This window comes from Hyla sarda, chromosome 7 (genome assembly GCF_029499605.1).
Source record: "Hyla sarda isolate aHylSar1 chromosome 7, aHylSar1.hap1, whole genome shotgun sequence".
Taxonomy (NCBI): domain Eukaryota; kingdom Metazoa; phylum Chordata; class Amphibia; order Anura; family Hylidae; genus Hyla; species Hyla sarda.
In genome coordinates, this window is record NC_079195.1 from 25,071,916 (window position 1) to 25,144,004 (window position 72,089).

General features: G+C 44.5%; 3 protein-coding genes across 3 annotated transcripts in view; all 3 read left to right on the forward strand.

The window, feature by feature from the left end:
- LOC130282415 (trypsin-like) overlaps positions 1–3,207 on the forward strand; it is a 4,659-nt gene extending 1,452 nt beyond the window's left edge. The window contains exons 3-5 of the mRNA XM_056530637.1: positions 513–766; positions 2,150–2,286; positions 3,001–3,207. Of these exons, the coding sequence (XP_056386612.1) occupies positions 513–766; positions 2,150–2,286; positions 3,001–3,150 (541 nt within the window). The 3' untranslated portion in view covers positions 3,151–3,207. The remainder of the gene's footprint in view (positions 1–512; positions 767–2,149; positions 2,287–3,000) is intronic.
- Positions 3,208–17,269: 14,062 nt separating this feature from the next.
- On the forward strand, positions 17,270–52,169 carry LOC130283105 (transmembrane protease serine 9-like). The gene is made up of 11 exons (XM_056532291.1): positions 17,270–17,662; positions 18,595–18,745; positions 19,243–19,502; positions 21,733–21,869; positions 22,996–23,145; positions 40,353–40,407; positions 44,602–44,742; positions 47,179–47,338; positions 49,699–49,952; positions 51,174–51,310; positions 51,949–52,169. The coding sequence occupies exons 1-11, from the start codon at positions 17,623–17,625 to the stop codon at positions 52,096–52,098; spliced, it is 1,635 nt and encodes a 544-aa protein (XP_056388266.1). The 5' UTR covers positions 17,270–17,622; the 3' UTR covers positions 52,099–52,169.
- A 12,479-nt stretch (positions 52,170–64,648) lies between these two features.
- LOC130282416 (trypsin-like) overlaps positions 64,649–72,089 on the forward strand; it is an 8,094-nt gene continuing 653 nt past the window's right edge. Inside the window, exons 1-4 of the mRNA XM_056530638.1 lie at positions 64,649–64,859; positions 68,597–68,756; positions 70,429–70,682; positions 72,043–72,089. The exon at positions 72,043–72,089 is cut by the window's right edge and continues 90 nt beyond it. Coding sequence (XP_056386613.1) covers positions 64,826–64,859; positions 68,597–68,756; positions 70,429–70,682; positions 72,043–72,089 — 495 coding nt within the window. The 5' untranslated portion in view covers positions 64,649–64,825. The remainder of the gene's footprint in view (positions 64,860–68,596; positions 68,757–70,428; positions 70,683–72,042) is intronic.

The window sequence follows — 72,089 nt, forward strand, 5'->3', positions numbered from 1 at the left end:
AGTCAGGTCTCGGCTGAATTGCAACCTGGGAGAAATCCGATACAACAGTCATTTTGTATGCTGTTAAAAATAAATAGTGGGGTGAACAGGTACAGACACTATATTATGAACTACACTAACTTTACAGCCCCTGTAGCATAGTCAAATAAAAATTTCCTGGAATACCCCTTTAATAAGTAAATCCTCCCATATTCTAGGCCTACTCCCTCTTCCCTTCATCCCACCCCTGCTGAAAATCAATATAGAAATATTGACTAGTATAAAAAAACACTGTGCCCATTGTGTATTTCTAAATATTTAAGAATTTTTTTCCAAAAGTAAAATTAGTTCACACAGATTTATTATTGTGGTTGTTATAGTTATTATTATTATTTATTTATTTTATCATCATTATTATTATTATTATATTTAAGTGTTCCTTCTGAAAATAGTTTTTTGTTGGGTCAGAGCAACTTTACTGTAAGATGTTTAAAATAAAAGATTTATATTTAAATAAAAAATTAACACTACAGGAGCATCCAAGTTCGTCTGGGAGAGCATAACATTGCCCAAAATGAAGGTACTGAGCAATTTATTAACTCCGCCAAAGTCATCAGACATGGAAGCTACAGCTCCAGAACCCTGGACAATGACATCATGTTGATCAAGCTGGCCACTCCCGCTGCAATCAACTCCTACGTCAAGCCTGTTGGTCTGCCCACCGGTTGTTTACCTGCTGGCACCAGCTGTCTGATCTCCGGATGGGGCAACACCCTCAGCAGTGGAAGTAAGTCATCAATATATAATTTAATTTTTTTTTTTTTACGAAATATTTGCAATGATGAGTTATTACTGTGTAGAAACCATACTGTCACAGGGAGCACCATGCTTTAATTAATAATTTTTTTTTAGTGTTTTTTTTTTTTTTACTTTATTTAATTTATTATCTTTAAGGGGTACTTTACTGGAAAACTTATTTTTTTTTATTTTTTTTAAATAAACTGGTGCCAGAAAGTTAAACAGATTTGTAAATTACTCCTATTTAAAGATCTTAATTCTTCCAGTATTTATCAGCTGCTATATGCTCCACAGGAAGTTCTTTTCTTTTTGAATTTCTTTTCTGTTTGACCACAGTGCTCTCTGCTGACACCTCTGTCCATTTCAGGAACTGTCTAGAGAAGGAAAGGTATGCTATGAGGATTTGCTTGTACTCCGGGCAGTTCCTGAAATGGACAGAGGTGTCAGCAGAGAGCACTGTGGTCAGACAGAAAGGAAATTCACAAAGAAAATAACTTCCTGTTAAGCATACAGCAGCTGATAAGTACTGGAAGGATTAAGATTTTTAAATAGAAGTAATTTACAAATCTGTTTAACTTTCTGGCACCAGTTTATTAAAAAAATAATAATAATGTTTTCCAGTGGAGTATCCCTTTAATTATACACAAACCATTACATTTGGAAGAATAATAAATAGATTTATAAAAACTAACAAAAGTTAGTTAAAAAAATGTGTCACCAATCTTTGCAGTTATGTGTATATAGTATGTATATATATGTATATATGCAGTTATATATCTTATGATTTCCGGAGCAGAGAAGGACACAGCAGACTCAGAATATTTTTTATGACATTTATGCCCCTTTAACCTATTCTTCATCCTTTTTTTGTCCCTCTTACTACTTCTACTTTTGCGCGAAATGTATCACACTTTTACCCAAACCAGGAATAGAAAAGGAAAGGGAGGGAAAAGAAAGAAGGAACTCAAAAAACAACAAAGAAAAAAAAAAAGAAAAAAAACTTTAGGGTAGGGACACACATAGCGAAATCGGCTGCTGAAACACAGGGCTACCCGCTGCAGTCTTGTGTGCCCCCCCCCCCACAAGGTTTGAAGGCAGGCCCAGTGTGCCCACGTGACTGTGACAGACAGGTCCGCCTCCAAACCTCACTGCCCCCACAGGGCTGTCGCGGATAGCTCTGTGTATCTGTTCATAGAAGAATGTGCAGTGTATACGCTATGTGTGACCCTGACATTATTAGTTACCTGTAAGAGAACAAATGCAAAGGCTGTGAAGATTTATGTTATTTAAAGTTTTTTTCCCTTTCTATAGACTACAGTTAATATTTTTGGGTCTAATAACATACAGCATGCTAATAACAATGTATTTGCAGCCAACATGCCTTCCCAGCTGCAGTGCCTGGACGCCCCCATCCTGACCACTGCCCAGTGTACCAATGCCTACCCCGGAGAGATCACCGGCAACATGATCTGTGTTGGATACCTGGAAGGTGGCAAGGATTCCTGCCAGGTAAGATGTTACTTTAACACATTGTGAGGAATCAGTAGTAGGAATCTATAGCAGATAGCCTGGTTACTTTTACATGTTAACATCCACAATATATACAGCCTCAAAACCCAGACTTAGAGGTTCTACAGAGCAAACTTACATAGTTACGTAGTATGGCTAAAAAAAGACATATGTCCATCAAGTTCAACCAAGGTCCATTAAGCTCAACCAAGTTCAACTTAGATCATTATAGGGTTATACGGGTAGGGGATAAGATGTCTGATTTTTGGAGGTCCTGCCGACTGACCCCAGCGATCTCCATGCTGCACCTGGCGTTCGTTTAGAGCATCGGGTTCCGCGTTGTAGGCTCGTGACATCATGGCCACGTCCCCTCAATGCAATTCTATGGGAGGGGGCGTGACGTCCGTCACGCCCCCTCCCATAGAATTGCATTGAGGGGATGTGGCCATGATGTCACGAGCAGGGCGTGACCATGATATCACGAGCCTCTGCCCAGATCACACATCTTTTCCCCTATTCTTTGGATAGGGGATAAGATGTTTAGGGGGTGGTGTACCCATTTAAATAGTGACCTATGGTCTATCCACTTGACCTCTGCTATTGTAAAGCTTGTTAGGACTGCATGAAACCATAGTACGTCTTCTTGTAATGTTGTTGGTATGGTAAGCCTTACTCTCAAGCCTTGATATATAACAATGTTTTTCCTCTTTTCAGGGTGACTCCGGTGGACCCGTGGTCTGCAATGGACAGCTCCAGGGTGTTGTCTCCTGGGGATATGGCTGTGCCCTCAGGAACTATCCTGGTGTCTACACCAAGGTCTGCAACTACAACTCCTGGATCTCCAGCACAGTTGCCGCCAACTAGACCCTTCATAAATCTATGCTCTAGGCACATGTAGCCAATTACATTAATAAACGTGCAATTGCCTTTAAGAAATTGTATTTCACTTATTCTGCAAAAACTATTTAAATAATGGTGGACAGTGGTCTCGATTCAGCAAACTTTGCATTAAGCAGTAGTACAACTGAATATAAGAAATTATGTACTGTATCTTATCAGAGAAAAATGCCACTTTTTCAACTTATCTAGGCGTTATCCTGACCCCTTAGCCTCCAAAACTCACCATTAATTCTGAAGAACAGCTTCAATCTGTCCTGAAAGCCAAGATGGACCATCATCATCTTGAGGGATCAGTTATATGCTGCCCATAGATGTCTATGGAAAGAAAAGGGGGGGGGGGAGGGAGAGGAGGGGGTTGTGACTGAAAAGATTCAGAGAGGGACAAAAAAAAAAAAAAAAACTATATATGTTTCCAGTGAGTACTAGATTTCACCTCAGGGCTTGGTTTACAGCTCATTCTGCTCAATACTGTTCTATACTGTTCTTCATGCTGCTTCTAAGGGTGTGTCATAGAGGTATAGGTGACCAGAAGCCATTCTTCTGTGTATATTCAGTACAGGATATATCAGAGACATTGGGCTCCATCTGCTAGCTAAGGCCCATAGAGGGCAAAACTGGTAAAAAATGCTATATACACATTATATACAGTGATCCCTCAACTTACAATGGCCTCAACATACAATGTACAGACAGTCCAGAACTGCAAAACATGTCAATACCTGGAAGATCTGACCAATCAGAATGGACATTTCACTGGTAAAACACCTGTATTACTGAAGTGTATGCACTGACTGGCTGTTTTGTAGCGCCCCCTACAGTACAGGGAGGTATTACACCAGGTGGGGGCAGCTCCATTTTCTTTTTTTTAGGACATTGCGTGTTCTGTACAGGACCCTGAAGAAGCTCCTGTCCTCTACATAGACAGTGATTACAGCTCCCAGCAGATCTTTCTTAAATTTATATGGAAGGACTTGTTTTATCTATATTAGTTATGTACTTATTTTTCTTTAATCCTCACTTTTTCCTATTTTTGGATGACATTTTGGTGGTTTCAGAACCAATTACCAGGTTTCCATAGAGTTATGGTTTCAACATACAATGGTTGTCCCGGAACCAACTAATATTGAAACTTGAGGGACCACTGTAATGTCCAATAATAGGGCTGCACCTCATGTACACAGATGACAATTTATTCTAAAAAGTTATTTAAAAAGTGACATGTTCACTTTAAGAGGAAACAACGAATGAAGGTTATCATAAAGCAGTAAGGATAATGCCTAAAAGATGCACATAGCTATTCACAGAATCATACGTCAAAGGCAGAAACCATGTGTTATCTTTGTGTGGAATTAGTCATTTTGGTAGTCATAGATAAAAGGAGATCCAAGAAAGGGAGATGAATCGCGCTGCCATAAGAAATATATATGGGTAAATTTATTGTACACAAAGGATCCACGCAAAGCGTTTCAAAGCAGTTCCGGCTTTGAAACGCGTTGCGTGGATCCTTTGTGTACAATAAATTTACCCATATATACTTCTTGTGGCAGTGCGATTCATCTCCATTTCTTGGATCTCCTTTTATCTACATTTGCGCCTGGGGGGGCACCCTGTTCTCTTTTGCATTTTGGTAGTCATGGAAGGGTAAATATATAGCATCAGTGTGTTCTGGTGAAAGACCGCGTACGGCGCCTCGTGTATTACCCAATGGTATGGTGGCTATATAGTAGTCAGGAAATAGCGCATATCACCTCAATGCTGAGGTCTAATGATGTGGCTATCTCCCATAAGTGAGTCCACCCCTTACATTATATACAGTATCTCCCATAAGTGAGTCCACCCCTCACTATATAAACATTATCTCCCATAAGTGAGTCCACCCCTTACATTATATACAGTATCTCCCATAAGTGAGTCCACCCCTCACATTATATATACAGTATCTCCCATAAGTGAGTCCACCCCTCACTATATAAACAGTATATACCATAAGTGAGTCCACCCCTCACATTATATACAGTATCTCCCATAAGTGACTCCACCCCTCACATTATATACAGTATCTCCTATAAGAGAGTCCACCCCTCACATTATATATACAGTATCTCCTATAAGAGAGTCCACCCCTCACATTATATATACAGTATCTCCCATAAGTGAGTCCACCCCTCACATTATATATACAGTATCTCCCATAAGTGACTCCACCCCTCACATTATATACAGTATCTCCCATAAGTGACTCCACCTCTCACATTATATACAGTATCTCCCATAAGTGAGTCCACCCCTCACATTATATATACAGTATATCCCATAAGTGACTCCACCCCTCACATTATATACAGTATATCCCATAAGTGAGTCCACCCCTCACATTATATATACAGTATATCCCATAAGAGAGTCCACCCCTCACATTATATATACAGTATCTCCAAAAGTGAGTCCACTCCTCACATTATACAGTGGGGATCAAAAGTTTGGGCACCCCAGGTAAAAATTTGTATTAATGTGCATAAAGAAGTCAAGGAAAGATGGAAAAATCTCCAAAAGGCATCAAATTACAGATTAGACATTCTTATAATATGTCAACAAAAGTTAGATTTTATTTCAATCATTTACACTTTCAAAATAGCAGAAAACAAAAAAAAATGGCATCTGCAAAAGTTTGGGCACCCTGCAGAGTTAATATATTTGGCAAGTATCACAGCTTGTAAACGCTCTTTGTAGCCAGCCAAGAGTCTTTACATTTTTGTTTGTGGTATCTTTTCCCATTCTTCCTTAGAAAAGTCTTCCAGTTCTTTGAAATTTCTGGGCTGTCTGTAACGCACTGCTCTTTTAAGGTCTATCCATAGATTTTCAATTATGTTGAGGTCAGGAGATTGTGAAGGCCATGCGGGGATGTGGAAATCCTATCGCCCGATGCCGGGACAAGTAGTTTTGGGCGCCGGGCAGGTGAATTTTTTATAGACTTAGCCCTGTATCGGGCGAGCAGGGACAGACCAACTTCCCCCTTACTTTTCTTTAATGCTGGTGTGAGGTGCAGGGTCTGCACCTCACACCGGCGCTCAGAGTGAATGGAGGGGGCAGTGGCGGCCCCAAGCTGATTTCAGTAGCCGGGGGCCGCTGCTCAGAGCCCCCCCCCCAGCAGGTGAGGGGATCTCACCTCACACTTGAGCCGGAGCAGAGCCCGAGATAGCACGTCTGCTGGAGATGATTAAGCCACGCCCCCTCATCCCCCCTCCAGAGGATGGAGAGCGCAGCTCTGCATAAAGAAGACAGGGGGAGAATGAGGACGTACACAGCTCCTCCCTCCCCCACACACAGCCCCTCCCTCCCCCACACACAGCCCCTCCCTCCCCCACACACAGCTCCTCCCTCCCCCACACACAGCCTCTCCCTTCCCCCGCTCTGTCTACACAGGACCTCATTTATTACGGGGAGGTTTCAAGTATTCACGGGGGAAACACAGAGCGGGGAGAGGACGTGTGTGAGGAGACTGCACTGCACAGGCCGGGGATTTCACCTCACACCGGCTCAGGTGAGGAGGCTGTGCATGCAGGCGGCGGGAAGGGTGGTTGTATTTGTATGTAATGTATGATTAGGGGGGTGTATCAGTGGCGGGTGTATGTATGATGTGTGCATATGTATGGTGTATGTGTCATGTGTATATACGATGTGTGTATGGTATATGTGTGATGTATGGTGTGGGGGGGTGGGTGTATGTATATGTATGATATGTGTATGCATGTATGTTTTGTACAGGGGCGGACTGACAAGTGCTGCTGCCGGTTGTGCTATCTAATTTTATTTATTTTTCGTGGTTTCTGGTCACCCGCACTAAATTGCACCCCCAGAATCCCCCCCCCCCCCCTTCGTACTCACCCGCCGACCAAGAGCCCCACAGATGCATGCAAACACGCCCGAACCAAAACTACAACTCCCAGCATGTTACACCATAACTTAAAACTGTAGAACTATAAAGTGTAACATGCTGGGAGTTGTAGTTTTAGTTCGGGTCAGCTGCAGAGCCATAGGCTGCATCAGGGCATGCTGGGTCTTGTAGTTACTAACTGCAATTCCCAGTATTTCTTGACACATCCTATGGCTCTGCAGCTGACACGAACCAAAACTACAACTCCCAGCATGTTACACAATAACCTTAACTGTAATACTATACAGTGCAACATGCTGCAACACCCACAGAACCATAGGCTGTATCAGGGCATGCTGGGTGTTGTAGTTATCTAGTAACTAAATGCAACTTCCAGCATTTCCTGACACATAATTAGAGTAAATAAATTGCACCACAAACTGGAGAAGTAGAACCCCCCCCCCCCCCTCCCCCCAGTAACACAGCGGCGTTCAGTGTTTTCCAATCAAAAGTCTCCATATATAAGTCCCTATGAAGACTGAAAAATAGTGATTAAAATATTTTAAGAAGTGCGTATATATGTGAATAAGCCCCTTTCCTAATAAAAGTTCAGATAAAAACTACAGATCATGTCACACAAGATTACCATCACCCCTGTATATGGAAAAATTGTGGAGTAATAGGGGTCAGATGGGGGTGGGGGGGAGGGGGGCTTGCCTCGGGTGTAAAAGGAGCTACAGCTCTCCCGCCCCTAATATCCTGGCATGCTTCGATCACCGTGGCCGCCATTAAACCATTAGACCACCACTGATAAAGTTGACAGCAGTGTCTAAAGGGATCTTATATCCACCCCTGGTGGTCTAGTGGGGGATCATACTATTTTGGTTGAAATTATTTTATCTACCAGGACAAGTGGATTTTCTTGAGGGACAAGTAGATTGTGTTCCTCTTTAGTTCCTTGGACAAGTAGTTTTTTTTTAAATTTCCACACCCCTGCCATGGCAAAACCTTCAGTTTACGCCTCTTGATGTAATCCCCCGTGGATTTCGAGGTGTGTTTAGGATCATTATCCATTTGTAGAAACCATCCTCTCTTTAACTTCAGCTTTTTCACAGATGGCATCAAGTTAGCATCCAAAATTTGCTGAAATTTTATTGAATCCATTTTTCCTTCTACTCGAGAGATGTTCCATGTGCCGCTGGCTGCAATACAAACCTAAAGCATGATTGATCCACCCCCATGCTTAACAGTTGGACAGAGGTTCTTTTCATTAAATTCTGTTCCCCTTCTTCTCCAAACGTACCTTTGCTCATTCCAGCCAAAAAGTTAAATTTTAACCTCATCGGTCCACAGAACTTGTTTCCAAAATGCATCAGGCTTGTCTATTTGTTCATTCAAACGCTGATTTTTGTGGTGAGGACGTAGAAGAGGTTTTCTTCTGAGGACTCTTCCATGAAGACAATATTTGTACATGTATCTCTTTATAGTGGAATAGTGAACCACAACTCCAGTGTCTGCCAGATCTTTCTGGAGGGATTGTGCAGTCAAACGTGGGTTTTGAATTGTTTTTCTCACAATCCTGCGAGTTGTTCTGTCTGATATTTTTCTTGGTCTTCCAGATCTCACTTTAACTTCCACTGTTCCTGATGACTGCCATTTCTTAATTACATTCCGAACAGAGGATATTGACATCTGAAAACATGTTGCTATCTTCTTATAGCCTTCTCCAGCTTTGTGAGCGTCAACTATTTTCAGTTTCAGATTTCTAGACAACTGCTTAGAAGAACCCATGGTGCTGATTGTTGGGGCAAGGTCAGATGAGTCTGGGCATTTAAAACCTTTGAGAGTGACATCACCTGGTCTTCCCAGATGATGATTGAGAACAATCCATAACACTGGCAGGTCTCAGCTTTGCAAAGGGGGCAGTGCATGCTAAAAATTCTGCAGGGTGCCCAAACTTTTGCAGATGCCATTTTTTTGTTTTCTGCTATTTTGAAAGTGTAAATGATGGAAATAAAATCTAACTTTTGTTGACATATTATAAGAATGTCTAATCTGTAATTTGATGCCTTTTGGAGATTTTTCCATCTCTCCTTGGCTTCTTTATGCATATTAATACAATTTTTTACCTGGGGTGCCCAAACTTTTAATCCCCACTGTATATACAGTATCTCCCATAAGTGAGTCCACCCTCACATTATATACAGTATCTCCCATAAGTGAGTCCACCACTCACATTATATATACAGTATCTCCCATAAGTGAGTCCAGGGGCCGACTGACCGGCTGGTCCGTTTGGACGTTGTCCGAGGGCTCGCCGCTACTACTGAGGATCCAGGACACTTGTGCTGGTTTCTGCTGTATGCACCACTTATGCACATACAGCAGAAAGCCTCCCCTCTTTGTGAGAGCCACATCTGCAGCCTACACAGAGAGGAGACGTGACCTTTGCCATGCTGCAAAATGCAGGCGCCGATGATGCCACTTATTGGTGCTTGAACTGTGGAGGATAGAAGACACGGTCCCTGCTGTGCTCCGGAGAAGATCGCTGCGTGGGACATAATTAGGTGAGCAATTTTTTTCCCATCCTTGGGAGTAGGGGAGGGACTCTGCTGCCTATACCTAATGTGGGTGAACTCTGCTGCATATGCCTACTGTGGGAAAACTCTGCCGCCTATGCCTTCTGTGGGGGAACTCTGCTTCCTATTCTTAATTTGGGGGAATTCTATGCTGAATGTGGGGGAACTGCTGCCACCTATACTTAATGTGGGGGAACTGCTGCCTATACCTAATGTGGAGGAACTGCTGCCTACCGAATGTGGGGGACTTCTGCTGCCTAGCTAATAAGGGGGACTATCTTCTATGTTCCTGCCTAGTTAATTTGGGGACAAACTACTAAACTAATAGGGGTCTACCTACATAGGAAGTTTTCATACAGGCGACAGCTTTCTGGGGGACACTACCTACCTAGGGGCATTATCTACTTGTAACTTCCATGTGCAACACCTTATTTTCTGTCTGATATCACCAAATAATCTGATAATGTCTCTCCCGAGACTAGACTCTGGATCCGCCACTGGGTGGAGGGGTGTTGACTACCTACTTAACAAACTACCTGGCTGCCTAACATTATACCTGGATGCCTTACAACTTACCTACGTAAGGGGTGGACTCACTTATGGGAGATATTGTACCTCTCTGATTCGGCAATGATACCTTGGTCAGACTCCATTGCCACCCTGGTCTGTTTTTTTGTAGCGGATGTCACATGGCCTCTCAAGACAATCAGCAGCCACGGGCCTTACTCACGGCATTGGCTGTTGTGGTCACATGAGATATACTCCTGACCGGGATATCAGCACAGGATCGGAGAAACAAGTTACTATTAATTTGCTATTTTAATGCATTTGCGGGCTCTTAAAAATAAATTTAACCTAGATGTACTCTTTAAAGGGGTACTCCGATGCTCAGCGTTTAAAACAAACTGTTCCGAACACTGGAGCCGGCGCTGGGAACTCGTGATGTCATAGCCCCGCCCCGTCACGACGTCACGCCCTGCCCCCTCAATGCAAGTCTATAGGAGGGGGTGTCACGCCCCCTCCCATAGACTTGCATTGAGGGGGCGGGGTGTGATGTCATGAGGGTCGGGGCTACAACATCAATTGCTCCAGTGTTCGGAACAGTTTAAAGACTACCCCTTTAAGGACGTCTTAAAGTTCACAAACTATGGCCAGTGTAACCGTCCAATCTTTTGCCTGTGGTGGTGGTATGAGCTGCACTCTCGTGCATGTCCTTGTATACTGTGTACTAGTCATATTGGTTGGGATGCTTTAGGTGTTGTAGTGTGTGCAGTTTTCTGGACACAGGAAGACGTTGAGATGGTGTAACTCAATTTTTTTAACAGTTGGTTTCAAAAAGTCCCAGGCTGTAAGCGCAAGGGTTAATGTAGTGAAGAGAAGAGGGGGGTTTGTTGCAATGTTTAGATGACTGAATAAACTTGACTTGGAACATAGATTGACTCGTTTTAGGAGTTTTGGACGTAGCAGTTGTGACTAATCTGATAAGAGCATAGCCCAACTTGTTCTCTGGATATGTAACTAGATTTGTGACTTGTAGGATCTCCAGTACATTCCCAGATGTACTCGCTAAAGTAGGGTCTCCTTAGGGGTGTAACTGGGGTGGTGGGTTAACTTATGCATAGTGTTGAGAGCGAATATTCGAAATGTGATTTTTTTACCGCGAATATTGGCACTTCACGATTTTACGAATATTTAGAATATATAGTGATATACAGTATATTCGTAATGAAGATTATTTTTTTTATGCAATTTTGTGAAAATTTATACAAATATTTATGCAAATATTTATACGAATATCGACAATTCCAGACTAGACACTGATCCCTCCCTTCTTTTAGGTGAAAGATATAATTGCGCATGCGCACTATGCAAATTTCATTACGATTTTTCGAATGAAAAAAAAGAGAATGAGCATAGCGATTATGCAAAATTAGCAAATATTGGGCAAATATTCGTCCAAATATTCTCAAAATATTGCCAATTCGAATATGGCCTATGCTGCTCATCACTACTTATGCACAGGCTACCATATCAACAGCTGTAAATATACTGAGCCACATTTCATCTAGAGCATCCAGATGGCATCTCCGACTCGGAAATTGGTACTGCTAACCAAACAAGAACCACAAGGTATGTGGGCTCATTTTTTTCTGTCTGCGATGAGGCACTCTGGTATTTTCCTTTCTCATGAAAGTTCCCTTAGACTTAGTGGACAGTGGACACCATGTCAGCAAAGAGAATGGCTGGTTGTAGCTGGGCCACTGTCTCTACGGTTCTTCTTGTGTTCCCCTCTCTGTTTCAACTTGTACTCAGCTAAGGACGGGTGGGCAAGGACTTCCCTGACCTATACCTGCCATGTAATATATATCAATAAAGGGGTACTACCATGCTGACAACTTATCCCCTATCTAAAGGATAGGGGATAAGTTGCCTGATCGCGAGGAGTCCCGCTGCTTGGGACCCCCACGATCTCACACGCAGCACCCCGCTCTCATCAGGCACCAGAGCGAATATCCGCTCCGGGTCTGATGACGGGGCCGGTGATCGTAACTTCACAGCTCCGCCCCCATGTGACGTCACGCTCCACCCCCTCAATGCAAGTCTAGGGCAGGGGCGAGACAGCTGTCTTGCCCCCTGCCATAGACTTACATTGAGGGGGAGGAGCGTGATGTCACATGGGGGCGGAGCCGTGACATCACTATACTCCGGCCCCGTGATCGGCAGTCATCAGACCCGGAGCGATGTTCGTTCCGGGGCCTGATGAGAGTGGGTGCTGCGTGCGAGATCGCGGGGGTCCCCAGCGGTGGGACCCCGTGCGTTCAGGCAACGTATCCCCTATCCTTTAGATAGGGGATAAGTTGTTAGCACGATAGTACACCTTTAAAGGGGAACTCCGGTGGAAACAAGTGGAAAACAAATGTTTTCAAATCAACTGGTGCCAGAAAATTAAACAAATTTGTAAATGACTTCTGTTTAAAAATGTTAACCCTTCCAGTAGTTATCAGCTGCTGTATACTACAGATATACTACAAAGAAAATTGTGCAGTTCTTTCCAATCTGACCACACTGCTCTCTGCTGACATTTATGTCCATGTCTGGAACTGTCCAGATTAGTAGCATATCCCCATAGAAAACCTCTACTGCTCTGGACAGGTGTCAGCAGAGAGCACTGTGGTCCAACAGAAAAGAACTACACAACTTCCTCTGTAGTATATGTGTAGTATACAGCAACTGATAAGTACTGGAAGGGTTAACTTTTTTAAACAGAAGTAATTTACAAATATTGCCAATATGGCCAGAAGAAGCTCGCCAGCCGAGTGAAACAGAGTCTGTCGCCTGTTTATGTACCCCCCCTTGCTGATCCCTCTCCCCCATCTACGCTTTTACCTGTGAGTATTTTGCAATAAAGAAAGAAAATTAAAGAGAAGAAGGGTGCGTGACGGTTTTTCTTCATTATCCTTGGATTGAGTAATTTACAAATATGTTTAACTTTCTGGCACCAGTTGATTTGAAATATTTTTTATTTCCCCACCAGAGCACCCCTTTAAAGGAGACCAAACTCTAAAGTCGCTTCTACATTACATATGTATACTGTATACAGTAGTGTGGCTAACCCTTGTGTTATCTTGCAGCGTTACTAGGCAAAATATAATAAGAATTATACATAGAGTGTAGACATAAGCGTTCCTTCACCACCCAGGCTAAACCCTGTAGTGAGACCTTACAGACCTGCACTCTACAGTGGGCACTGTAGCTTCGAACCTTTATCTGGCATAATCTGCTAGGAGGCCACCAGGGTGTGCCCCTCAGTGAAGAAGCAGAGGACAATTATGTTGTATAACCATAATGAGAAGAGAGTAAGTAATGAGCACCCACCACAATGATATGTGTCCAAGGCAGGAAGGTCTGCTTCGGTCCCGGTCTTCCGTAGCAGGGAGGTGGTAGATGGTACGGGGGGGGGGGGGGGAGAGTCTCAGATGCCAGCCACAGACCGTATCACGCTCTCTGGTGCTTCGTCAGGCTGTGTATCATACACAGCCTGACGATGCGCCAGAGGGTGTGATATGGTCCGTGGCTGGCGTCTGAGACTCCCCTTGTACCATCTACCACCTCCCCACTACGGAAGACCAGGACCTAAGCCGACCTTCCTGCCTTGGACACATATCATCGTGTGAGTGCTCGTTACTTACTCTCTTCTCGTTATGGTTATACTCGTATTGGTTTAAATGTGAGCACCTGCAGTCATCTTTGTTCCCTCTAGTCCACACTTGGTAGGTGTTGCAGGATTTGAAGTAACTGCTTCGCTTAGTTCACAACCCTATATCCATACTATACATGCGTTAAATGTACTAGTGCCGATTCACATCTTCTTCTTTGTTGGACTAAGGACAATTATATTGCTTTATAGGGCTAGAGTAGGAGCATACACTGTTACTAGGACCCCCACATACAACCTCACTTTTCCTTCAGGGTGAATCTCTGCCCAAGCCATTGTTTAATCTTTGATGTCATAGGAGACTGTGTCTTCTTGCCCTGGAAGGTTTCACCTACTAGTGTAGTAAAGAACTGAGCTTTGTTTAACCTATAGCTTGTTGTCTCTGCACCTAACATAATGAACACTCCACTGGAGTACCCCTTTAAAGGCAGCAAGGTACCCACCGGTAATGGCCGACATCCGCGATTGTGCGGGTGTCCGCCATTACCCCCTCAGATGCCGTGATCAATACAGATCACGGCATCTGCAGCATTGTGGTCACTAAAATGGATGATCGGATCGCCCGCAGAGCTGCCGCAGCGAACTGATCATCCAGAACAGCAGACGGAGGTCCCCTCACCTGCCTCTGCTGCCTTCCAAGGGTCTTCTGCTCTGGTCTGTGATCGAGCAGACCAGAGATGAAGATGACCGATAACACTGATCAGTGCTATGCCCTATGCATAGCACTGAACAGTATTAGCAATCAAATGATTGCTATAAATAGTCCCCTATGGGTAAAAATAAAAGGAAAAAAGTAAATAAAATAAAAAAGTAAAAAATATTTGAAAAACCCCCTCCCCTAATAAAAATGTAAATTGTCCCATTTTCGCTCTTTCACCCCTGAAAAGTGTAAAAAAAAATAATATACATATTTGGCAGCACCGCGTAATTATCAGAGCTATTAAAATATAATCTTAATGATACCGTATGGTAAACGGCGTTAACGTAAAAAAAAAAAATCCAAAATTGCAGATTTTTTTTATAACATTTTATTCTCCAAAAAAATGATAAAAAAAAAAAATAGTTTATATAAGCAAATATGGTGTCAATAAAAAGCATAGATCACGGCACAAAAAATTAGCCCTCATATCATACTGCTGCTAATACGGAAAAATGGAAAAGTTATAGGTCTTCAAAATAGGAGGACTTCAAACGTACTAATTTTAAAAAGTGTGCGTTTTTTTTTTCATCGCAACAGTAATAGAAAAGTATGTTATAATGGGTATCATTTTAATCGCATTGACACAAAGAATTAAGAACACGTCATTTATACCGTAAATTGTACTGCGTGAAAACGAAACCTTAAAAAATTAGCAAATTTGCGGTTTTCTTTTTAATTTCCCCACACAAATAGTATTTTTTTGGTTGGGCCATGCATTTTATGGTAACGTGAGTCATGGCATTACAATGGACAACTGGTCGCACAAAAAACAAGCCCTGGTCTGTGGATGAAAATATAAAATAGTTATGATTTTTTGAAGGTGAGGAGGAAAAAACGAAAACGTAAAAAGGCCTTAAGGCCCAAATGGGATGAATTCTTAAGGGGTTAAATGTGAGTGCAGGTGCAGTGACCATTGAGAAAAATAAAATTATCAACATTTTCCAATAATTAATATTTATAGTTCAATAAATGATTAAATAACACTTAAAAAATAAAGAAAGAAAAAAAAAACTTAAAAAACAAAAACCATTTCTGTGATGTCTACACTAGCAAAGAGCTGGTGTGAAATTTTTTATGTAAAATGGACGCTTTTATCATGTAAAATATTAAATTTACATAACCACACCTAATTTTGCCAAACTGGTGTGACTAGGGTAAACCTTGGATCATTGGATCATTGTCATGAAAAACACTTTTGATATCTGATGGAAACTTTTTTTGCAACAAATTTGTGGCACAAAACACAGAGGGGAAGATTTATCAAAACCTGTCCAGAGGAAAAGTTGCTGAATTGCCCTTAGCAACCAATCAGATCGCTTCTTTCATTTTTCAGAGGCCTAAAGTTGCTGAGTTGCCCATAGCAACCAATCAGATCGCTTCTTTCATTTTTCAGAGGCCTAACATTGCTGAGGTGCCCATAGCAACCAATCAGATCGCTTCTTTCATTTTTCAGAGGCCAAAAGTTGCTGAGTTGCCCATAGCAACCAATCAGATCGCTTCTTTCATTTTTCAGAGAACTAACATTGCTGAGTTGCCCATAGCAGCCAATCAGATCGCTTCTTTCGTTTTTCAGAGGCCTAACGTTGCTGAGTTGCCCATAGCAACCAATCAGATTGGTTCTTTCATTTTTCAGAGAACTAACATTGCTGAGTTGCCCATAGCAGCCAATCAGATCGCTTTTTTAGTTTTTCAGAGGCCTAAAGTTGCCCAGTTGCCCACAGCAACCAATCAGATCGCTTCTTTCATTTTTCAGAGGGCTAACGTTGCCCATAGCAACCAATCAGATTGCTTCTTTCATTTTTCAGAGGCCTAACGTTGCTGAATTGCCCATAGCAACCAATCAGATGGCTTCTTTCATTTTTCAGAGGCCTAAAGTTGCCCAGTTGCCCATAGCAACCAATCAGATCGCTTCTTTCATTTTTCAGAGGCCTAAAGTTGCTGAGTTGCCCATAGCAACCAATCAGATCGCTTCTTTAATTTTTCAGAGGCCTAAAGTTGCCCAGTTGCCCATAGCAACCAATCAGATCGATTCTTTCATTTTTCAGAGGCCTAACGTTGCTGAGTTGCCCATAGCAACCAATCAGATCGATTCTTTCATTTTTCAGAGGCCTAAAGTTGCTGAGTTGCCCATAGCAACCAATCAGATCGATTCTTTCATTTTTCAGAGGCCTAACGTTGCTGAGTTGCCCATAGTAACCAATCAGATCGCTTCTTTCATTTTTCAGAGGCCTAAAGTTGCTGAGTTGCCCATAGCATCCAATCAGATCGCTTCTTTCATTTTTCAGAGGCCTAAAGTTGCTGAGTTGCCCATAGCAACCAATCAGATCGCTTCTTTCATTTTTCAGAGGCCTAAAGTTGCTGAGTTGCCCATAGCGACCAATCAGATCGCTTCTTTCATTTTTCAGAGGCCTAACGTTGCTGAGTTGCCCATAGCAACCAATCAGATGGCTTCTTTCATTTTTCAGAGGCCTAACGTTGCTGAGTTGCCCATAGCATCCAATCAGATCGCTTCTTTCATTTTTCAGAGGCCTAAAGTTGCTGAGTTGCCCATAGCAACCAATCAGATCGCTTCTTTCATTTTTCAGAGGCCTAAAGTTGCTGAGTTGCCCATAGCGACCAATCAGATGGCTTCTTTCATTTTTCAGAGGCCTAACGTTGCTGAGTTGCCCATAGCAACCAATCAGGTCGCTTCTTTCATTTTTCAGAGGCCTAAAGGCCTCTGAAAAATGAAAGAAGTGATCTGATTGGTTGCTATGGGCAACCCAGCAACTTTTCCTCTGGACGGGTTTCGATAAATCTCCCCCAGAGTTTTTGACGTGAAGAGTTTTGAATATGATTCCCATTATGGATCAAAGACTAGAGCTCTGTACTAAAGTATACGTCTCTATGATGCAACAAATGGAAAGTTGGCAAATATATTAAATCCATGCCAAGCCATCTGCTCAAGTTTAAACCATTAGCTGTGAATATGTGAACCAACAAAAAAGAAGATAACGTTAGTGATAATAGTGATAAACCAGAATATAAAGAACTTTCCCTGGTCCATAGGAAACTCTATCTGGTGACAATGAAGTTCCTCATAGTCCTTTCCCTTCTGGGCCTTACTGGTAAGTTATACTAAGCCCTACAAATGCCTGTGCTACACAATATATTTAAAGGGGTATTCCAGGAAAAATTAATATATATATATATATATATATATATATATATATATATATATATTATATCAACTGGCTCTAGAAAGTTAAACAGAGTTGTAAATTACTTCTATTGGAAAATCTGAATCCTTCCAATAATTATCAGCTGCTGAAGTCGAGGTTGTTCTTTTCTGTCTGGCAACAGTGCTCTCTGCTGACATCTCTGCTTGTCTCGGGAACTGCACAGAGTAGAAGAGGTTTGCTATGGGGATTTGCTTCTACTCTGGACAGTTCCCGAGACAGGTGTCCTCGTTGAACACTTAGACAAAAAAAGAACTCAACTTCAGCAGCTCATAAGTACTGAAAGGATTAAGATTTTTTAATAGACGTAATTTACAAATCTGTTTAACTTTCTGGAGCCAGTTGATCCAGGGTGTGATGACTGACGATCACGGGGCTGGAGCATTGTGACGTCACGGCTCCGCCCCCTCAATGTAAGTCTTTGGCAGGGGGCGAGACAGCTGTCTCGCCCCTGCCATAGACTTGCATTGAGGGGGCGGAGCGTGACATCACAGGGGGGCTGAGCTGTGACGTCACGATCACCGGCACCGTCATCAGACCCGGAGCGGATGTTCACTCCGGGGCCTGATGAGAGCGGGGTGCTGCGTGCGAGATTGCGGGGGTCCCCAGCGGCGGGACCCCGCACGATCAGGCAACTTATCCCCTATCCTTTAGATAGGGGATAAGTTGTCAGCACGGTAGTACCCCTTTAAGACAATGTTTCTTTTAAAAAATGTTAATTTTTTTTATGAATGTTAAATAATATATTATTTTCAAAAGTCATGCATTATTCTGTATAATAAGAATTTGCCAACATCATTGACATAAGTCTTTATTTTCAGTGGCCACCCCTTTCGTTGACGATGATAAGATAGTTGGGGGATATCCCTGCAATGTGAACTATCAGGTTTCTCTCAATGTCGGCTATCATTTCTGTGGAGGAATCCTGATCAACGAGCGATGGGTGGTATCTGCTGCTCACTGTTACCAACGGTAAGTAAAGGGTATAAAGGGTCGGCATGGGGACCCCTAACAGTTTTAGAAAATCTTGAAAGTGCCCATTTAAAGGGGTACTCCGCTGCTCAGCGTTTGGAACAAACTGTTCCGAATGCAGCTGTCACGCCCCCTCCCATTGACTTGCATTAAGGGGGCAGGGCCTGACATCATGAGGGGGCGGGACTATGACGTCATTAGCTCCCAGCGCCAGCATCCGGAACAGTTTGTTCCAAATGCTGAGCAGCAGAGTACCCCTTTAAGCCACTTTATCTGTAACAGCATCATGGACCCAAGTGACCCAGATCTGACTAGTTTAGTAGTGTTCAGCTCCATTCACTTGAATTGAGTCTAGAGGACTTTTCCTTTAGAAAACCATTTTTTGTATGTAACGTTGGGAAGTTGTTTCGAAGAAATTTGGCCATATAGGACCATACAAAACATGGAATATTCCGGTGTACTTTAACCTGTCAACAATTCCTTTTCCTTTCTTTTAGGCGAATTCAATCCCGTATTGGAGAATATAATATTAGAGTTACAGAGGGGACGGAACAATTCATTGACTCCGAAAAGGTCATTCAGCACCCGCAGTATAACTCTCGACTGATCGATAATGACATCATGTTGATCAAACTATCAGAGCCGGCCCAGTTTACTGACGCTGTCCAACCCATCAAGCTTCCCGAAAACTGTCCATCTGGAAGCAGCCCCCCTGCCGGGACCCTGTGCTTGGTGTCTGGCTGGGGCTACACCGGACGTAAGTTGGCATTTTACAGATCAGATTAGAGTTTATGTTTGGGCATCACTATGAAGTTCAGAGGAGCATTGACCTCACACAAATTGTTCTGGACGCTAGAGTTGGTGCCGGGAGCTCGTCATAGCCACGCCCCTCATGCCTTCCCGCCCCACCCCCTCAATGCAAGTCTATGGGAGGGGGCGTGACAACGTCACGCCCCCTCCCATAGACTTGCATTGAGGGGGTGGAGCGTGATATCACAAGGGGGCTGGGCTGTGATGTCACGAGCTCTCGTACCGGCTCCAGGGTTCAGAACAGTTTGTTCCAAACGCTGAGCAGCTGAGTCACCCTTTAAACTCTATTATTAAATTAGAAGCAGATAACACAGGATCACACCATTGACAATAGGGATATCTAACCCCTTGAGGACGCAACAATTTTTCCTTTTTGTATTTTCCTCCTCGCCTTTTTCTAAAGCCATAGCTCTCCTGATTTTCCACCTACAGACCCATATGAGGCATGCTTTATGCCGGAACAATTGTACTTTGTAACAAATCCGACCTCATATTTTTTTATCACAAAATCTACGGAGAAGCCAAAAAAATATATATATTTTTTGTGCGGGCGAAATTGAGTATGCTTAAAATTGTCCCATTCTGATCCCTATAACTCTTTAACTTTTCCATATATGGGGCTGTTTGAGGGCTCATTTTTTATGCCATGATCTGTAGATTTTATCCGTATTTATGTGTTGATAGGACATTATTATTACTTTTGTATAATTTTTTTCTGTTATATGATGTGACTAAAAATCTGAAATTCTGGACATTGGAATTTTTTTGAATTTTTTTTTTTACATTTATGCTATTTATCATGGGGTTTCAATAATGTCACATTTTAATAGTTCGGACATTTCCCCCCGCAGTGATACCAAATATGTTTAGGTTTATTTTTGTTTACTTTTATCTCCACATTTTTCTAGTCCCCATAAGAGACTATTACATAAAATCTTTCAATTGCAAACACTGTTTAGTGTTGTCTATTGCATAGCATTGATCATTGTTATCTGCACTCTGCTTATACAGACTGCCTGTATTCACAAAAGCAGGTAGGGACCCTCTGGCCGTCATGTCAGCTGATCAGTACCCAGTGTCACGCTGCAAAGATCCTGCTCAGCTCCTTGAGCTAGCCGGGAACTATATTATAGCAATTTAAAGGGGTACTCTGGTGGAAAACTTTTTTTTTTTTTTTTTAATCAACTGGTGCCAGAAAGTTAAACAGATTTGTAAATTACTTCTATTAAAAAAATCGTAATCCTTCCAGTACTTATTAGCTGCTGAATACTACAGAGGAAATTATTTTCTTTTTGGAACACAGAGCTCTCTGCTGACATCACAAGCACAGTGCTCTCTGCTGACATCTCTGTCCATTATAAGAACTGTCCAGAGTAGCAGAAAATCTCCATAGCAAACATATGCTGCTCTGGACAGTTCCTAAAATGGAAAGAGATGTCAGCAGAGAGCACTGTACTCTTGATGTCAGCAGAGAGCTCTGTGTTCCAAAAAGAAAATAATTTCCTCTGTAGTATTCTGCAGCTAATAAGTACTGGAAGGATTAAGCTTTTTTTTTTATTTTTATTTTTTTTAAATAGAAGTAATTTACAAATCTGTTTAACTTTCTTGCACCAGTTGATTTAAAAAAAAAAAAAAAGGTTTTCTACCGGAGTACCCCTTTAAATTTTGTGATGAACTTTGATTGTGGTATTTAAAGGTTTAATGCGATATTGTGAACACACTTCATACACCCACACCGTGACCATGTGCCTACAAGAGGCTAAGCTCCCACTCCCTCCTTCCCCTCTATACACAGATAACTTAGGCTGGGTTCACATATATCAGTTGTCCGTGCATAGTTTCTTTCCGGTGTGCACCTGTAGGAAACTGATGGTAGAACTGATCCTATTCATTTGAACGGGGCAGTTCACAATCATCCAGCATCCCAATTTTGACACCGGATGGTTGGACGTGCCAGACAGCACCGGACAGGGGAACACAGCTTGCCAGAAACAATGGACGCTGGATGCCATACAACTGATGACAACTGATGCACGTTGTCATCATGTGCGGCATCAGTTGTGCCACGATTTAGGATTTGAGTTCATGCCAGATGCCGAAAATATGTGAACTCAGCCTAACAATGCTCCTTCATAGAAGTCTTTATTTCAATTTAATTTGCCTCTTTTATTTTTTAGTTGTTAACCCCGACATCCTGCAGTGTGTGGACGTTCCTATTGTATCTAAGGAAGATTGTGAGATCTCCTACCCGGGAAAGATTACAGACAACATGATCTGCTTGGGCTTTCCAGAGGGTGGAAAGGACTCCTGTCAGGTGAATTAAAATTACCATATTATTTCCATTCCACCAGCAGAATAGTGAGTACAGCTCTGAAGTATAATACAGGGTATAACTCAATCAGTGCAGGATAAGTAATGTAATGAATATACACAATGACTCCACCAGCAGAATAGTGAGTGCAGCTCTGGAGTATAATACAGGATATAACTCAGGATCAGTACAGGATAAGTAATGTAATGTATGTACACAGTGACCTCACCAGCAGAATAGTGAGTACAGCTCTGGAGTATAATACAGGATATAACTCCGGATCAGTACAGGATAGGAAATGTAATATATGTACACAGTGACCCCACCAGCAGAATAGTGAGTACAGCTCTGGAGTATAATACAGGATATAACTCAGGATCAGTACAGGATAAGTAATGTAATGTATGTACACAGTGACCTCACCAGCAGAATAGTGAGTACAGCTCTGGAGTATAATACAGGATATAACTCAGGATCAGTACGGGATAAGTAATGTAATGTATATACACAGTGACCTCACCAGCAGAATAGTGAGTGCAGCTCTGGAGTATAATACATGATATAACTCAGGATCAGTACAGGATAAGTAATGTAATGTATATACACAGTGACCTCACCAGCAGAATATTGAGTACAGCTCTGGAGTATAATACAGGATATAACTCAGGATCAGTACAGGATAAGTAATGTAATGTATATACACAGTGACCTCACCAGCAGAATAGTGAGTACAGCTCTGGAGTATAATACAGGATATAACTCAGGATTAGTACGGGATAAGTAATGTAATGTATTAACACAGTGACCTCACCAGCAGAATAGTGAGTACAGCTCTGGAGTATAATACAGGATATAACTCAGGATCAGTACGGGATAAGTAATGTAATGTATGTAAACAGTGACCTCACCAGCAGAATAGTGAGTGCAGCTCCCAAACTTAATTCAGATTCAACTCGTCCATATTTAACATTTTCTTCAATTTACTACCTAGGGCCTACAAAACAGATTGTTCTACTGTATTGAGCTGAATATTACATTACCAATATTGTGTTTTGAAATTTGGAAATGTAACCAGAAAATGTCAGATTACATAATAATAACAAACCAATATGATTTAATTTCCTCCTAGGGTGACTCCGGCGGTCCGGTTGTTTGTAATGGAGAAGTCCATGGAATAGTGTCCTGGGGTTATGGATGTGCCCAACCCAACTATCCCGGAGTCTATACCAAACTCTGCAACTTTGTAGACTGGATCAATAATACAATTGCTGACAATTCCATATGATGCAAGGAACACAGAGAACGTGACTGTAACTTAAGATTCGGGGTATAAGATGTTACTGTATTTTCTTCAATAAAAACTCACTGAATATATTTTGTGTGTCCATTGTCCCTTATAGGTAAAATGCCGACTATGCTGAATGTCCCATTTTCAAACTTGATAAATATCCTATAACATGTTCTATTCATTTATCCGAAAATCACTGATAATGCACATTATCTGAGGTTGGAAAAAACAGGTGCATCTGTATATATTTCCAGTCTATCTAAGGCAGGGCGCCTCCAGCTGTTGCAAAACTACAACTCCCAGCATGCCCGGACAGCCTTTGGCTGTCCGGGCATGCTAGGAGTTGTAGTTTTGCAACAGCAACAATTTACTTTACATAGTATAAGCACAATATATATATATATATATATATATATATATATTATATATATATATATATATATATATATATATATATATATATATATATATATACATACGGCCCAAACACATGAATGCAGAAAATAAAATCATCAAATATGCAGAAAATGAATGCCGCAAAAAAAAAAAAAAAAAAAAATGGCTCTGAAAATAAATCATTTTCTTTATTAGAATTGGCAAATGAAAATACAAACATTATAAAGATATCAAAGATGGAGTGTATACTAGATGGAGGAACAGATAGGTCGCGTCTTGATGGCATGGTTAAATAAATATAAAGCCCTTGTTCAAAATAAAAGTGCATAAGAGCTAAATGTAGACAACAAAAACATGTACTGCAGCCTTTATATATCTGCACCTAATCTACCAAGGAACATTAAAGGGGTACTCCGGTGAAAACCTTTTTTCTTTCAAATCAACTGGTGGCAGAAAGTTAAACATATTTGTAAATTACTTCTATTAAAAAAATCTTAATTCTTCCTGTACTTATTAGCTGCTGAATGCTACAGAGGAAATTCTTTTCTTTTTGGAAAGCTCTCTGATGACATCACGAGCACAGTTCTCTCTGCTGACGTTATTATAATAATAATAAAAACATTTTATTTGTTGTTGTCCTTGGTGGGATTTGAACCCAAGTCCCCAGCACTGCAAGGCAGCAGTGCTAACCACTGAGCCACCATGCTGCCCTTAGCATACATCTGCTATGCATGGTTGCTAAAATGGACAGAGATGTCAGCAGAGAGCGCTGTGCTCGTGATGTCATCAGTGTTCCAAAAAGAAAGGAATTTCCTCTGTAGCATTCAGCAGCTAATAAGTACAGGAAGGATTAAGATTTTTTAATAGAAGTAATTTACAAATATGTTTAACTTTCTGCCACCAGTTGATTTAAAAGAAAAAAGGTTTTCACTGGAGTACCCCTTTAATCTTCCTTTTATTCAAATATAAGCTGAGTACCTGGCATTGGCCCAGTCTTCCTACCTTAAAGTAGTTCTGTAGTGAAAAGTAACTTATCTCCTATCCAAAGTATAGGGGAAAAGTTATAGATTGCGGGGGGTCCGAGCACTGGGACCTACTGCAATATCCTGAACGGGGCCCCGGCAGTCTGCAGGAAGGGGGCGTGCCGATGGGGGATCAGTTATTTTTCACTGCACTACTCCTTTAACCTTTTGGGAAAGGAAAAGCAACAACGATGCTCTCGTCCTCATATCCTGTCCTCATGTCCCCTCCTCATATCCAGTCCTTATATTTTCTCCTCATATCCCTCATATTTTAAATCAACTGGTGCAAGAAAGTTCAACAGATTTGTAAATTACTTCTATTAAAAAAAATGTTTACCCTTCCAGTACTTATTAGCAGCTTTATGCTACAGAGGAAATTATTTTCTTTTTGAATATCTTTTTTTGTCTTGTCCACAGTGCTCTCTGCTGACACCTGATGCCCGTATCAGGAACTGTCCAGAGCAGGAGAAAATCTCCATAGCAAACCTATTCTGCTCTGGACAGTTTCTGACACGGACAGAGGTGTCAGCAGAGAGCACTGCGGACAAGACAAAAAAGAATTTCCTCTGTAGCATATAGCTGCTAATTAGTACTGATAGGATTAAGATTTTTAAATAGAAGTAATTTACAAATCTGTTAAACTTCCTGGCACCAGTTCATTTAAAAAAAAAAAAAAGTTTCCCACCGAAGTACCCCTTTAACCTCATATTCTGTCCTCATATATCCTTACTTCTTTATATTCTTATATATCATATATACCTTATATCCTGACATCATTTCCCATCATCCTATCTCGACCTCATATCCTGTCCTCATTGTAGGCCAAAAATAAAAAAAGGTGTGGCTTTGCAGGGGCATGGCTTGTAGGTGTGAGTGGCCTGCAAGCCAGACCAACACATTCATCCAGGGATGCGGAGCTTGTGGCGTAAGGTGGAGCTGAGCTGTGATGAAGCTGTGGGTTGAAGAATCTGTGATGTGGGTGTATTGGCCAAAAATAGAAAGGACGTGGCTTGTGGAGGGTGTGGTTTGCAAGCTGTACTGACACACTCACGAGGAGCTGTTGAGCGGAGCTTGTGGAGAACTTGCATGCAGGGGCGGACTGACCGGCCGGTCCGATCGGATGTAGTCTGAGGGCCCGGCCCGGTACAGGGCCTACGGCTGCCGACGCTCCTGAGGATTCAGGACACTGGTCCTGGATCCCCAGCAGACAGCGCTGCCTTCTCCTGTATGTGCAGTACACGCACATACAGGAGAAGGCGTCCCCTCTATGCAAGTCGCATCTGTGACCTACATAGAGGAGATGTGACCTCCGCCCCTCATCAGCGCCTGCACTGTGGAGGAAGGAAAGGCGCGGGCTCCTGCTGCTGAAGAGAAGATCGCTGCATGGGACATCAGGTGAGCATTATTTTTTTTTTTCAACCTGGAGAATGGGAAAAAAATCTGCTGCCTGCACCTACTGGAGAGGGGGGGGGGGGGGACTCAAACTCTGCTGCCTACACCTACTGGGGGGGAGGGGGGAAAACTCTGCTGTGGGAAGACCCTGCTGCCTACACCTACTGTGGGGGAACTCTGCTGCCTACACCCACTGTGGGGGAACTCTGCTGCCTACACCTACTATGGGGGAACTCTGCTGCCTACACCTATTGGGGGGGACTATCTACTATGTTCCTGCCTAACTAATATGGAGGGCTAAACTAATAGGAGGGCTACCTACTAACTACATAGGGGTTTTCATAATGCCCCTCCAGAGACTAGACTCTGGATCTGCCACTGGGTGGAGGGGTGCTGGCTACCCACTTGACTAACTCCCTGGCTAACTTTGTACCTGGATGCTTAACTACTTACCTACATACCTGGCTATCTAACTACCTACATACCTGGCTGCCTAACTATCTACCTACCTATTTACTTCTTGTATACTGGTATTATTGGTCATGGAAAATTATTTTACCTACCTTAAAGTGTTTCTTATATATAAAATGTATTTTATTTTGTGTGTAGGGCTGGGGGACGGATTTGGGTAGAATAAGGGCAGAAGTGTGACCAGTAGCAGAGCATCGCAGGGGCCCTTAATTTTTTGGGTCAGGGGCCCCTGAGTGTTGACAATCCGCCCCTGCTTGCATGGGACTTTAGACAAAAACACTGCCCCTCACAAATGGGGGTGGGTTAGGGTTAATTTACCTATATTTTTTGTTGACATTTAAGTAACATGTGACCAAGTTTTATCAAAAGAGGGCATGGTGGCCGTCACGCCCCCTCCCATAGACATGAATGGAGGGTCGTGGCGTGACGTCAAGTCCCCAGTCCCGGAGGTTTCCGAAACTGGAGACGTAGCCACGCATAGAATGCGGGTGCTGCAGGGAGATCGCGGGGGGGGGGCCCAGCAGTGGGCCCCCTGCGATCATACATTTTATCCCCTAGGGGATAAGATGTTTTTGCACGGAATACCCCTTTAAGTTTTCTGTAATGCATATCCTCAATACTTACTTGTGCACACTAACACTTTTACAAAAGAGACTGTTTTTTTCTGCCTACTTGCCTCAGCTACTATTCTGATCCTGCCACCTGCCTGATGCCAGACATCTGATGCCAAGTTCTCCTTTTCCCCCCCACCTTCGTCACTGGGTACTGGCATTGCCACCCACCGCACCACTCTGTCACTGGGTCACTTTCAGGACTCCTGATGCTGGTGATGCCACCTCCAGGCTTTCTCATTCTGCCGCCATATGTTCTGCTCATGCTGATTCCATCTCCAGGCTGTCTCATACTGCCACCATATGTTTTCCTCAGGCTGATGCTTGCTCCACGCTGTGTCATTCTGCCACCATATTTTCTGCTCTTGCTGCCGCCAACTCCAGGATGTGTCATTCAGCCACTATATGGTCTCCTCTTGCTTCTGCCACCTCCAGGCTGTGTCACTGTGCCGCCATGTGGTCTCCTCGTGCTTCTGGCACATTAAATCCAACTTTTTAGGTTTATGTATTTGAAATCTTCAATTTAAATGTAAAAAAAAATCTTTAATCTTTTCAATTATGAGGCCCTGTGGTCTTGTCAGGCTGTTGCCACCTCCAAGCTGTGTCATTAAGCCACTATATGTTCTCCTCATACTGAGGCCACCTCCAGGCTCCGTCATTGTGCCGCTCTGCGACAGTGTTTCTAGTAGCGACGCCTCTAATCTGCATGTAATACTGAATAACTGTGACATCTTGCGCTTCGGTCGCACATCCTTTCCGTGAGCGCACTGCCCCCTTTCCTTCTCTAACCGGCGGGCTACATGCGAATCCCAGCCCGTCACTCACCTCTGTCCCCTGTTGTTTCTTCACAGCTCCAGCGCGCGTGTCCCCGCCTCCTAGGGAGCTCTCAGATTTAAAGGACCAGTGTGCCCGTAATTGTGTTTTCACCTGCACATTCATTACAAGTTTCTGCACCTCCCCCACTCTCTGCCGGATCTTTGTTTGCCCTTGCCAGTGGCGTAGGGACCGGGGTGCGGGGGGTGCGGCCCGCACCGTGTGACACCAGCCTGATGGGGTGACACCATGTCCGTAGCTCACCTAGCTCATCTGTCTGCCGCCGGCACTGCTTACACCCCCTCTTCCTTATATGTCCGGCGCTTCTCACTCACTAGCACCCTAGTCCGGTTCACTAGCACCTCCCCCCCCCTCCTCAGCTGTCCGATTCACTAGCACCCCCCCCCCCCTCCTCAGCTGTCCGATTCACTAGCACCCCCCCCCCCCTCCTCAGCTGTCGGGTTCACTAGCACCCCCCCCTCAGCTGTCAGGTTCACTGGCACCCCCGATCCCCCCCCCAGTTCCTCATCTGTCGGGCAGCGCTTCTCCACTCACCCCCGGTCCTCAGCTTTCACCCATCATGTGCTTGTAGTGCCCTGTGACGGTACGTCAGCGGGAGGTGGGCGGAGTTTTCTGGACGCCGACGTGCATAGAAAGCAAGTCAGCAAGCAACAGGCCCTGGTAAGCTGCTCCTTAGGGGCTCGGGCTCTAGGTTTTTTGGGGGGCTCTAGGTACTGGGGGGGGGCTCTAGGTACTGGGGGGCTTGTGCTGAGCTAAACCCCCACTCTGCAGGGGGGAGTGATGATGTAGTGGTGTGAGGTGGGTTGGTGAAAGGGGGGGGAGTGATGGAGTGATGGAGTGGAGTGTAGGGGTGATGGAGTGGGGGACGGGGGTGATGCATGGGGGATGGGGTTAATGGAGTGGGGTGGGGGGGGTGATGGAGTGGAGTGAGATGGAGTGGAATGGGGGGGTGATGGAGTGAGGTGGGATGGGGTGATGGAGTGGGTGTTTTTTAAATTTTTTTAAATGTATGAAATGTATGATGTTCGGGGTGCAGCGGCGGGTGTATGCTGTAGCATAGCAGCTGGGGTGCAGGCCGTACCAGGTGACACCAGGCTGATGGGGTGACACCATGATGCCCCCCCTCAGCTCCTCAGATAGCTCCATTCGCCAGACACCAACATCCACCAAACACTCCCGCCCCCGGACCTCTCACATAGCTGGGTCTGCCATCACCGCCCTACCCTCCCCCTCCCCCCGTCCACGTCCTCGTGTAGCCGCGTCCGCTTTGCTACCAATCCCCCATGGCACCCTCATCATCCACCAGTAACACCCCCCTCCCCAGGAGTAGCACCCCCATCAGCAGATCCTGCTGGTGGATGATGGGGGTGCTACTGCCAGGAGGACCCCCATCAACCACCCCATGATGCATCAGCTAACGGATAATGAGGGGTGCTACTGTGGGGGGGTGGGGTGTTGCTGGTGGATGATGGTGGTGCTGCTGCCAGGAGGATGGTGCTGCTGATGGATGATGGGCGGGCTACTACCAGGGTGGCAGTAACACCCTCATCATCCATCGGCAGCACTCCCTTCCTGGCAGTAGCACCCCCATCATCCACCAGTAACACCCCACCCCTATCACAGTAGCACCCTCATCATCCATCGGCAGCAATATCTTCCTGGCAGGAGCACCCCCATCATCCAGCATAATATACCAGGGCACAGTGGCTAAATTAATTCTGGGGGAACAGTGGTATAATTAATTCTGGGGCACAGTGGAATCATTAATTCTGGGGGCACAATGGCATCATTTATTCTGGGGGGACAGCAGCATGATTTATTCTGGGGGGACAGCGGCATCATTTATTCTGGGGGGACAGCGGCATCATTTATTCTGGGGGGACAGCGGCATCATTTATTCTGGGGGGACAGCAGCATGATTTATTCTGGGGGGACAGCGGCATCATTTATTCTGGGGGGACAGCGGCATCATTTATTCTGGGGGGACAGCAGCATCATTTATTCTGGGGGGACAGCGGCATCATTTATTCTGGGGGGACAGCGGCATCATTTATTCTGGGGGCACAGCGGCATCATTAATTCTGAGGGCACAGCGGCATAATTTATTCGGGGGCACATTGGCATCATCAATTCTGGGGCACAGTGGCATCATAAAATCTGCACCGAAAAACAAGGTAATATACAAAGGGTGCAGTGTGTGGTAGTATATTCAAATGGCGCAGTATTATATTTAGAGGGTGCAGTGTGTGGAAGTATTATAATCGCAGGGCCCAGTGTGTGGCAGTACTATATTCAGGAGAGCACAGTGTGTGGCAGTACTATATTCAGGAGAGCACAGTGTGTGGCAGTACTATATTCAGGAGAGCACAGTGTGTGGCAGTACTATATTCAGGAGAGCACAGTGTGTGGCAGTACTATATTCAGGAGAGCACAGTGTGTGGCAGTATTATATTCAGAGAGCGCAGTGTGTGGCAGTGTTATATTCAGAGAGCGCAGTGTGTGGCAGTATTATGTTCAGGGAGCACAGTGTGTGGCAGTGTTATATTCAGAGGGCACAGTGTGTGGCAGTGTTATATTCAGAGAGCGCAGTGTGTGGCAGTATTATGTTCAGGGAGCACAGTGTGTGGCAGTGTTATATTCAGAGAGCGCAGTGTGTGGCAGTATTATATTCAGAATGTGCAGTGTGTGGCAGTATTATATTCAGAGAGTGCAGTGTGTGGTAGTATTATGTTCAGAGGGTACAGTGTGTGGCAGTGTTACATTCGGAGAGCGCAGTATGTGGTAGTATTATGTTCAGAGGGTATAGTGTGTGGCAGTGTTATATTCAGAGAGTGCAGTGTGTGGTAGTATTATGTTCAGAGGGTACAGTGTGTGGTAGTATTATATTCAGAGAGTGCAGTGTGTGGTAGTATTATGTTCAGAGGGTATAGTGTGTGACAGTGTTATATTCGGAGAGCGCAGTGTGTGGCAGTATTATATTCAGAGAGTGCAGTGTGTGGCAGTATTATATTCAGAGAGTGCAGTGTGTGGTAGTATTATGTTCAGAGGGTACAGTGTGTGGCAGTATTATATTCAGAGAGTGCGGTGTGTGGTAGTATTATGTTAAGAGGGTACAGTGTGTGGCAGTGTTATATTCGGAGAGCGCAGTATGTGGTAGTATTATGTTCAGAGGGTATAGTGTGTGGCAGTGTTATATTCAGAGAGTGCAGTGTGTGGCAGTATTATATTCAGAGAGTGCAGTGTGTGGCAGTATTATATTCAGAGAGTGCAGTGTGTGGCAGTATTATATTCAGAGAGTGCAGTGTGTGGCAGTATTATATTTAGAGGATGCACTGCGTGTTAGTATTATATTCATGGGCATACTGTCTGGTATGGTTATAATAATTATTGTTTTCATATAGAGGATCAGAATGCGCTGACATAGTGAGGAGCCGTCTGGGCGTCAACTTCTGCAGAGAGAAGATTTAGTTGGACCTGGTGGTATGTACCAGCTGAATTATATAAAGAAAGACTATAGAGAAGACGTCACCTGTATTCACAGCTATGCAGTTATGATGTGTGAAACTACAACTCCCAGCAGAACCTTATTACTGCTTAGGTCATACTGGGAGCTGTAGTTTTAAATGGTAAAAACTTCTCTAGCATTTCACTATTCTTGGCAATTGATATATTTAAGTTTCTGAAACGTGCTACTCCACTGGCGTCCATCACAACAGGCTAAAAAAATTACTTATGTGTGGGGGGTCATCTGGGGGTGACACCATTTTCTACCGCACCGGGTGACACCAACCCTAGCGATGCCACTGCTTGCGCCTAAGAGAAAGCTGTATTCTGTGATTATGTTTTCACCTGCACATTCATTACAAGTTTCTGCACCTCCCCCCACTCTCTGCCAGATCTTTGTTTGCCCTTGCGCCTAAGAGAAAGCTGTATTCTGTGACCAGACCTTGCATTCTTTACCAGACCTTGCATTCCGTGACCTGACCGTGTTCCTTGCCACCTGCCTTTTGACCATTTGCTACCCTATTGACTACACTCCTGTGCCGCCTGCCCCAACCTATTGCTAGCCTGGCTTCGTCTTGTCTCATCTCTTCTGTTCCACACTTTACCTCAGCCGCCTGTGTGGTCCAGTCGTGCCAGGGGTAGCGACCTGGGTGCCGCCTGCCGCAGCAAGTCTGCGGGCTCTGGTGAAAACCAGCGGCACCTTAGACTCCGCTCCCTGGCACGGCCCACGTCATCTGCCACACAGGTCCAGCAGAACCACTATGTCTCCAGCTCCAGACTACCGTGGTATTGCGGATCTACTACCTACTGAGTTCCAGTCGACTGCAGTGAGTCTAACAATAACAGTATTATTTCACTGCCCCAGCACACTCCCTTAGCGTGTTACGACAAAGTAAAGTGTTCTACACCCTAATTGAAGCTCTCTGTAGGCCAGAAATAGGCGTTTTTAAAAGTGATTCGCCGCAAATAAATTCAGAACCATAAGTGTAGTTTCTTGGATCTCATGTAGCCTTCTATAAGAATTAAAGAAGCCCTATCACCATTTCTTTTTTAGTTGTGATTGTACCCCTGCCTACAGAGTTTACATGCAGGTACATCTGACGCATATATAGCAAAAGTCTCCAAACTGTGGACCTCCAGATGTTTGCTCCTTCAATAGTCCCCAAACCAGTTCTCCAGATGTTGAAAAACTTTTACAACATCTGGAGGTCCACAGTTTGGAGACCAAGAAACTCTGCTTATGATTCCCATGGTTCACAGTCAATAGTTGGATTGGGGATTATTAAGTGAGCAAACATTTGGAGGTCCACAGTTTGGAGACCACTGATGTACAGTATAAAATGTCCTCTCTAAGTGGCATAAAAATAAATAAATGAAAGAAAAAGTTCTAGAGTTCAATACCAGGATTCAGAGGATTACATCTGGTATAGCCCAAGTCCTAGATCTCGTGTCCTTCATTCTACTTTAATAAAACATTTCAGAAAACATATTACGATGGATGCCAAGATCAACATGTTGGATGGGAGGCTGATGCCAGAAACCTTGAGAAATCAACAGCTTGTGACACATTTGTTATATTTCACATGTCTCTTGAAGGGGTATTCCGGCCATATACATCTTATCCCCTATGCAAAGGATGGGGAATAAGATATCTATTCGTGGGGGGGCCCCTGCTGGGACCCCCTTGCGATCTCTGTGCAGCACCCACATTCTATGTAGGGCTGCTGCTTCAGTCTCGGAAACCTCTGTGACGTCATCTCTACAGTCCTGGAAACACATAGGTTTCCAAAACTGGAGCAGCAGCCGGGCGTAGAATGCAGGTGCGGCACGGAGATCGCGGAGGTTCCAGCGGCGGGCCCCTCCACGATCAGACATCTTATCCCCTATTCTTTGGATAGGGGATAAGATGTCTATAGCCAGAATACTTTAGAGGTCAGATCGGGCTGCAAGTGGATCAGCACAGGCTGGAATGTGGTGCGAAGTCTAAAGGATCTCCTGGATTCCACCCTTAACCTGTTGGGGACGAAGGGCGTATGCATACGCCCTTGCGTCCTGGTACTTAAGGACGAAGGGCGTATCCATACGCCCGTGGGAATTTCGGCCCCCGCCGCGCGCCGGGCGGGGACCGGGCCGGGGTGACTGCTGATATCTATCAGCAGGCACCCCGTGCAAATGCCCAGGGGGGTCATTAGACCCCCCCATGTCGGCGATCGGCGCAAATCGCAAGTGAATTCACACTTGCGATTTGCGCCGATTCCGGGTCATTACGGGTCTATGGTGACCCTGTGACCCGGAATAGAAGGGGGATCGCGGGTGTCCATGACACCTACGATCCCCCTAAAGCGATAGGAGTGAGGTGGCAGAGTTGCCACCCCTCCTATCTCTGCTATTGGTGGTCTAGATGCGACCACCAATAGCAGATCTGGGGCGGAGGGGTTTACTTTCGTTTTCCCCGTCCTGACAACCCACAATAGGCGGGGCAGAACGGGGAAAACGAAGAGGAGCGGCGCCGGAGTCCACTTACCCCTCCGGAGGCAGCGGAGCGTCGGGGATCGGCGGCGGCGACGGAGATCTGCGGCGGCGTGCGGCAGAAGAGGACGGCTCCCGGATGCGACGAAAGCCGGTGAGTAGTTGCATAGCAACATCTAGAGGGCTACAGTCTGAGACCACTATAGTGGTCTCTAGACTGTAGCCCTCCAGATGTTGCAAAACTACAACTCCCAGCATGCCCACACAGCTGTTTGCTGTCTGGGCATGCTGGGAGTTGTAGTTTTGCAACATCTGGAGGTCCACAGTTTGAAGATCACTGTTCAGTGGTCTCTAAATTGTAGCACTCCAGATGTTGCAAAACTACAAATTCCAGCATGCCCACACAGCAAACAGCTGTCTTGGCATGCTGGGAGTTGCAGTTGCGTACCTCCAGCTGTTGCATAACTACATCTCCCAGCATGCCCTTCTGATCAGACATGCTGGGAATTGTAGTTTTGCAACAGCTGGAGGCACACTGGTTGGAAAATACTGAGTTAGGTAACAGAACCCAACTCAGTATTTTCCAACCAGTGTGCCTCCAGCTGTTTCAAAACTACAACTCCCAGCATGTACTGACAGACCGTGCATGCTGGGAGTTGTAGTTTTGCAACAGCTGGAGGCTCACTGGTTGGAAAATACTGAGTTAGGTAACTGAAACTAACTGAAGGTTTTCCAACCAGTGTGCCTCCAGCTGTTGCAAAACTACAACTCCCAGCATGTACTGACAGACCGTGCATGCTGGGAGTTGTAATTTTGAAACAGCTGGAGGTCCCCCCCCCCCCCATGTGAACGTACAGGGTACATTCACACGGGCGGGTTTACAGCAAGTTTCCTGCTTCAAGTATGAGCTGCGGCAAATTTTTCGCCGCAGCGCAAATTCCTAGCGGGAAACTTACCGTAACCCGCCAGTGTGAATGTACCCTAAAAACACTACACTACCACCTAATAAAGAGTAAAACACTACATATACACCCCCTTACACTGTCCCCCCCAATAAAAATAAAAAACGTATTGTACAGCAGTGTTTCCAAAACGGAGCCTCCAGCTGTTGCAAAACAACAACTCCCAGCATTTCCGGACAGCCACTGATTGTCCAGGCATGCTGGGAGTTTAGCAACAGCTGGAGGCACCCTGTTTGGGAATCACTGGCGTAGAATACCCCTATGTCCACCCCTGTGCAATCCCTAATTTAGTCCTCAAATGCGCATGTGCTCTCTCACTTTGGAGCCCTGTCGTATTTCAAGGAAACAGTTTAGGGCCACATATGGGGTATCTCTGTACTCGGGAGAAATGACACTACAAATTTTGGGGGGCTTTTTCTCCTTTTACCCCTTATGAAAAGGAAAAGTTGGGGTCTACACCAGCCTGTTAGTGTAAAAAAAAAAAATTTTTACACTAACATGCTGGTGTTGCCCTTTACTTTTTATTTTCACAAGAGGTAAAAGGAAAAAAAAAAAAATAATTCGTAACGCAATTTCTCCTGAGTACGGAAATACCCCATATGTGGGCGCAAAATGCTCTGCGGGCGCATAACAAGGCTCAGGAGTGAGAGCGCACTATGTACATTTGAGGCCGAAATTGGTGATTTGCACAGGGGTGGCCGATTTTACAGCGGTTCTGACATAAATGCAAAATAATAAATACCTACATGTGACCCCATTTTGGAAACTACACCCCTCACGGAATGTAATAAGGGGTACAGTGAGCATTTACGCCCCACAGGTGTCTGACAGATTTTTGGAACAGTGGTACGTGAAAATGAAAAATGTAATTTTTTTGTTTGCACAGCCCACTGTTCCAAAGATCTGTCAAACGCCAGTGGGGTGTAAATGCTCACTGCACCCCTTATTACATTCCGTGAGGGGTGTAGTTTCCAAAATGGGGTCACATGTGGGGGGGTCCACTGTTCTGGCATCACGGGGGGCTTTGTAAATGCACATGGCCCCCGACTTCCATTCCAAACAAATTATCTCTCTAAAAGCTCAATGGCGCTCCTTCTCTTCTGAGCATTGTAGTTCGCTCGCAGTGCACTTGATGTCCACATATTGGGTATTTCCATACTCAGAAGAAATGGGGTTACAAATTTTGGGGGGCATTTTCTCCTATTACCCTTTGTAAAAAAGTAAAATTTGGGGAAAAGCCAGCATTTTAGTGGAAAAATATTTTTTTTTCATTTACACATCCTACTTTAACAAAAAGTTGTCCAACACCTGTGGGGTGTTAAGGCTCACCGTACCCCTTGTTACGTTCCTTGAGGGGTGTCGTTTCCCTAATAGTGTGCGATGTGGGGTTTTTTGCTGTCCTGGCACCATAGGGGCTTCCTAAATGGGACATGCCCCCCAAAAACCATTTCAGAAAAACTCTCCTAAATCCCATTGATGCTCCTTCGCTTCTGAGCCCTCTAGTGCACCCGCCGAACACTTGACATACACATATGAGGTATTTCCTTACTCGAGAGAAATTGGGTTACAAATTTTGAGAGGATTTTTTTCCTTTTACCCTTTGTAAAAATTAAAAAACTGGGCCTACAAGAACATGCCAGTGTAAAAAATGAAGATTTTGAATTTTCTCCTTCACTTTGCTGCTATTCCTGTGAAACACCTAAAGGGTTAACACACTTACTGATTGTCATTTTGAATACTTTGAGGGGTGCAGTTTTTATAATGGGGTCATTTATCGGGTATTTCTAACCAGAAGACCCTTCAAATCCACTTCAAACCTGAACTGGTCCCTGAAAAATTCCGATTTTGAAAATTTTGCGAAAAATTGGAAAATTGCTGCTGAACTTTGAAGCCCCCTGATGTCTTCCAAAAGTAAAAACTCGTCAATTTTATGATGCAAACATAAAGTAGACAAATTGTATATGTGAATCAATACATAATTTATTTGGAATATCCATATTCCATATAAGTAGAGAGCTTCAAAGTTAGAAAAATGCAAAATTTTCAAATTTTTCATGAAATTTTTGCATTTTTCACCTAGAAAGGATGCAAGTATCGCCGAAAATTTACCACTAACATAAAGTAGAATATGTCACGAAAAAACAATCTCGGAATCAGAATGAAAATTAAATGCATCCCAGAGTTATTAATGTTTAAAGTGACAGTGGTCAGATTTGCAAAAAATGCTCCCGTCCTTAGGGTCATAATGGGCTCCGTCCCCAAGGGGTTAAAGGGGTACCCTGCTGCTCAGCATTTGGAACAAACTGTTCTGAACGTTGGAGCTGGGAGCTTGTGATGTCATAGCCCCGCCCCGCATGATTTCACGCCCTGCCCCCTCAATGCAAGTCTATGGAAGGGGGCGTGACAGCCGTCACGCCCCCTCCCATAGACTTGTATTGAGGGGGTGGGGTGTGATGTCATGAGGGGTGGGGCTATGAGGTCACAGGCTCCCGGCGCGAGCTCTAAGCATTCGGAACATTTTGTTCCAAGTGCTGAGCAGTGGAGTACCCCTTTAAGTGTTTTTAATTGTATGTCCTTGTTATTTTTGTAATATTCCTATGTGCAATAAAGTATCATGTGGTAATAGATGGTTTTATGGTCTATTCCCTCATACCAGGTGTGCTGTCTAATTGAGGGGTGTAGTCTCTTTTTTTTCTTCTTGTATAATATGCCTTATTTTACACCTCCAATAGCCCCCAATATTAATATTATGTGAAGTGCACTCATAGCTTGAGCCCCCGCAGTTATTTTGTTTTAAACCTGCTAAAATAACATTGGCCAAATGGTAGAAAGGAGAAGAAGAAAGGATCACATGACCTCAGGAAATCCCAAACTCATCTATATATATATATATATATATATATATATATATATATATATATATATATATATATATCAAACTCAATGGCCCTCATTTACTATTGCAAACCTGACAAGTCTTGTCGGGCTGTGCGCCAGAATTTGAGAAAACCCCAAAAAGGGGGTGTGGTCACCGAAAAGGGGCGTGCTCCCAACATTTTCACAAAAACCCAACATATTTCCACAGAAATTTGGCACACATGTTACTTATATGTCAATAACAAACATAGTATAGGTAATTTAACCCTTACCCACTCCAATTTGTGAGAGTCTGGGTTTTTGTTTAAAGTCCCATACAAGTCTATGGGAAATATATGTTGCTGCATAACTTCCAAACGGCTGGAGATATTTTGATAATACTCAGTCACATGTTACTTATATGTCCACTTAAACTATAGGATAATTAATTTAACCCTTGACTACCCCCATTTGTGAGGGTCGGGGTTTTTGTTTAAAGTCCAATGCAAATCTATGGGTAACGTATGTTCCAGCACAACTTCTGTACGGCTGGACATAGTTCAGCCGTACAGAATGTCAAATAAAAATATATGATAGTTAAATTAACCCTAACCTGCCCCCCATATGTGAAGGATGGGATTTTTGTTTCCAGTCCCATGCAAGTATATAGGACTTCTGGTACCTTCCTCCACAAGCTCCACTCTGCATCTCCTGGTGAATGTGTCAGTCTGGCAAGCCACACCCTCCCCCATACCATGCCCCGTCTTGCAAAAACACGCCCCCCCTTTAAACCACACCCCTTTTATTTTCAGCTTACAATATCTTTACCACAACGCATCCCTACCTGAGGACAGGATATGAGGGTTAGAAATGAGGATTAGATAAGGGGATGTGAGGACGGGATATGAGAATGGGATATGAGGACGGTATATGAGGACGTGATATGAGGTTGAGATATGGAGTCTGGATTTAAGGACGGGATATAAGGGCAAAAGCTTCCTCCTTTGTTGCTTTTCCTCCCCCACAAGGACATGGTCGGAAAAACCGGGCCCCGCCGGGTACTTAAAGGGGTACTCTGCCCCTAGACATCTTATCCCCTATCCAAAGTGTAGGGAATAAGATGTCAGATCGCCGGGGTCCCACTACTGGGGACCCCTGGGATTGCCGCTGCGGCACCGCGCTATCATTACTGCACAGAGCGAGTTCGCTCTGTGCATAATGACGGGCAATACAGGGGACGGAGCAGCGTGACATCATGGCTCCACCCCTCGTGACATCCCAGCCTGCCCCGTTAATGCAAGTCTATGGCAGAGGCATGACGACCACCACGCCCCCTCCCATAGACTTGTATTGAGAGGGCGGGCGTGACATCACAAGGGGCGGATGCTCCGTCCCCTGTATCGCCCGTCAGTACGCACTGAGCGAACTCGCTCTGTGCAGTAATGATAGCGCAGTGCCGCAGCGGCGATCCCGGGGGTCCCCAGCAGCGTGACCGCGGCAATCTGACATCTTATCCCCTATACTTTGGATAGGGGATAAGATGTCTAGGGGCGGAGTACCCCCTTAACTAGTATGCTTTGAACTAAAAAACTGTCAGGCTAGTGTATAAATAATAGCTGCTAATGTAGCAAACACGTGCTCATAGCAATGCCATGGATACCATAAATGCATGATAATATATAGATTTATAATAGCTATAGCTGGCAGAGATCTGCTACATTTATGCCATTGCTGTGAACAGACTTTTGTTACAATAACAGTTACTCACCCTACTGTACCTCCGGAGGCGTGACTTGTAATTCTTGTGAAATCTGCAAGAGGCCCTTATGTGCCAATTATAATACTGGTCTTTTATGGTTTCTATTGTGCCAAAATACAGTCACAGGACTTAAAGTAATAAGCACCTACCAGCTTTAATACACTGCTCAAAAAAGTAAAGGGAACACTAAGATAACACATCTTAGATCTGAATGAATTAACTAATCGTATGAAATACTTTTGTCTTTACATAGTTGAATGCGCTGAGAACAAAATCACACAAAAATTATCAATGGAAATCAAATGTATCAACCCATGGAGGTCTGGATATGGAGTCACACTCAAAATCTAAGTGGAAAACCGCACTACAGGCTGATCCAACTTTATGTAATGTCCTTAAAACACCGCCAGCATTGAAAAGTGGCAAAACATCAGCCAGGAAGCATAAGAACTGAGAAGTGGTCTGTGGTCACCACCTGCAGAACCACTCCTTTATTGGGGGTGTCTTGCTAATTGCCTATAATTTTCACCTGTTGTCTGTTCCATTTGCACAGCATCATGTGCAATTGATTGTCAATCAGTGTTCTTCCTGAGTGGACAGTGGGATTTCACAGAAGTGTCATTGACTTGGAGTTACATTGTGGTGTTTAAGTGTCCCCTTTATTTTTTGAGCAGTGTAGAATATACACTATTCTCTCCAAAGATTTTGGAGGTACCAGGGGTGTAATTATAGTGCTTCTGTGTGAAAAGAATAGTGTATATTCTATTAAAGCTGGCAGGTGCATGTTACTTTAAAGGGGTACTCCTCCCCTAAACATCTTAGGGGAGATTTATCAAAACCTGCCCAGAGGAAAAATTGCCCAGTTGCCCATAGCAACCAATCAGATCGCTTCTTTCATTTTTAACATGGCCTCTGCAAAATGAAAGAAGCGATCAGATTGGTTGCTATGGACAACTGGACACTTTTCCTTTGCACAGGTTCTGATAAATCTCCCCCCTTATTCCCACTGGGACCCCCGTGTTCTCTGTGCAGCACCCGGCATTTGTTTAGAACACAGGGTGCGGCGCCAGGGGCTCATGACATCTTTTTCTTTCTCTTTTTTTCTTCTTCCCCCCTTTTTTTTTTCTTTTTTTGCTTCTTTCTTTCTTGTTTTATTTTTTATTTTTCTCCCCTTTCTCTTCTTTTCTCTTCTTTTTCTCTTTCTTGTCTTTTAGGTTTTTTCCCCCTTCTTTCCCCCTTCCCCTATTTGTCCCCCTTTTTCCCCCCTCCCCCCCACTTGTTCTACCCAAGGCCAGCTGTATATTAGTGTTGAGAGGCATAGTCCATATTCGAATTCGCGATATTTCGTGAATATATGGACGAATATTCGTCACATACGGTATTCGCTAAATTTGCATATTCGAAATGTTTGTGTTTTATTTTTCGCAAAATTAGCAAACTTAGCATGACTGTTGAGACCCAATTAGCTCCGAGCAGGCTATAACTACCCCTCCCCCTTACTACAATAATTAATTAAATAATAACTGACACAACAACAATTCAACTTTTCCGTGGGTGGGGATCGGCCACAGCTTTATTTATAAAATTACTTATATAAATAACAATTTAACTGTAACAAAGACACCGATTGGCTTCTTGCCAACCCGAGAGGTGCTGCCGCACTGTCCTGTGTGGAGGTCTACCCCGGGTTGACCCCGCTTTCACCGTCTTCTTACCGCCAAGCTGTGACTTACAATAAACAAAGATACAAAAAGGGAGGGAGGGAGGGCAAAACTCCGGGTCCTGGGCATATTGAGGGGGGAAGGGAGGCACCACAGCTATAAATACCCAGGGGAGGGCCCCTGAAAGCCCGGGAAACTATTAGACCCCTGATTGGTGCACTCCTTCCCCCCCACCCATGGGACATACCACTATAGTTAGCAACAAGTTTTTACAGGCGGGGGAGGGGGCTAAAAAACATTGCCTGTATATTTCTTAACCCCTTAACTGCTCACCAGTCAGGGGGCAAGCTAGTTATGCACAGCTTGCCCCTCCAATACGATACGAAAATTAGCATATGTGAAAATTCGCACACCAGTCTCACACAGTAGTATTACAGCCTTCTTTACACCACACAAGCTGGAAGCAGAGAGGGATGATCACTGTGATGTGTACTGTGAAAAAAACAAAAAATGAATATTCGTAATTGCGAATATATAATGCTATTTTCACGAATATTCGCGAATTCGCGAATATGCAATATTCGCGAATAAAATTTGCATTGCGAATATTCGTGAGCAACACTACTGTATATTAGTAGCATTTTCATAAATGTACGTTTCTAAACATAAATATACAGTTTTAAATGAACTTAGTAGAATTCAAATCAACTCAAAATAAATCAAACAAATTTTAAAGTTTCCAACAGAATCAGATTTATCTAACTTTAGGTGAATTCATTACAGGAGCCAGGACAGGAATCTCTGTTGTACACTGACTGGCATTGTACATGGTCTATGCTGCGCCACCAAGTTCACATTCCCTAGGCTGAGTGGAATTTTTAAGGCCACACAGGGTGAAGTGGTAAAGCCACATGCTTCAGCGCTAACTCAGTCAGCAACTGTAACCTGATCTCTCAGGTCATAGACTCCTGTGTATAAATGTTATTAGTACATTATCAGAAGACAGAGAAGAGGGGGCAGATAAGGGGAAAAAAAATATGTTTTTCTGTAATGAAATAAGTAATAAAGTGTTTTAATCGCCACATTGACCAATTTGGTTATTGCTATGTGTCAAAGGGTTCGCTCACGTTGCCGTTGTGCTCCGCTAAATGGAACTCCATTGGTTAGTCCGTCAGAACGATGGAAGTTGAGCGGAAAAAAAATACTGCATGTTCTATTTTTTTCTACGCTTGACTGCGGTAAAATGCAGAATCTCTGACATGTCCCATTTAAGTCAATGGTAGTCGTCAGGAGCCAGTGGTGTTGGTTGTGCTCCGACCCAGAATCCGACAGAGCACATCGGCAGTGTGACTTTAACCTTATAACACAACAAACTAGGCAGAAAATAACTTCCTAGCCTTAACAATGAAAACAACATTTTTGCTGATAAATGTGTAAAAATTATCTTTGCCCTTAAAGGGTTACTCTGCTGCTCAGCGTTTGGAACAAAGTGTGAGCCGGCCCTGGGAGCTCGTGACGGCATTGCCAAGACCTCTCATGACGTCACGCCCCACCCCTTCAATGCAAGTCTATGGGAGGGGGCGTGACAGCTGTCACGCCCCCTCCCATAGACTTGCATTGAAGGGGCGGGTTGTGACCTCATTAGGGGGCAGGGGTTATGATGTCATAAGCTCCCAGCTCCAGCGCTGAGCAGCGGAGTACCCCTTTAAGTCAAACTTGCTCTAGTTTAGAAAACCCATTTTCACGTACCCTGTTGGGGATTGCTAGAGGGACTTCCCTGTTCTGGATTATCATCTTTTGGTCAGAGCAGAGAGCAATGTCTGAGGGGATCTCTCCAGGGCTCAAGTCCTGCAGGAATGCGTGGGAACTGAGTTCCTGCACTTTTTCCACAGCAGAAACACCTTTCCATTAGCTGGAGTCCTGCAGGACCAACCCTTGAGTGGAAATCTTGGGTGAGTTCCTGCCCTTTTTCCCCCCAGGACTTGATCCCTGGATCTCTCAGTGTGAAGGACCTTTCCTGTCATCCATTACATAAACCACCCATTGAGGTGAAGACTGCAGGAAAATTGAACACTTAGGCTATGTTCACACATTGGAATGTCCGAACAAAAAATCTCTGTGCGGACATTCTGAAGGCTGCAGGCGCCAGCATAATATGCCGGCACTAAGACCGCAGGGAATGCGCTGACTCATTGACAGCAATGCATTCCGTGAGGAGTCCGCAGAAAGAATGGACAGGGTCATTCTATCTGCAAACATGGAAATCGAAATGTCTGCCGTGTGCACAACGCAGTAGAATCCCAGTGAATTTAACAGGGCTCTGCTGCTGCGGAATCTCCTTGCCGAATTCCAATGCGGAATTCTGAATGGAATTTCCAAGGTGTGAACATGGCCTTACTGCCAGGCCTCCCCAACGATTACAGATGATTTTGTTATGTCCCAGTACGGGATATAGTCCCATACAGTTGAGTCCCTCTGTGTCCTAGGGGCTCTCCCCCATTGTATTATCTGTATATTAGGTGTATTAGGTATAAAGGACCTTTGAGTTAGTTACATGATGTTGATGTCACATGTTTGTTACCCAGGGAGCACCAACTAACCAGGTGACCTACAGCTTGACCTATGGGCTCCTTGCTCAGCCCCCCCCCCCTTTATAAGGAAGGGAGGAGCTGCAATCTGTCTCTTTTGCTCTTATGACTCCTGCTGAGATACAGTAAAGTCCAGACGTCTCAGAGCCAGTGTCCAGCCCATCTGGAGACCTCAAGCCTAACCTACAGCCACATGTCAGTACTTAAGTTATCTACGTCTGCTGTCACTATCTACAGTCAAGTCAAGTCTATTATAGTCAGCGTGGCTGAGTTGAAGTCTGTCCAAGCACTGCAAATCCCAGCAAGCTGCAAGGTCCCCTCTGTGTTACCGGCCACCTCTCTGGGATTCTTGCCTAGCTGTAAATACTATTACCATCTGTCTACCATTGACCCTAACATGGTCTTGGACAATTATTAACCTGCCTAACCTAGGGATAGCGGAGCTATCTTCGGGTGGTTACTTAGGAAAACCATGCCCTGGCGTCACGAACATTTAGGGGTTTATTCCATCTGCCCCTTTGCTTCAACATCTGCCCAATACACCTCATTGCACCCCGTGGCTCACCACAATTTCCTGGCAGATGAACATGTTGTGATCGACGATAAAATGATAAAAATAGTCTAAAGCAGAGAACCCCTTTGAAATGTTATACCAAAAGACTCACAGGTTGAGTAGAATATGGAGTCTGAGACATATATTTATTCCCAGCTACTTAACTGGTAGGAATTGAAGTCTTGCAGATGATTATGGCTCATTACATTCTGTCCTCCACGTTTGGATATGTAGGATTAAATTAAAGTCGTAAAGATACAAAAAGACATCCCTATTAGCAAGAGGGAGCCAAGAAAATTATTTACTACCTATTATTGTTAAAGCCAAGACCAGCCTTTGGCTAAATTTGTTCCGATGGACATTTTCCAGGACAGGACCTTGTTCGTGAGAACAGACATTTGGCGTCTGGAGATAGGATGGTGGAGAGGTATAAAAGGCGTCCCTGCACCTCAGATGTCCTCACAGTCAACATGAAGTGTCTTCTCCTTCTCTCAGTCCTGGGATTTGCTGGTGAGTAGAGACTTTTTTTTTTGTTCCTATTATGTTATTGTCATATCATATATTTATATAAACGGGGCTACAATAACTATATGAAATACCATATTCCAAAGTAGCAGAAGCGGCACTCAAAAGTAACAAAAAGCTGCATCTTTATTCCCCCATCAGAGTTACAAAAAGGTGCAACGTTTCAGCCACAGGCTGAAACGTTGCACCTTTTGTAACTCTGATGGGTGAATAAAGACGCAGCTTTTTGCTACTTTGGAATATGCTGAGTCAGGACCTGAGAAGCAGAGCACCCACTTTGGACTATAAGTCCTATATACAGTGCCGGTTCTCTTATTTTGTTATTATTTCTCAACACATTATAGTTAAAGGGGTATTCCAGGAAAAAAAAAAAATTATATCAACTGGCTCCAGAAAGTTAAAGGAGTAGTCCAGTGGTGACCCAGTGGTGAGCAACTTATCCCCTATCCTAAGGATAGGGGATAAGTTTGAGATCGCGGGGGGGTCCGACCGCTGGGGCCCCCTGCGATCTCCTGTACGGAGCCCCGACAGCCCGCGGGAAGGGGGCGTGTCGACCTCCGCACGAGGCGGCGGCCGACACGCCCTCTCAATACAACTCTATGGCAGAGCCGAAGCGCTGCCTTCGGCAATCTCCGGCTCTGCCATAGAGATGTATTGAGGGGGCGTGTCGGCTGCCGCTTCGTGCGAGGGTCGACACCCGCTATCTGGGTCGAGAGCCGGGGCCCCGTACAGAGAGATCGCAGGGGGCCACAGCGGTCGGACCCCCCGCGATCTCAAACTTATCCCCTATCCTTAGGATAGGGGATAAGTTTTTCACCACTGGACTACCCCTTTAAACACATTTGTAAATTACTTCTATTAAAAAATCTTAATCCTTCCAATAATTATCAGCCGCTGAAGTTGAGTTGTTCTGTTCTGTCTGGCAACAGTGCTCTCTGCTGACATCTCTGCTTGTCTCAGGAACTGCACAGAGTAGAAGAGGTTTCCTATGGCGATTTGCTTCTACTGTAGACAGTTCCCGAGACAGGTGTCATCAGAGAGCACTTAGACCGAAAAGGACAACTCAACCTCAGCAGCTCGTAAGTACTGAAAGCATTAAGATTTTTTAACAGACATAATTTACAAATCTGTTTAACTTTCTGGAGCCAGTTGAATATATATATATATATATATATATATATATATATATATATATATGTGTGTGTGTGTGTTTTTTTTCCTGGATAACCCCTTTAATGGATGGTTAAACCAATGAAAGTATTGTTACAATTCAACTACAGATGCTTATATGTAAGGCCATGGTATACCTATTTTTGTTTACAGGGGGTCTAGAAAAAAGCTGAACCACTGCCGAAAATGTCCCTTCCCCAAAAAAATTTACGAAGATCATGTAAAAGAGTTGTGATAAAAAACACAACTACTGTCAAAGTACAACTTCCAGCGTGATCCAACAAATGATCAGCGATAGAGATCAGAAAATTGATTCTAAATTAATCAAATTTGCAACAATTTTGTTTCAGGCAAATTGCTTTACCTACTGGAGCAGGGACTTCTGTCAAAGGCAAGAGTTCCTGCTCCTATACTTAGTGGTGGGGCTAAACAGATTTTTAAATGACTTCTATTAAAATTTTTTAATCCTTCCAGTACTTATTAGCTGCTGAATACTACAGAGAAAATTCTTTTCTTTTTGGAACACAGAGCTCTCTACTGACATCATGACCACAGTGCTCTCTGCTGACCTCTCTGTCCATTTTAAGAACTGTCCAGAGTAGGAGAAAATCCCCATAGCAAACATATGCTGCTCTGGACAGTTCCTAAAATGGACAGAGATGTCAGCAGAGAGCACTGTGCTCATGATGTCAGAAGAGAGCTCTGTGTTCCAAAAAGAAAATAATTTACTCTTTAGTATTCAGCAGCTAATAAGTACTGGTAGGATTAAGATTTTTTTTTTATAGAAGTAATTTACAAATCTGTTTAACGTTCTGGCACCAGTTGATTTAAAAAAAATAATAATAAGTTTTCCACCGGAGTACCCCTTTAAGTTTCTCTGTGTCAGATGTATAGGTAATGTTGAAGACATTTCATTATTTGGAAATCAGTTGTACTGTTCCTATGGCCGATCAAATGAGTGAAAAATACTGAGAAGTCTTTGGGGCCTCATCTTTCAAACCACCAGAGGGTTATATGTGGCCCTTCACTAAGGACCAGTAACCATCATCACTTGGCTGCCAATAGTGTCAAGAATGATACTGATAGGTGCAGAGTATCAAAATAAATAATAAGGTCCTCCAATTGTATCATAATAGGATGGCATATAGGAAGCCCATTAACCCTTCCTGTTACATCTCTTGGGAAGCACCTTAGAAAGAACATTGTTTCTGGTTTATATAAGATAAATATAATTGTTCTGTCTACATACAGCGGCTTTCCCTATCGATGACGATGACAAGATCGTTGGAGGTTACACCTGTGCCGTGAACTCTGTTCCCTATCAAGTATCCCTGAATGCCGGCTATCACTTCTGTGGGGGATCCCTGATCAATGACCAATGGGTGGTCTCCGCTGCTCACTGCTACATGTCGTAAGTAGAGATCAAACAATTGTTTAGAAATTCAATAAGAGTCGGATTTGTTAGAATTGGTTGTAAAATTTGATTTGGTCTAAACAAATGTGGTCCCAATAAAAGATACCCACAGTAGGAATCCTAGCGGAACATCATGGACAAGGCAGGAGATGTGCAGGTTGTTAGGGCTATTAGTGGAAGTACAGTAGTTGAAGTAGTAGTATTAGTAGTAATAGTAGTAGAAGTAGTAGTATTAGTAGTACTAGTAGTAGTAGTAGTAAAAGTAGTAGTAGAAGTAGTACCAATAGTAATAGTAGAGGAAGTGATAGTGGTAATAGTAGTAGTAATAGTGGAAGTAATAGTAGTAGTAGTTATAGCAGTAGTAGCATTAGTAGTAGTAGCAGCAATAGTAGTAGTAGTAGTAATAGTGGAAGTAGTAGTAATAGTAGTAGTAGTAGTAGTAATAGTGGTAATAGTGGAAGTAGTAGTAATAGTGGTAATAGTGGTAATAGTGGAAGTAGTAGTAATAGTGATAATAGTAGTAGTAGTAGTACTAATACTAGTAGTAGTAGTAATAGTAGTAGTAGTAGTAGTAGTAATACTAGTAGTAGTAGTAATAGTAGTAGTAGCTGTAGTACTAGTAATAGTAGAAGTAGTAGTAATAGTAGTTATAGTAGTTGTAGTAATAATAGTAGAAGTAGTAGTAGTAATAGTAGAAGTAGTAGTAATAGTAGAAGTAGTAGTAGTAGTAATAGTAGTAGTAGTAATAGTAGAAGTAGTAGTAGTAGTGATAGTAGTTGTAGTAGTAGTAATAGTAGTAGTAGAAGTAGTAATAGTGATAGTAGTATTTCTAGTATTAGTAGTTGTAGTAGCAGCAGCAGTACAAGTAGTTGTAGCTCAGTATGGAACATGTTAGACAAGGTAGGAGATGTGCAGCTTTGTAGAGCTAGTAGTAGTAGTAGTAGTAGAAGTAGTAATAGTAGTAGTAGAAGTAATAGTAGTAATAGTAGTGATAGTAGTAGTAGTAGTTGTAGTAGTAGTAGTAGTAGTAGTAGTAATAGAAGTAGTAGAAGTAATAGTAGTAGTAGTAGTGATAGTAGTAGTAGTAGTAGTAATAGTAGTAGTAGTAGAGATAGTAGTAGTAGTAATAGTAGTAGTAGAAGTAGTAATAGTGATAGTAGTAGTTCTCGTATTAGTAGTTGTAGTAGCAGCAGCAGTAGAAGTAGTTGTAGTTCAGTATGGAACATGTTAGACAATGCAGGAGATGTGCAGCTTTGTAAAGCTAGTAGTAGTAGTAGTAGAAGTAGTAATAGTAGTAGTAGTAGAAGAAGTAATAGTAGTAGTAGTAGTAGTGATAGTAGTAGTAGTAGTTGTAGTAGTAGTAGTAATAGTAGTAGTAGAAGTAATAGTAGTAGTAGTAGTAGTGATAGTAGTAGTAGTAGCAGTAATAATAGTAGTAGAAGTAGTAATAGTGATAGTAGTAGTTCTAGTATTAGTAGTTGTAGTAGCAGCAGCAGTAGAAGTAGTTGTAGTTCAGTATGGAACATGTTAGACAATGCAGGAGATGTGCAGCTTTGTAAAGCTAGTAGTAGTAGTAGTAGTAGAAGTAGTAATAGTAGTAGTAGAAGTAATAGTAGTAGTAGTAGTGATAGTAGTAGTAGTAGTTGTAGTAGTAGTAGTATTAGTACAGTATAGAACATGGTGAACAAGGTAAGAGATGTGCAGCTCAGTAGTGCTAGTAGTAGCGGCCACCATTTCTAGAAATTCATAATCAATTTAACTTGAACTTAAAGGACATCTGCAGCATTATACAACTTATCCCCTATCCAAAGGGACCCTCCGCGATCTCCTGAACAGGCCCCCACATTATGAGAGCACTAATGCGTGTAGCGTCCACCCAGAGAGGTCGCCGATTACACTATCAGTAGGGACTCATTAGGGTTATAGGTTGAACTTGATGGACTCTGGTCTTTTTTCAACCTCATGAACTATGTTACTATGTTACCCCTTCCCCGGACCCTCCCCGCCTCCTCCCCTACAGTTCCGTGCGAGAGACGGGGAGGCATGAACGCTGCCTCCCCACCTCACCCATAGAACTACACGGAGGAGGCATGTCGGCCATGACATCATGCTGCGGCTGGCATGCCTCCTGCATGCCAGAGCTGTGGCCCCGTGCAGAAGATCACAGGGGGGGGGGTCCCAGCAGTCGGACCCCTCATGATCAAACACTTATCCCCTATCCTGCAGATAGGGGATAAGTAGTTTTTGGCAGCAGATGGCCTTTAACCAATTGTCTCTAGCGGTTCATATGATGACACACGGTCCCTACTGTATTGTTATTTTATGTAACTAAAAATGTTGACTCTCTTCCCTTGTAGACGTATTGAGGTCAGACTTGGAGAACACGATATTGAGGTTCTTGAAGGAACTGAACAGTTTATTTCAGCTGAAAAGATCATTCGTCATCCAAAATACAACTCCTATTTACTTGACAATGACATCATGTTATTGAAGCTTTCCCAGCCTGTGGTACAGAACTCCAGGATCCGGAGTATCAGTCTGCCCTCTCACTGTGACCTGGCTGGGACCCAATGTTTAATCTCTGGTTGGGGGAATACACTGAGCAGCGGAAGTGAGTATGGTTTATTATAACCCAAAAAGTTGGATTTCTATTTTCCCAAAGGTTCTAACTCTGATCATCTTTGGTTTCATTGAATGTGCTGCCATTTTATGATTAGACTATAAAGTATTATGGAAGGATATGATCATATGACCCAGAATGATACCAAATGAAGGAATTTGGTTCCCAATGGCAAAGTCCCTCTCAAGAGAAGGTATTACATAGTGATGGCCAGGGTAGATGGTTGTCAAACAATGGTATGAATACCCCAAGTACATGTTATGTTTCTGGAGGGCTCATACACATGGTTACCATACATATATCTGAGCCCATAGCTGTACCTCTGTATGTTTTCGATCTCATAGAGGAGGAATACGGAGGTTTTATTGAACGTAGTATTCGGTACAAACCTAATGCCCCCTTGGACTCTCTAGGTACAAAGATTTGGAGAAAGATTAAAAAAAATTTCTTACATTTGGACTTCTGTGAGGTCTGTACAACAGTGAGGGGGCACTTTGGGGTAATTTGACAAGAAAATGGGACTTGGAATAGAAATATCAAGAAAAATTATAGATGACTTTTTATTTATAAAGGAGAACTCCTGCCAAATGACATTACCTTTATATAGCTGCACATGAAAAAGTGTTATAACTTTGCAATGTGGAGTGTAATCTTTGCTTAGCACATACCCTGTTTCTCTCAGCTTTTCCTCCAGGTAGGAAGTCCAGAAGCTCTTATCACATTGATGACTAGAGTAGACGACACTTCACACTCCCTTCTCCTCAGCTCAGAGAGCTGACGGCTTCAGTGTGCCATGTCTGAGTGTCCCTGATTGGCTGGAGGGCAACACACACCCCTCACTGCTGATTCTCACAGCAGTCCCTTCTTGCGGCTCACAGAGGAAAAAAGCCCAGTGTGTGTAGTTTTTTGCTCACTCAGTATAGCACCTATGCACAATACTCTGTGGTTGCTTCAGCAACTGTACCACTTAGTGTGCGGTTTTATCTCTCCACAATATTGGGTGGGAGAGTATGACTGGTCTACCCCTGGTCCAGTAACGCTCTTGGATGATACATTGGCTAAATAGGTCTCTATATAGCACAGAGTAGCACCACAATGCAGGGTTGTAGGATATGCCATGTGCAGTTGGTCAATGTTCCCTATATCTTTTACTGAATAAATTGTACATGAAATAGCTGTCCACATTGTTTCTAATATCTTTGTCTTCTCTAGGTAACTATCCAGATCAGCTGCAGTGTCTCGATGCCCCCATCCTGACCGATGAGGACTGCAAGGCCTCCTACCCTGGAAAAATTACCGAAAACATGATCTGTGTAGGATTCCTGGAAGGGGGCAAGGATTCTTGCCAGGTATTAAACAATACATATATCTATTGTGGTAAAGTGTAGGGGAAAGTGGTGGATGGGGTGTATATCTCACCTGGTTTCCTCAGCCAGGCACGATAAATCCAGAAGGTTATATGCTGCTTTAGCAGAGCGTAGTCTGCTGGGGCTATTTGTTTAAGTTACATGGGCTGGATTTCCTGGACTGGAGGACAGGTTGGAAGTGGGAGTGTTCCAGTCCACACCCCTAATCTCCCCCAAATTTCCCTTATCCAAGCTGTTCTCAGGTCAGGCTTCATGTGTAGATTGTGAGAGAGGAAGCCTTATAGAAAGACGGCTGTTCGGGTTTGGGTGCTGGAGAGACTGAGATGAGAAGCAGCCACAGCCAGAACTTCAGCTCAAACCTACCAGGTCTGAACCTTCCTCTATGGACATTTTCATGAGTTTCGTGAGACATTAGGCCCATTATAGGATAGTAAGGTATCCTGATGTTTAGTTAGAGCCGGACAGGCTTAGGTTTTGTTGTTTTGTTTGCACTATGCTTTGTGCCTAAACTCATTTAAATAAAACATCCTCTTGGAAGTTTGAAACCTGCTGCCTGTGTAAATACTGTCATAAGTAAATCCAAAGCTTTGAATACACAATCCTCTGCTTTTTTCTTCCAGGGTGACTCTGGCGGTCCCGTGGTTTGCAATGGAGAACTCCAAGGAGTAGTATCATGGGGAATCGGCTGTGCACGTAAAGGGTATCCCGGTGTCTACACCAAAGTGTGTAACTACGTGTCCTGGATTGAGGAAACCTTGGCCAAAAACTAAACATCAAATCTGGCTTGAATGAGAAGCACATTATAAGATGTATTCAATATAAAATGCAATAAAAATCTAAGATACGATTTTCTATCACTTGTCTATTATTTAGCAGGCGTTCTACCAACCAACATTGCAAATCACCCCTCCTTGTGACGTTATGCCACGCCCCCTCCATTCATGTCTATGGGAGGGGGTGTGATGGCCGTCACGCCCCCTCCCACAGACATGAATGGAGGGGCGTGGCGTGACATCACTAGGGGGCGTAGCCTTGACATCACTTACCCATCTCGGAGGCAGTGCCTGGTACAGAATGCCGGGGGCTGCACCGAGATCGTGGGGGTCCCCAGCGGTGGGACCCCTGCGATCATTCAAGTTATCCCCTATTCTTTGGATAGGGGATAAGATGTATAAAGCTGAAATACCCCTTTGAATCTCCTGCAACTTCATAGCCCAAAACTACAAGACCAGGATAAAGATTAGCCAGCAGTCCTATAGACTTACAGGAAAATCCATATACTGATCGTTGTAGTATCGGGCTATGGAATTGCAGGAGATTTAAAGGGTTACTCCGCTCCCTCAATGAAAGTCTATATGAAGGGGGCGTGGCAGCCGTCACCCCCCCTCCCATAGACTAAAATTGAGGGGGCGGGACGTGATGTCACGGGGCTGGGCGTGACGTCACAAGGGGGCTGACATGAAAATGGAATCCCGCACCCAGCGTTCGGAGCATTGAGTTCCGGGCACTGGGGAGCGGAGTAACCCTTTAAACAGATGTCCTACCACCGGAGTTACACCTTTAGACAATACAGCCACATCACAAAATACTCCAAAAATGTGATGTTTTCTTTAATGCCAATTGATTAAATATTAGTTAATGGAAAAAAATCCAGTTCAAGCATCGCAGTATAGAATAGATCTCTATATGTAGATCTTCAGTAAAAGACCAATAAAGGGTCCAGTATCGTAGACCAGTTGTTACGCCGAGCGCTCCGGGTCCCCGCTCCTCCCCGGAGCGCTCGCAGCGTTCTCTCATTCGCAGCGCCCCGGTCAGACCTGCTGACCGGGTGCGCTGCGATATTACTCCCAGCCGGGATGCGATTCGCGATGCGGGACGCGCCCGCTCGCGATGCGCATCTCGGCTCCCGTACCTGACCCGTTCCCCGTCTGTGTTGTCCCGGCGCGCGCGGCCCCGCTCCTTAGGGCGCGCGCGCGCCGGGTCTCTGCCATTTAAAGGGCCGCTGCGTCACTGATTGGCGCAGCAGGCCTAATCAGTATTCTCACCTGTGCACTCCCTATTTATACCTCACTTCCCCTGCACTCCCTCGCCGGATCTTGTTGCCATTGTGCCAGTGAAAGCGTTTCCTTGTGTGTTCCTAGCCTGTGTTCCAGACCTCCTGCCGTTGCCCCTGACTACGATCCTTGCTGCCTGCCCTGACCTTCTGCTACGTCCGACCTTGCTCTTGTCTACTCCCTTGTACCGCGCCTATCTTCAGCAGTCAGAGAGGTTGAGCCGTTGCTGGTGGATACGACCTGGTTGCTACCGCCGCTGCAAGACCATCCCGCTTTGCGGTGGGCTCTGGTGAATACCAGTAGCAACTTAGAACCGGTCCACCAGCACGGTCCACGCCAATCCCTCTCTGGCACAGAGGATCCACCTCCAGCCAGCCGAATCGTGAGACCAGTGTTCCCCAACCTTTGTCTTTTCAAATGATACAAAACTACCATACAGAACTCCCAATAGCCCAGCATGTATAATAGCACTAATCTACATAATGGTTTAAAAAATATGAACAGGAAATAAATTGAGATACTGGTATGTATTAAACTGAATCAATAGCGCAACATTTTGTCCTCTGCATTAATTCAGGCCCTACAGATATTCAATAGAAGAATCCTAGATCGTAGTTTTCACCTACAGGATTTGCTTTTTCCATTGGAGAATTTGTTAGCTTTTCAGTTCTCTGGGCCGACTCTGATAGGGCCGACTCTGCCTATAGACAAAATAGACAGCCGCCTAAAGCGCACTCTTGATGGGGGGTGCCACTCTGCCCGCAACAATAAAGTTAGCCAGTATCCGAAGCACCCACCCATCCAGCTAAACCCTTCCGCCCCAGTAGTAAGGGGATTACATGAGGAAGAGGTTTGTTACAGTGTGTCACCCCAGTAGTAAGGGGATTACACGAGGAGGAGGTTTGTTACAGTGTGTGATCCCAGTAGTAAGGTGATTACATGATGAGGAGGTTTGTTGCAGTGTGTCACCCCAATGGTAAGGAGATAACATGAGGAGGAGGTTTGTTACAGTGTGTGATCCCAGTAGTAAGGAGATTACATGAGGAGGAGGTTTGTTACAGTGTGTCAGCCCAGTAATAAGGAGATTACATGAGGAGGAGGTTTGTTACAGTGTGTCACCCCAGTAGCAAGGAGATTACATGAGGAGGAGTTTGGTTACAGTGTGTCACCCCAGTAGTAAGGAGATTACATGAGGAGGAGGTTTGTTACAGTGTGTCACCCCAGTAGTAAGGAGATTACATGAGGAGGAGGTTAGTTACAGTGTGTCACCCCAGTAGTAAGGTGGGGCATGTAAAAGGGCAGAGCCAATGGGTGGGGTCAAGGGGCAGCAAAATTAGCTTTAGACTAGGGTGGCAAAAAAGACCTGTCTGTTGACCTTAGGATAAGGTGCAAGGCTTCTCACCTGAACAAGTAGGAAATGACTTAGTGGAGCAAGAGGTAAACTGAAGTATTGGTTTTGTCTAATGGAGAATAGTTTCCAGAATCTGTACCCAACCTCACCTAAAAGGTTCACAACCTATGTCTTCCATGTAGAAATGTCCTGTAGAGATGAGGCCATCAGGTCAGGCTCTTAACCAAATGGTCTCACACTTTCCAGAGTCAGGTGCGTATATGTATACTGCCACACACTATATAGACAACGGTATTGGGACACCTACACATTATACCTACTGGAGCTTCGAGGACAACTTATTCTGAATCCATAGACATTAATATGGAGTTGCTCCCCCCTTTTGCCGGTATAACAGCGTCCACTCTTATGGGGAGACTTTCTGCAAGATTTTAATCCAGAAAAGCATTTATGGGCTCAGATCTGATGATGGAGGAGAGGGCTGGGGTCATCATTTCCATCAGGTCAGGGCTGTGTGCAGCCGCTCAAGTTCTTCCCCACCAGTAATTTCTGCCATTTGGTTATCACCAATACCTTCATGTTCACCAATGTTGCCCTGGCCTCCACGTTCACCAGATCTAACACGTTGTGACTTATTTCTGTTGGGGGGGGGGGGGGGGGGGCACAACAAGGACTCTGCCTCCCCAAGAGTATCTGACCCCCCCCCCCTCACCAACCTAAGACGACACATCACTGAGTCCATATCTGAGGAGAAGCATCTGGACAGAAGTGAACTACCACCTGGAAACCTGCCGTGTCATCAATGGAAATCTCTATTAAGGGGGTACTCCGCTGCTCAGAGTTTGAAACAAACTGTTCCGAACGCTGGAGCCGGCAGCTTGTGATGTCATTGCCCTGCCCCCTCATGACGTCAAGTCCCGCACCCTCAATGCAAGTCTATGGGAGGGGGCGTGACGTCGTCACGCCCCCACCCATAGACTTGCATTGAGGGGGTGGGTGTGACATTATGAGGGGTGGGGCTATGATGTCACGAGCTCCCGATGCCGGTTCCTGCGTTTGGAACAGTTTGTACCAAATGCTGAGCAGCGTAGTACCCCTTTAACGCATGTAGTGTATAGATGAAACCTTAAAATTACAGCTGGTCCTATGTGCCACCTCCATGTTGCATTCTGAAAAATAAGAATTATTCAAATAAAATGGCTTAAAACATATCATTCATCCCTAAAACTTACACCCAAGCAGAGGCCTACACACAAAAACAATGTAAAATAATAATGATCAAGAAGTAACAAGACAATTGAAGAGATTCATCAAAACCCAAGTTGCTCATAGCAACCAATCAGATCGCTTCTCCCATTTTTTAGAGGCCTTTTTTTTTAATGAGAACAGCAAATTTAGGCAATTGATCAACTTTTCCTCAGCACAAGTTTTGATAAATCTCCCCCCTCGTGCTGTCAAAAACGCTAAAACAGAGAACATGTTCTACTACTGTCATCCACAACTGCGGTAAAAGAAAAATACACACACTGCACACCGCAAACTGCTACTATGTCACCAAACTGTAAGTTTCTAAAGGGGTACTCCGCAGCTAGACATTTTATTCCCTCTCCAAAAGATAGTAGGTAAGATGTCTGTTCGCAGGGGTCCCGCTGCTAGGTCGCCCACGATCTCCTGCAGCAACCAGCGTTCCAGCAACAGTGATTGTGACATCATGGCCACGCCCCCTACATTCATGACTATGGGGGGGGGGTGTGGCAGCCAACACGCCCCCTACCATAGAAATGAATGGAGGGGGCGTGGTCATGATGTCAAAATCATGGCCGCCGGCTCCAAGTGTTCTGAACAAAGTGTTCAGAAAGCTGGGGCATGGGAGTACCCCTTTAAAGGAGATCTGCAGTGTTAGATACTTATCCCCTATCTGCAGATAAGTGTCTGATCGCAGGGAGTCCGAACATTGGGACCCCCCACGATCTCCTGTATGGGGCCGTGGCTCAGCAGTGGCCCTCCAATGCAGTAGGTGTGTTGGTCGCAGCATTACACCATGGCCAACATGCCCCCTCAATGTATCTCTATGGGAGAGGTAGAGGTGCAGTATTAGTACATCCCCACCTCTCCCATAGAGCTCCCCGTACAGGAGATCGTGAGGGGTCCCAGCGGTCGGACCCCACGTGATCAGACACTTATGCCCTAATCTGTGTGGTGACCCACGGTGAAGGCGGGACCACGGAGTGTACCGTTTTAGGTGGATGGGGCAAGATGGTTTTAACCCCAGGGGCAAGGTGTTGTTAACCCCTAATGTTCGTGACGCCAGAGTGGTTTTTGGGTACTGGAACAACACAAACGGTATCTCCACCTTTCCAATGGCTAGGCAGTGAAATGAGAGTCCACAACCAAGTTGTGGTTTAACGGAGGCTTTACTGAGGTCAGACAGATGGAATTATCTTCACAGCTCGGCCAGAATCCCAGAGAGTCGACCAGTAACACGGAAAGGGCCCTGCAGCTTTCTGGGACTTGAATTTATTGTTATAGACTTTAGTTCAGCCATGCAGACTAGAATAGACTTGATCAGTGTCCTGACTTTAGTAGAGTCAGCAGACATAGATGAGATGACTTACTGAAAATGTGGCTGGTGTGCGGGCGTTGTGGCCTCCAGGTGGACTGGACACAGGATCTGACATGTCTGTGCTTTGCTTTCCTCAGCAGAAAGAGAGAGAATTGTAATGGCTGCCTCCTTGTATAGAGGGGGGCTGAGCCTAAGCCCATTGGTCAAGTTGCGAGTCATGTGTTAAACTGGTGCCCTCTGGGTAACATGTGACAACATAACATAACATGTGACATCTCACAGGTTCTTTCAATGATGTCTCACAGGTCCTTTATACCAACTATACATTGATACACTGACTACAATCCTATGACAATAAATTACACTATAGTAACAGCAGGGGAGACACTGCAGGAGAGCCCCCAGGTCACTGAGGGACTCAACCTGACAGGACCTAAGGATAGTACAGGACCATGTCCTCTACTGGGATATCACACCTGCTTATAGGGGACAAGTGTCTATGGCTGCAGTACTGCTTTAAAATGTAAAAACGCAACTTTAAAATGTTATCTGACCTTTTACCTTCTTGCAACTTTGCATCAAGCAGCACTTATGAGCAAAAATCGCACAAAAATCCGATTTTGCAACTTAAAGCGCATCGTTCAGCATAAAAATTGTGGTGCAAATAAGCACATGTGTCACGATGCCGGCTGGCAGGAGGTGGATCCTCTGTGCCAGAGAGGGATTGCGTGGACCGTGCTAGTGGACCGGTTCTAAGTCACTACTGGTTTTCACCAGAGCCCGCCGCAAAGCGGGATGGTCTTGCTGCGGCGGTAGTGACCAGGTCGTATCCACTAGCAACGGCTCACCTCTCTGGCTGCTGAAGATAGGCGCGGTACAAGGGAGTAGACAGAAGCAAGGTCGGACGTAGCAGAAGGTCGGGGCAGGCAGCAAGGATCGTAGTCAGGGGCAACGGCAGGAGGTCTGGAACACAGGCTAGGAACACACAAGGAAACGCTTTCACTGGCACGATGGCAACAAGATCCGGCAAGGAAGTGCAGGGGAAGTGAGGTGATATAGGGAAGTGCACAGGTGATTAGACTAATTGTAACCACTGCGCCAATCAGCGGCGCAGTGGCCCTTTAAATCGCAAAGACCCGGCGCGCGCGCGCCCTAAGGAGTGGGGCCGCGCGCGCCGGGACAGGACCGACGGGGAGCGAGTCAGGTACGGGAGCCGGGGTGCGCATCGCGAGCAGGCGCTACCCGCATCGCGAATCGCATCCCGGCTGGAGGCGGTATCGCAGCGCCCCGGGTCAGTGGATCTGACCGGAGCGCTGCAGTGAGGAGAGTGTAGCGAGCGCTCCGGGGAGGAGCGGGAACCCGGAGCGCTCGGCGTAACAGTACCCCCCCCCCTTGGGTCTCCCCCTCTTCTTAGAGCCTGAGAACCTGAGGAGCAGACTTTTGTCTAGGATATTGTCCTCAGGTTCCCAGGATCTCTCTTCTGGACCACAACCCTCCCAATCCACTAAAAAAAAGGTTTTCCCTCTGACCTTTTTGGATGCCAGAATCTCTTTGACGGAGAAGACGTCCGAGGAGCCGGAAACAGGAGTGGGAGGAACAGATTTGGGAGAGAAACGGTTGATGATAAGTGGTTTAAGAAGAGAAACGTGAAAGGCATTAGGAATACGAAGAGAAGGAGGAAGAAGAAGTTTGTAAGAGACAGGATTAATCTGGCACAAAATTTTGAAAGGACCAAGATAGCGTGGTCCCAACTTGTAGCTAGGGACACGGAAGCGGACATATTTAGCGGAGAGCCATACCTTGTCTCCAGGGGAAAAAATGGGAGGAGCTCTTCTTTTCTTATCCGCGAACTTCTTCATGCGTGATGAAGCCTGTAAGAGAGAATTTTGGGTCTCTCTCCATATGATGGAAAGGTCACGAGAAATTTCATCCACAGCGGGCAGACCAGAGGGCAAGGGGGTAGGGAGGGGGGGAAGAGGGTGACGGCCGTACACCACGAAAAATGGGGATTTGGAGGAAGATTCAGAGACTCTGAAGTTATACGAGAATTCGGCCCATGGAAGAAGATCTGCCCAGTCATCCTGGCGGGAGGAAACAAAATGTCGTAAATAATCACCCAAGACCTGGTTAATTCTTTCTACTTGTCCATTGGATTGAGGATGATATGCAGAAGAAAAATTTAATTTAATCTTGAGTTGTTTACAGAGAGCCCTCCAGAATTTAGACACGAATTGGACGCCTCTATCCGAGACGATCTGCGTAGGCAACCCGTGAAGACGAAAAATGTGTACAAAAAATTGTTTAGCCAACTGAGGCGCTGAGGGAAGACCAGGAAGAGGGATGAAATGTGCCATTTTGGAGAATCGATCAACGACCACCCAAATAACAGTGTTGCCACGGGAAGGGGGTAAATCAGTAATAAAATCCATACCAATCAGAGACCAAGGCTGTTCGGGGACAGGCAGAGGATGAAGAAAACCAGCGGGCTTCTGGCGAGGAGTCTTATCCCGGGCACAGATAGTGCAGGCTCGCACAAAGTCCACAACATCCGTCTCCAGAGTCGGCCACCAATAGAAGCGAGAGATGAGTTGCACAGATTTCTTGATGCCCGCATGACCTGCGAGATGGGAGGAGTGACCCCATTTGAGGATTCCGAGGCGTTGGCGTGGAGAAACAAAGGTCTTTCCTGGAGGAGTTTGCCTGATGGAGGCTGGAGAAGTGGAAATCAGGCAGTCAGGAGGAATGATGTGTTGCGGAGAGAGTTCAACTTCAGAAGCATCCGAGGAACGAGAGAGAGCATCGGCCCTAATGTTCTTATCGGCAGGCCGAAAGTGAATTTCAAAATTAAATCGGGCAAAGAACAGAGACCACCTGGCCTGGCGAGGATTCAGCCGTTGGGCAGACTGGAGGTAGGAGAGGTTCTTGTGATCGGTGTAAATAATAACTGGAAATCTTGATCCCTCCAGCAGATGCCTCCATTCCTCAAGTGCTAATTTAATGGCTAGAAGCTCTCGATCCCCGATGGAGTAGTTCCTCTCCGCCGGAGAGAAGGTCCTAGAAAAAAAACCACAAGTAACAGCATGCCCGGAAGAATTTTTTTGTAGAAGGACAGCTCCAGCTCCCACTGAGGAGGCATCAACCTCCAATAGGAAGGGTTTGGAAGGGTCAGGTCTGGAGAGCACGGGAGCCGAAGAAAAGGCAGACTTGAGCCGTTTAAAGGCGTCTTCCGCTTGAGGAGGCCAAGACTTGGGATCGGCATTTTTTTTGGTTAAAGCCACGATAGGAGCCACAACGGTAGAAAAATGTGGAATAAATTGCCTGTAATAATTGGCGAACCCCAAAAAGCGTTGGATAGCACGGAGTCCGGAGGGGCGTGGCCAATCTAAGACGGCAGAGAGTTTGTCTGGATCCATTTGTAGTCCCTGGCCAGAGACCAAGTATCCTAGGAAAGGAAGAGATTGGCATTCAAACAGACATTTCTCTATTTTGGCATAGAGTTGATTGTCACGAAGTCTCTGAAGAACCATACGGACATGCTGGCGGTGTTCTTCTAGATTGGCAGAAAAAATCAGGATATCGTCCAGATATACAACAACACAGGAGTATAAAAGATCACGAAAAATTTCATTAACAAAGTCTTGGAAGACGGCAGGGGCGTTGCACAGGCCAAAGGGCATGACCAGATACTCAAAGTGTCCATCTCTGGTGTTAAATGCCGTTTTCCATTCATCCCCCTCTCTGATGCGGATGAGATTATAAGCACCTCTTAAGTCCAGTTTGGTAAAGATGTGGGCACCTTGGAGGCGATCAAAGAGTTCAGAGATGAGGGGTAGGGGGTAGCGGTTCTTAACCGTGATTTTATTAAGACCGCGGTAGTCAATGCAAGGACGTAGGGAGCCATCTTTTTTGGACACAAAGAAAAATCCGGCTCCGGCAGGAGAGGAGGATTTACGGATAAAGCCCTTTTTTAAATTTTCCTGGACGTATTCAGACATGGCAAGAGTCTCTGGGGCGGATAGAGGATAAATTCTGCCCCGGGGTGGAGTAGTGCCCGGGAGGAGGTCGATAGGACAATCATAAGGCCTGTGAGGAGGTAGAGTCTCAGCTTGTTTTTTGCAAAAAACATCCGCAAAGTCCATATAGGCCTTAGGGAGACCGGTTACAGGAGGAACCACAGAGTCACGGCAAGGGTTACTGGGAACCGGTTTTAGGCAGTCCTTGGAACAAGAGGGCCCCCAACTCTTGATCTCCCCAGTGGACCAATCCAGGGTTGGGGAATGAAGTTGAAGCCAGGGAAGTCCAAGGAGAATTTCAGAAGTGCAATTGGGGAGGACCAAAAGTTCAATCCTCTCGTGATGAGATCCGATGCACATTAGAAGGGGCTCCGTGCGGAAACGTATGGTACAGTCCAATCTTTCATTGTTTACACAATTGATGTAGAGGGGTGTGGCGAGACTGGTCACTGGGATGTTGAACCTGTTGACGAGAGAGGCCAAAATAAAATTTCCTGCAGATCCGGAATCCAAGAAGGCCATAGTAGAGAAGGAGAAGGCAGAGGCAGACATCCGCACAGGCACAGTAAGACGTGGAGAAGCAGAGTAGACATCAAGGACTGTCTCACCTTTGTGCGGAGTCAGCGTACGTCTTTCCAGGCGGGGAGGACGGATAGGACAATCCTTCAGGAAGTGTTCGGTACTAGCACAGTACAGGCAGAGGTTCTCCATGCGGCGTCGTGTCCTCTCTTGAGGTGTCAGGCGAGACCGGTCGACCTGCATAGCCTCCACGGCGGGAGGCACAGGAACGGATTGCAGGGGACCAGAGGAGAGAGGAGCCGAGGAGAAGAAACGCCTCGTGCGAACAGAGTCCATATCCTGGCGGAGCTCCTGACGCCTTTCGGAAAAACGCATGTCAATGCGAGTGGCTAGGTGAATGAGTTCATGTAGAATAGCAGGGATTTCTCGTGCGGCCAGAACATCTTTAATGTTGCTGGATAGGCCTTTTTTAAAGGTCGCGCAGAGGGCCTCATTATTCCAGGATAATTCTGAAGCAAGAGTACGGAATTGTACGGCATACTCGCCAACGGAAGAATTACCCTGGACCAGGTTCAACAGGGCAGTCTCAGCAGAAGAGGCTCGGGCAGGTTCCTCAAAGACACTTCGGATTTCCGAGAAGAAGGAGTGTACAGAGGCAGTGACGGGGTCATTGCGGTCCCAGAGTGGTGTGGCCCAAGACAGGGCTTTTCCAGACAGAAGGCTGACTACGAAAGCCACCTTAGACCTTTCAGTGGGAAACTGGTCCGACATCATCTCCAAGTGCAGGGAACATTGGGAAAGAAAGCCACGGCAAAACTTAGAGTCCCCATCAAATTTATCCGGCAAGGATAGGCGTAGACCAGAAGCGGCCACTCGCTGCGGAGGAGGTGCAGGAGCTGGCGGAGGAGATGATTGCTGAAGCTGTGGTAGTAACTGCTGTAGCATAACGGTCAGTTGAGACAGCTGTTGGCCTTGTTGCGCTATCTGTTGTGACTGCTGGGCGACCACCGTGGTGAGGTCAGCGACAACTGGCAGAGGAACTTCAGCGGGATCCATGGCCGGATCTACTGTCACGATGCCGGCTGGCAGGAGGTGGATCCTCTGTGCCAGAGAGGGATTGCGTGGACCGTGCTAGTGGACCGGTTCTAAGTCACTACTGGTTTTCACCAGAGCCCGCCGCAAAGCGGGATGGTCTTGCTGCGGCGGTAGTGACCAGGTCGTATCCACTAGCAACGGCTCACCTCTCTGGCTGCTGAAGATAGGCGCGGTACAAGGGAGTAGACAGAAGCAAGGTCGGACGTAGCAGAAGGTCGGGGCAGGCAGCAAGGATCGTAGTCAGGGGCAACGGCAGGAGGTCTGGAACACAGGCTAGGAACACACAAGGAAACGCTTTCACTGGCACGATGGCAACAAGATCCGGCAAGGAAGTGCAGGGGAAGTGAGGTGATATAGGGAAGTGCACAGGTGATCAGACTAATTGGAACCACTGCGCCAATCAGCGGCGCAGTGGCCCTTTAAATCGCAAAGACCCGGCGCGCGCGCGCCCTAAGGAGCGGGGCCGCGCGCGCCGGGACAGGACCGACGGGGAGCGAGTCAGGTACGGGAGCCGGGGTGCGCATCGCGAGCGGGCGCTACCCGCATCGCGAATCGCATCCCGGCTGGAGGCGGTATCGCAGCGCCCCGGGTCAGTGGATCTGACCGGAGCGCTGCAGTGAGGAGAGTGTAGCGAGCGCTCCGGGGAGGAGCGGGAACCCGGAGCGCTCGGCGTAACAACATGGCTACATAGGGCTGGTCACCAGTACTGTCCAGAGCAGGAGCAAATCCCCATGGCAAACCTATCCTACTCTGGACAGTTCCTGACATGGACAGAGGTGTCAGCAGAGAGCACTGTGGTCAGACAGAAAGGAAATATAAAAAAGTATACAGCAGCTAAGTACTGGAAGGATTAAGATTATTATTATTTTTTTATTTTTTTATAGAAGTAATTTAAAAATCTGTTTCACTTTCTGGCACCAGTTGATAAAAAATAAATAAATAATAATTCCACCGAAGTACACCTTAAACCCCTAAAGGACAGATCCATTTTTTACCTTAAAGGAGTAGTCCAGAAGTGAGCAAAGGCTGTCCGGGCATGCTGGGAGTTGTAGTTTTGCAACAGCTGGAGGCGCACTGGTTAGCTAACACTGCCCTATAGCTATTCCCCAATACAGAAGATACTACTCTCTAGTGATACAGAAAAGCAAAGGGAACAAATACTTCCACTAATATGCAAAGACAAATATTACATAAAAAAATCAATAAACTTTGTAATATATTAGAGAAAAAAAAATCCTCTTTCTTATCAGGCTCCTTTCTTGCTCCCCCCCCCCCGCGTTCCAAATTCATCATTCATTTTGAAAGACAGGTCACGTCCATCTTGAGAAAAAAGATAGACTATTAACTCGCTGAGGGGTCAGTTTACATGCTGCCCATACAAGTCTATTAGAAGAGAGGGGAAAGTGCATTATTTTTTATCTTTTTTTTTGGGGGGGGGGGGGGGTGGAAATGCAATTTTTGGCCCTGCAGCGGGTAGCTGCGCTGGGACAGACAAAGGAGTATGCAATCAGAGCAACAGCTGTTTCAAGCATTGAGATGCTTTCTCAAGCTACTTAAAACAGCTGTCACCCTGATTGCATACTCCTCCGTCTGTCTCCGTGCAGCTCCCCGCTGCAGTTTTGTATAGACACAGAAGAAAATAAAGAAGAAAGCAGCCCCACTGATGGAGAGTCCCACTGATGGAGAGTGCCGTGGTTTCGTATTAATAATGTCGTCCTTGATAATTTTGGCAAAGATGACAGATAAAGGCTGATTCCTAATAAATGATCCATTGCTTACGATTTGGCCCAAACATCCGTGTGAACAGACACGTGTCAGATAACCGGATAAGACAGATAACCTTGAGCCATCGAAGGGTTTATATAGGTCAGATCCGGCCAAGAAAGGTTTCACGGTATCAACATGAAGCTTCTACTTCTTGTCCTGGGACTTGCCGGTGTGTAGACGTTTATATTTTATTCTTGTTTCTAGAAGAAAAAAAAATGTTTCTGGAAAATTTTTTTTTTTTATCTCAACTGGCTCCAGGAAGTTAAACAGATTTGTAAATTACTTCCATAAAAATGTTTAAATCCTTCCAGTACTTATCAGCTGCTGTATGTTCCAGAGGAAGTTGTGTAGTTCTTTCCAGTCTGACCACAGTGCTCCCTGCTACCACCTCTGACCATGTCAGGAACTGTCCAGAGCAGGAGAGGTTTGCTATGGGGATTTGCTCCTGTTATGGACAGTTCCTGACATGGACAGCGGTGGCAGCAGAGAGCACTGTAGTCAGACAGGAAAGAACTACACAACTTCCTCTGGAGAATACAGCAGCTGAGAAGTACTGGAAGGATTAAGATTTTTTTAATAGAAGTAATTTACAAATCTGTTTAACTTTCTGGAGCCAATTGATGTAAAACAAAAATGTTTTCCACCGGAGTAACGGATTGAATCTAAGGATGGTACGGCCTTACCTAGAATTGGATTATGAAAACATGGAGATTTTGGTGGAAGGAGAATGTTGAGGAACACTGATGATATGGTGTTTCCTTTGTTAACTTACATCTTTTTTTTGTCTATCATGTTGGGCTAGCTTTATGGATTAGTGTTGAGCGGCATAGGCCATATTCGAATTCGCGAATATTCGCGAATATATGGACGAATATTCGTCATATTCGCGAATATTCGCATATTCGTAATATTCTCGTTTTATTTTCGCATACGCGAATATTCACATGTGCGAAAATTAACATATGCGAAAATTTACATATACAAAAATTTACATAAGCGAAAATTCGCACATGCGAAAATTAGCATATGCAAATTTTCGCATATGCGAAAATCTCACACAGTAGTATTAGAGCCTTCTTACACCACATGAGCTGGAAGCAGAGAGGGATGATCACTGTGATGTGTACTGTAAAAAAAAAAAAAAAAAACGAATATTCGTAATTACGAATATATAGCGCTATATTCGCGAATATTCGCGAATTCGCAAGTATGCGATATTCGCGAATAAAATTCGAATTGCGAATATTCGCGAGCAACACTATTATGGATGGGACACCTGGTCTCATACGGCACATCAGTGGCCTTTGGGTATCACCAATGATCTGGTATCCAATGCAACTCCATGAATCTTAATATTATTTGGCATAGACATTGTATGTATTGCATTACTTCGTATGTTGCATTGTTATTTGGCCACTGTTTGGTGGTATTATTTTAGCACTGTGTCTTTGTTTTTACAATGCTGGCTCATAATACTTTAAAGGGGTATTCCAGGGAGAAAAAAAATGTATATCAACTGGCTTTAGAAAGTTATAGGGGTACTCCGGTGGAAAACTTTTTTTTTTTTTTTTTTTTTTAACTGGAGCCAGAAAGTTAGACAGATTCGTAAATTACGTCTATTAAAAAATCTTAATCCTTTCAGTACTTTTTAGCAGCTGCTTGCTACAGAGGAAAATCTTTATTTTTTTCATTTCTTTTTTGTCTTTTCCACAGTGCTCTCTGCTGACACCTGATGCCCGTATCTGGAACTGTCCAGAGCAGGAGAAAATCCCCATAGCAAACCTATGCTGCTCTGGACAGTTCCTGACACGGACAGAAGTGTCAGCAGAGAGCACTGTGGACAACACTGTGAAAGGACAGGTGAAAGGACAGGAACGCCGAGGGCCTCAGCGTGCAGGTAGACCCCTGAGGCCCTCGGTATTCCTGTCCTTTCACCTGTCTGACACCGCCACCATGTTTATGCAATAAGGAACTCTTTTGAAGCTACCATCTTGGGTGAGTGCCGTCATCCATTCTTTTTATACAAAATTTACAAATCTGTTTAACTTTCTGGCACCAGTTCATTTAAAAAAAAAAAAGTTTTCCACCGGAGTACCCCTTTAAACAGATTTGTAAATTACTACTATTAAAAACAATCTTAATCCTTCCAATAATTATCAGCTGCTGAAGCTGAGTTGTTCTTTTCTGTCTGACAACGGTGCTCTCTGCTGACATCTCTGCTTGTCTCAGGGACTGCACAGAGTAGGAGAGGTTTGCTATGGGGATTTGCTTCTACTCTGGACAGTTCCCGAGACAGATGTCATCAGAGAGCACAGAAAAGAACAACTCAACTTCAACAGCTCATAAGTACTTAAAGGATTACGTTTTTTTAATAGAAGTCATTTACAAATCTGTTTAACTTTCTGGAGCCAGTTGATATGTAAAAAAAAAAGGTTTTTCCTGGATAACCCCTTTAATTATGTTTACACTGTATGAAGGCACTATAGCAGTATTACATATCAAGCACAATACGGTATAATTTGTACAACACGGGGCACTGTTCAGAGGGTGGTGATTGTTATTATTCAGAATGGATAATATTGCACCATCTGTAATCATTTTTTATTTATATAGTGCACACAGATTCCGCAGCGCTGTACACTCAAATTGGCCCCACAATGGGGCTCACAATCTAAACCTGTCAATATGTTTTGAAATGTGGAAGGAAAAAGGCACAGACATAGAGAGAACATACAAACTCTTTGCAGAACACAGGACCCCGGCACTGCAAGGCAACAGTACTAACTACTGAGATACCGTGCTGCCCTCTACAGCAGTGTTTCCCAACTAGCATGTCTCCAGCTGTTGCAAAACTACAACTCCCAGCATTCCCGGACAGCCAAAGGCTGTCCGGGCATGCTGGGAGTTGTAGTTTTGCAACAGCTGGAGGCACACTGGTTAGGTAACAATGCCTTATAGCTATTCCCCAATACAGAAAAGCAAAGGGAACACATACTTTCACCAATATGCAAAGACTTAGCCTAAATGGTTACTGTCAATTTAACAAATATCACATAAAATTTTTATAAAACTTTGTAATATATTAGAGAAAAAAATGCCTCTTTCTTATCAGGCTCTTTTCCTGCTCCCCTGCCTTCCAAGTTTATCATTCATTCTGAAAAACAGGTCACAGGTCTTGAGAAAGAAGACAGACTATTAACTCCCTGAGGGATCAGATCACATGCTGTCCATACAAGTCTATGAGAAGGTGGCGAGGAGAGGAAAATGGCTAGGATGCAGAACCAAATAGTCATACTCCAGAGAGACTCCAGGGGTTTATAGTGAGAATCAGGCTCAGACTAGCCCATGGGGAACAGGTGGATCCCCCAGTAGGTCCTTGAATAGTGTTGTATATTTCTGCATTTTGCTTAAATTTTTTGGCAAAATTGTGGCAAAACTGTACTGGTTTTCCTCAATTCGCAGTAAATTTATGGTGTTCTGCATTTTACTGGTTGTCCTAGGCAATCCAGTTGAATACAGGTGAGTATTATTTCTATCCCCTGTGGTGGATTCAAAGCTTAGACTACTCAGTAATGCTCTATAATGTCCTTCATGCTGCTGCTGCTTCTGAGGGTGTGCTATAGAGATATAGGTAAGCAGGATCCCCTGTTCTGTGAGTGCAGTGAATTCGGGGACATCATAACAGCTTGTGTCCAGACAGATGACATGTGCAGAGGGGAAACCTGGTGAAAGTGTCATATTTAATGGCCAATGGCAGTGCCGACACTTATCTACTCACATCCTATCCTGAAACACCAGGTACGTTTTAATGAAGTTACATAAGTGAATTTTAAGTCTCCTTATTGTTTTCTACCGTTGGGTCTCTTATAATTTTTCAGCACTAGTTTTATTCATTTTTTTTTTTAGCTGCGGCCCCCATTGAGGATGACGATAAGATCGTCGGGGGTTACAAATGCCCAGAAAGTTCAATTCCGTACCAGGTGTCTCTGAATGTTGGATATCATTTCTGTGGAGGGGCCCTCATCAGCACCTTATGGGTGGTGTCTGCTGCTCATTGCTATCAAAGGTAAGGAACTCTAAATGCACCTATTTGTCAGCACTAGAGCTTTATGACCAGCAGATTGGCACTGGGCTTGACAGTTCTTATCTAAGACTTGGACTACATTTTGACCATAGTCCACAAGGGTCGAGTCCTGGAAAAAAAATTGTGGAAACTCATCCAATATTTCCACTCAAGTCCTGCAGGACTCCTGCTAATGGGAACGGTGTTCCTGCTGGGGAAAAAGTGCAGGAACACATGATCCCTGCTAGTTCAAGATACGGTGGTGCGAGACAGGCAATATATTGATACAGTATTGGTAGAAAATAGATTCTAGCTGGAGACATGGACTGGAGCCAATGGGAGATTGACAGAGGTGTGGCCTTTGCTTGAGGAGACGGTAAGTGGTTGTCTAAACAGTGTCTGGACCACCACTGGACAACCACTTCTTAGATGATCACTGGGTATGATGAGGGATAATCCATGTGACCACTTTATACCATAATTGCTGAGTACCCAGCGCTGCCCGGTTTTTCCTACCTTATCCTTGTGGGGGAGGAAAACCAACAAAGCAGGGAGCTTTTGTCCTCATATCCCGTCTTTAAATCCTGACCCCACATCCCCTCCTCATATGCCGATCACAAATCCCCTCCTCATGTCCCAACCTCATATCCAGTCCCCATATCCCATGCCCATTTCCTGTCCCCATATCCCATCCCTATAACCTGTCCCCATATACCGTCCTCATATCCCGACTTCATATCGGTCCCCATATACCATCCCCATATCCCGTCCTCATATCCTGACCTCATATCCCGGCTTCATATCCGTCCCCATATACCATCCCCATATCCTGTCCTCATATCCTGACCTCATATCCCTACCTTGTATCCCAACCTCATATCCCGACCTCAGATCTCATATCCCATCCCCATATCCCATCCCCATGTACCATCTCCATACCCTGTCCTCCTATCCCATCCTCATATCCCTACCTCATATCTTGTCCTCATAACCCTGTCCTCATATCCCGACCTCATATCTTGTCCTCATATCCCGAACTCATATCCCGTCCTCATATCCTGTCCTTTTATCCCAACCTCATATCCCAATCTCATATTCCGTCTACATATCTGTCCTCATATCCCATATACATACATATACACATGCATACGTACACTTACATATGTACACATACATACATACATATATACACACATACATACACACACACACATACACACATACAGATATACACACATACATACATACATACACACATACACACATACATACATATATACACACACATACATACATGCATACATACACACATACATACATACACACGCATACATACATACACATACATACATACACACAGATACATACGTACATACATACACACACATAAGTTGGCCAACCTACTTATCATAGGGTTGGGGTCTACGCACTGGTGGATGCCAATAATTGTTTTGTAATAGTCTAGACCAGTGGACTGAAACAGTGGCCCACCAAATGTTGCAAAACACCAACTCCAACTCCCGGGCATTCTGGGAGTTGGAGTTTTTCACCATCCGGATGGCCAAAGTTTGGGACCACTGGTCTAGACAAGATAGGATACCTACATCAACCAACATGGCTTCATAGTTCTTAGTTGATCTATGTAATCACTTGCACTTTTTTTTTCACATTTTAGGCGTATTCAGGTCCGGCTCGGAGAATATAACATCAAAGAGTTAGAAGGGCCCGAGATATTTGTTGCGTCCTCCAAGGTCATTCCACACCCGCAATACGACACTTCTACTCTGGATAACGATATCATGTTAATCCGGCTAAAAAAGCCAGTAAGGCTGAGCTCCCAAATAAAGACAGTTAGTCTACCGACTCACTGTGAGGTGACGGGGACGCGTTGTCTCATCTCAGGGTGGGGGAACACTCTGAGTAATGGGGGTAAGAAAACCAAAATGTATATTATATAAAACATGATTATGTAGAATAATGGCAGCCAAGTGAAAGACTTAGAAGGAAAGGGATGTTCCTAACATAGATATCTATAACATATATAGATGTGGGACCAGTCTATGTAATGGGCATCCACAGCCTGTACCCTACCTAGTAAGGGACTATAATACAGGATATAACTCAGGATCAGTACAGGATAAGTAATGTAATGTATGTACACAGTGACCCCCACCAGCAGAATACTGAGTACAGCTCTGGAGTATAATACAGGATATAACTCAGGATCAGTACAGGATAAGTAATGTAATGTAATGTACACAGTGAGCTCACCAGCAGAATAGTAAGCACAGCTCTGGAGTATAATACAGGATATAACTCAGGATCAGTGCAGGATAAGTAATGTAATGTATGTACACAGTGACCTCACCAGCAGAATAGTGAGTACAACTCTGGGGTATAATACAGGATATAACTCAGGATCAGTACAGGATAAGTAATGTAATATATGTACACAGTGACCTCACCAGCAGAATAGTGAGTGCAGCTCTGAAGTATAATACAGGATATAACTCAGGATCAGTACAGAATAAGTAATGTAATATATGTACACAGTGACCTCACCAGCAGAATAGTGAGTACAGCTCTGGAGTATAATACAGGATATAACTCAGGATCAGTACAGGATAAGTAATGTAATGTATGTACACAGTGACCTCACCAGCAGAATAGTGAGTACAACTCTGGGGTATAATACAGGATATAACTCAGGATCAGTACAGGATAAGTAATGTAATCTATGTACACAGTGACCTCACCAGCAGAATAGTGAGTACAGCTCTGGAGTATAATACAGTATATAACTCAGGATCAGTACAGGATAAGTAATGTAATGTATGTACACAGTGACCTCACCAGCAGAATAGTGAGAGCAGCTCTGGAGTATAATACAGGATGTAACTCAGGATCAGTACAGGATAGGAAATGTAATATATGTACACAGTGATCTCACCAGCAGAATAGTGAGAGCAGCTCTGGAGTATAATACAGGATATAACTCAGGATCAGTACAGGATAGGAAATGTAATATATGTACACAGTGGGTCACCAGCAGAATAGTGAGTGCTGTGCATGATTATTATAGTAACAGAGAGACTGAAAAAATGGAAATTTATCAAAACTTACACCAGAATACTGGTAAAAAAAATTCAGACATTTTTGTGCAACAAATTGTTCATTAATAGGGTCTTGTGCAAAAATGCACAGTTTTTTTAATGCCAGAAAACAGGTCTGCAGGCATTGATAATTTCCTCCCAAAATCTTTTTTGTTTATGTTTTTTTATTTTTCTAGATAATTATCCGAATGTCCTTCAGTGCCTTAACGCTCCGATTCTGAAT

Bases quoted from the DNA above. Each gene is read 5' to 3' on its own strand.
- LOC130283105 (XM_056532291.1), top strand. From the start codon at position 17,623: ATGAAGTTCCTCATAGTCCTTTCCCTTCTGGGCCTTACTG. The intron at 47,339-49,698 runs GTAAGTAGAGAT...CTTCCCTTGTAG, and splicing joins GCTGCTCACTGCTACATGTC to ACGTATTGAGGTCAGACTTG. The intron at 51,311-51,948 runs GTATTAAACAAT...TTTTTCTTCCAG, and splicing joins GGGGCAAGGATTCTTGCCAG to GGTGACTCTGGCGGTCCCGT.